At 45.3% G+C, this 72,089-nt stretch overlaps 1 protein-coding gene across 1 annotated transcript; it reads right to left on the reverse strand.

The window, feature by feature from the left end:
- Window positions 1-9,039: 9,039 nt before the first annotated feature.
- TXNDC15 (thioredoxin domain containing 15) lies at window positions 9,040-55,193 on the reverse strand. Its single transcript, XM_040344758.1, has 5 exons — window positions 54,995-55,193; window positions 51,777-52,255; window positions 47,777-47,940; window positions 35,511-35,641; window positions 9,040-9,719 (listed from the first exon to the last, which is right to left on the reverse strand). Exons 1-5 carry the CDS (start codon window positions 55,056-55,058, stop codon window positions 9,523-9,525), a joined length of 1,035 nt encoding a protein of 344 aa, XP_040200692.1. The 5' UTR covers window positions 55,059-55,193; the 3' UTR covers window positions 9,040-9,522.
- Window positions 55,194-72,089: the final 16,896 nt, after the last annotated feature.

Here is a 72,089-nt window from a genome sequence, read left to right on the forward strand (position 1 = left end):
ACGCGTCTGACGCGCCTGCCCACAGGTCCCTTGACCTGGTCACGAATCGTGACACCTTCTGATTGAGACGGGATGCTAGAAGGTCCACGTCAGGAATGCCCCAACTTTGGCACAGAGTCTGAAAACACCTCCGGGTGTAGCGACCATTCTCATTGGTCTAGCCTTTGGCGACTTAGTCGGCTTGCCAATTCAGTTCCCCTGGAATGTACACCGCTGACAGAGCTGGAACCCAGCTTTCGGCCCACCGGAGGATGTGCGCGACTTCCGTCGCTGCAGCCGAGCTTCGTGTGACCACCTGATGATTAACATATGCTACAGCCGTGGCGTTGTCGGACTGGATTCTGATCGGTCAGCCTTGCAGACCCAGAGACCACTTGGAGAGACACAACTTGATCACTCGGTCAGTCGACTCACCCGAATCTGGATATCCAGAGACGAAGAAAGCTTGTGACAGAATCTCTTTCTGTAACACTCAAGTGTGGAATTGGGCATACAGGACTGCCTCAAAAGAGGCCCCATTAGACCCAGCACTGTTATGCAAAAGTGAAGCGACGCCCGTATTGGGTCGTCAACCGCTGCACTGCTGATTGCAGAGTCCGCAGTGCTTCCGCTGGGAGGAAAACTCTTGCCTCCGAGGAATCCAGGACCAACCCCATACATTCCAGCTGCTGAGACGGCAACCGGTACTGACTTCTGGATATTCAGCAGCCAACTGAATCCTCGGAGGGTCTGACAGGTGATAGACACATCGTCTACTAGGTCCAAGCAAGCGATCCCATGCTGCCGCAGCAGGGCCAGGATCAAGGCGAGCACCTTGGTGAAAAAACCCGTTGGTGCCGAAGCTAGGCCGAGCAGGAGGGACACAATAGAAACTGGTCCTCCCCGACCGCAAAGCGCAAAAAACCTCTGGTGTTTTGCGCAAATGGGGGTATGCAGGTACGCGTCCTGATATCCAGGGATGCTAGGAAATCCCTCTGATGGAGCGCTGCTATTACTGAGCGAATCGACTCCATTATGAATTTTTGCGCTTTGACAAAGCAATTGAGGGCCTTGAGGTCCAGGACCGGACGGACCCCGTCCTTCTTGGGGACTACAAACAGATTGGAGTAAAAACCCCTGAAACCGTTCCGTTGAAGGAACCGGTACAACCACCCCCCTGTCCAGCAAATACTGGACAGCTCCTGACAGGTCCTTCAGGCGATCCGGAGGAAGCCGGAGGTTGGAGGGAAAAAATCTGTTTGGTGGACAAGAGAGAAACTATATCTTGTACCCCGAGAAAACTACTTCTCAGACCCAACGGCCGGAAAGAAAAGAGCTCCACCGAGCCGCGAATTCGCGAAGCCGGCCCCCAACCCGAGATATGGGCGGGGGCAAACCTTCATGCCGAAGTAGGCTTGTCCGCAGGCTTGCGGTATCAGGGGCGCTTTCGCCCTCCAGTGGACGTCTTAGCACCCTGGAAACGTTTTCTTGCCGCACTTGGCGGGCGAAAACAAAACCGCTTGGGGTTAGTAAATGAGGGCCCTTGCCTACGGCGAGGCAACTTACCCTTCCCAGATTACGGGAGCAGAGTGCTCTTACCGCCCGTGGCATCTTTTATGATGTCATCCAGGGACACCCCAAAAAGCCATTCACCCTCACAGGGTAAGGCCACCAGGAAAATTTTTTAGGAACAACTGCGCTAAGGTGATAGGTTGGGATTAATAAGCAGCAATTAAATTGTGTATAAACAAAATAAAGAACGAATAAAAAAGGATAATTGCGCTAAACCCAAATGTGCACTTGTATCAAATAAACATGTGACCAAGTATGTGTGCTAACAACTGAATCTATACTGGAAGTATAAATTCATCCGTGGAATCAGGGGGCCGTGGCCGCCTGTTCCTACTGAGCACTGGTGTGTGTAAGCCCAGTAATCAAATAACACTGTGATGTGTCAATCGTGACTACAATAATTGCTATAAAGCAGAGTCAGGGGGCCGTGGCGGCCTGTCCCTACTAAGCAGTGATGTGTGTGAGCCCAATATTCAATAACACAAATAATATAACACAAGTAATGAATAAACCGTGATAACAGTATTTGCTACAAAATAAACCACAAAATTAATATTATTGTGTAAAGTCCATAAAGTCCAAATTGGAAAAATAAAATAAAATAGGTGATAAGTCCATATAGCAATGAAGACACCCGTGAGAATTCCAGGAATGCTGTAACTAGGCACCAGACGTGAATCCACCACCAATCATGCAGCTGCTTACCAGAAATCAGGGTCCTGCCGGACCACTATCAACATATCTCTTCACCAAAGATTTTTAAGGCAGTAGTAGATCCTCCACTTGCACTAGAACCAAGCCATGCTCAGCGATGGATATATAAAACAACAAGACAGAGCTCCACATGGCATAAAATCCGGGTGATTTATTTAAAACAGCATTAAACGAATATACAACTCACATTTGTAGGTAAAAAAAACAGCAATTGGCCTGTAACGCCGGCCGGACGTATCCAGGAACAACAGCCACTCGTTGGAGTAATGAAGGGGATGGCGTCCACACGTCACTCACTCCACCCGACGCGTTTCGTGACAAGATCACTTCTTCTCGGGGTACCAAGGTGTTACAGGCCAATTGCTGTTTTTTTTACCTACAAATGTGAGTTGTATATTCGTTTAATGCTGTTTTAAATAAATCACCCGTATTTTATGCCATGTGGAGCTCTGTCTTGTTGTTTTATATATCCATCGCTGAGCACGGCTTGGTTCTAGTGCAAGTGGAGGATCTACTACTGCCTTAAAAATCTTTGGTTGAGAGATATGTTGATAGTGGTCCGGCAGGACCCTGATTTCTGGTAAGCAGCTGCATGATTGGTGGTGGATTCACGTCTGGTGCCTAGTTACAGCATTCCTGGAATTCTCACGGGTGTCTTCATTGCTATATGGACTTATCACCTATTTTATTTTATTTTTCCAATTTGGACTTTATGGACTTTACACAATAATATTAATTTTGTGGTTTATTTTGTAGCAAATACTGTTATCACGGTTTATTCATTACTTGCGTTATATTATTTGTGTTATTGAATATTGGGCTCACACACATCATTGCTTAGTAGGGACAGGCCGCCACGGCCCCCTGACTCTGCTTTATAGCAGTTATTGTAGTCACGATTGACACATCACAGTGTTATTTGATTACTGGGCTTACACACACCAGTGCTCAGTAGGAACAGGCGGCCACGGCCCCCTAAATCCACGGATGAATTTATACTTCCAGTATAGATTCAGTTGTTAGCACACATACTTGGTCACATGTTTATTTGATACAAGTGCACATTTGGGTTTAGCGCAATTATCCTTTTTTATAAGTCCACCAGGGACTTCTTAGAGGACTGGTCCGCAGACCAACCTTTAGCCATACAAGGCGGGGCAGTTCCACCGCGTAGGCGGAGGCCCTGGAAAGCAGGGGGAGCACATCCAGGGCCGACACACAGACAAATTTTAGACCTTGTACCAACTGGTCGGTCAGGTCCACGCAGGTCTCAGAATCATTCTGCGCCTCTAGCTCCCGAACCAGGGACTTAGCCCATTCGGTAAGTGTCTGCGACACCAGAGACCCGGCCAAAACCGGTCTCACCATCGGCCCCACCACTGTGAATATGGATCGGGCCACAGCTCTCCTATTTGCAGGGTCCTTAAAGCAGGAGCCCCTTCCACAGGTAACTTGGCAGCCTTGTTCCAAAACAAGCTTCCCAGCCTGGACACAGGGGGGTCCACTGACGGAGGAGATACCCACTGTTATAGAAAATCCTCCTCAAAAGGGTAACGGACCGCAAAGCATTTTGGTACTGCCAAAAACTTCCTGCGACCGATCCCATTCCTTGCATAACAGTCCAGATATGGAACACAAGGAAAACACTTTTTGCGGTGCGGGGAGGATGCTGGACCCAAAAGGGACTGGCATCTCTGATGCCTCCGCCGAATCCTCAAGTGCTTGAGTAACCGCAGTGTCAAGAGCCCCAACAAACGCACAAATCATGCGCTGACCCTGAAACAGAGTCATCCTCACTGTCCGTGTGGGCTTAGGCCTGCAGAATCTGACAAAAACTGAACCAGAGCCGGACGCCGCAGCGAGGCCTGATTCCGTGTCAGAAAACATCCCAGAAGAAGGCAGAGGGGGGACGCTTTGTTACCCCCCTTTTTCCCCCACCACTTCCATCCTGACCACAAATGCCTCAGGGACTGCCATCACAGCATCCATAGAGGCCACAGGGACACTAAGGGTTAACACCAGCATGTCAGTGAGTCACTGCAACTGCCACCCTAGTACTGCCAGGCAGGACCACAGGACACCCTCCCAGCCGCTACAGAGAGCAGGGAAAACCCCCCCCTGGAGAACCCACCACCCGACCAGACTGCCGCTGCTGAGAAGCTAAAACGCTGTCTTGTGCTGCGCCATCCCTCAGGAAAGTGTGCTTAGGCCGTCAGCGCCGTTATGCAAGTCACTAGTGGCCAAGAGCTGTACCAAGATGGCCACCGACATAGAAAAAAACAGCCTGCGGGCTTAGAGAAAATGGCCGCCGTCATTACAACTGCGCCATAAAACACAGCCGGTCACCGGCAAAATGGCGCCAAAACTGTGTTTTTTTAAAACATACAGAGTGAAGCCCCAGTAAAACACGGCAACCTATAGGCCCACGGGACCCCCCCCCCGCACACATGGCAGTACACAAAGTCACTAAAAAACACCAAACAGCACCCACAGCCCCCAGGTCAGACTGAGCTTCGTCCTGCGACCACCGGCTGGAGGCATTCCAGACAACGTCCGCTTGCGGCATGGCTGTCGGCCCGGCAAACTGTGACACGGCCATAGAGACCGGTCATATGTGTGCCCTGGAACATGTAGTTCACCAGCCAGGATGCTTCCAGAGAGTGGGATGTACCCAGGAACACGCCCCCTGGGAGGTAATGTACTGAGAAGTGTTTTAACACTTAAAGTGCTGTTTTTTGTTCTGCCTAGTCTCTCCTAGAGCGAAGGTACAGAACCCTAAGGTCAATGCTGCTGTGTCCGTCCATGAACGAAAGAGAAAATAGATTTTTGTGATTAAACAGTTGGGTAAACATCCAACAGGCAGGGCTCAAAATTTCAAGCTCTGAGCCTCTGGCCAGGCCTCAAGTGTTACTCGCCACCAGTTGCCTCACCTAACCCATACACTGCCCCACCCCTAATTCTGCCCCTAAAAACGCCCTTGTAGATTATCTCTTGGAATGACACTGTTAAATGTTTTATGCCGAATCAAGTTACACAATTAAATATTACCAACAACAACTTTAACAAAATGGGACAGGGCACTGAGACAGACCAGAGGGACATGGCACTGGGGCAAACCAGAGGGACATGGCACTGGGGCAAACCAGAGGGACAGGGCACTGGGGCAAACCAGAGGGACATGGCAGTGGGGCAAACCAGAGGGACATGGCACTGGGGCAAACCTGAGGGATATGGCACTGGGGCAAACCAGAGGGATATGGCACTGGGGCAAACCAGAGGGATATGGCACTGGGGCAAACCAGAGGGATATGGCACTGGGGCAAACCAGAGGGACATGGACTTTTTTACTTCTGCAAATATTGCTCTCCCTCTTCTTATGTACAAGACTCCCTCCTCCTCTGCCTTCTCTCTAGAACCAGGTCTTTTCCCCCATTCTCTTGCTGTCTCCTCTGCAACCCCCATCCATCCTCCTCTCTCTCTCCTATTCTACCCACTCTCATAATCAGGAGCCCCTGTGTGCGGCTCCACACTTGCATGTCCCCACTTCCCCCTTTCATTGTTGGGCAGTGAGGAGAGGAGCTGCAGCACAGCGGGAGGGAGTACAATCCAGCACCGAGATTCACACACCTGTATAGCCATTGACACCACAACACAGCGCACACTGACACCACACAGAGAATTGTAAGGAGAGCACCTGTGTACTGCTCTGCATGTGTGCGGCTCACCCGACTACTTTTCCTGGGCACGCACCTTTCCTCTTCGGCCACCAATCGCAGCGTGGCTCTAAGTGTAGGCAAAGATTGGACTGTTGGTCATGCAGAACTGTTATCACTCGCCCCCAGCTTAAATCCACTCGTCAAATGCTAGCAGGCGAGTGGAAATTTTGAGGGCTGCAACAGGGATTGGTCCCAATGGTGAGCCTGATTGTTGTTTAACCACTTGCCAACTGCATGATGCCATTCTACGGCAACAAGGTGACTTTCCTGTGTTCGGATCATGTACCTAGTACATGATCCAGCACTTCTGGGTAGGGGGCATGCCACTTCTGCTGTAATTAGTCACAGCAGATGCCGGCCAATGGATGTCCACCGGCACCCGCTGATCACAGAGGAGAACAGAACAGAGCTCTTGCCTATGTAAACAAGGCAGAGCTCTGTCTTGTCAGCGAGGGATGTGCTGGATTTTGTTTTCCTGCAAAGAAGAATAAAATCCAGCACATGACTTAGTAAAAAAGCACCACATGGTAAACACAGACACACTGGTTAGGCACACATTTAACCCTTTGATCACCCTAGATGTTTAACCCATTCCCAGACAGTTTCATTCGTACAATGAGTGTATTTTTTAGTTAGCACTGATTACTGTCACTGGTTCCCACAGTAAAATATCGCAGTTCCACTATAAGTTGCTGATCGCCCCCATTATTAGTATAAAAAACAAAAAATTTCAGTATACACACACACACACACACACAATTGTTTGTAGACGCTATAAGTTTTGTGTTTTTTTTTTCTGGGCCTAAACTCAGCTAGAACCCCCCCCCCCCCTTAAAAGGTTTAATGGCCCATCAGAGGGGTGAGGAGTCTGATAAGTGGGCCTATTTTTTTTGCCATAGAATACTCACTCCAATAATAAAAGACACCCACGACAAGTTTAGAGAAACATGGGCCTGCTGGACTCACTACAGAGTCCCTGGGCCCCACGGACTCACCTGCTCCTACTGACTTCCCCACAGTTCCTGATCAGGCGTCTGGTCGCTGAACTGATTATATCCCCTATCGCTACATTCTGCTTCCCTCCCTCACCCTCTCCATACCCTTCCCCCCCTTTTTTTTCTCTCTCCCCCCGTGGAACCATATCTGACAACTGGACCTATTGATCTTCCTAGGGCTTCCCTTCGCCCACAGATAGTTCCCCGTAGGGGTGGGTGGGATAAGGGAAGACCCGTTCTGGTTCCTTACCTCATTAGCTGTTTTACCTCCCCTACCAGGTTGAGATGGTAAACTTGGCTTCCAAGACACAGCTTAGGCAATCTCCTACCTTTTATAAGACAGCTGTTCACTGCTAATTATTTGATTTTACGTTGACGTGCTGTATCACGCCTGTTATGGTTTGATTACCTGCTCATCTGCTTTCCAACATGTACTTCTGGTTGCACCCAGTCTTGTAACTGATTGTAATTGACTATTTGATGAATACTCAATAAAAATTGTTTTGTGAAAAACAAACAAAAAAAAAGGGACACAACCTCCTTGAGGGGGGGGGGGATTTGTTGTGATAACTTGAAAAAAAAGAAAAATGAAAAGTTCTCCAAAAAAAAAATATATGTGGAGTACAAAAAATTATTTTGGAGAACTGGCTTTAGCTTTATGGCAGCTGCAACCTGTTACATACTGTTACTTAACAAAAATTGACGCTCAACCCCAGTCTATATGGTGAACATGTATAAGCTGGCCTTAGCCTTTCACCACTCCACACGCCATGTCCTCTGCGACTGGTTACCAAATCACTTAAGTGGCCCACGCTCCTCTAAAGGTTGAACACCCTTGGTGTAAAGCAATAGAGTAACCACTATGTCATCTCTACCAGCTGCAAATATTTTTCTTACCTTCAGCCTGCATTGCTTAATTCAGGTGCTAGAAACAGAGAATAAGCCCTGTGCAAGCTCCAATTTGCAATTTAGAACTTACACTATGGACTCCTTCCTCACCACGTGACAGCTCTGGATGCCTGCACAGTGTTCAGTGAGACATCCAAGTCCTTCAATAAGCTGATGACCAAATGTTAACAACTCATTGCGATAAAAAATCAATTGGAAACACTACTATCAGACAAATAGATGTCTTTCCAAACTAATGCTGCAAACTGATCACGGACCTGGTGTGCCTGCCAGCATCAGCCATTATGAAGAACTAAAGCCTCGTACACACGATCCGATTGTTGGCAGGGGATTGTCTATCGACAGACTGTTGTCCTAAAATCTTACCTTTAGTACGCTTCTTTTGACAATTGTTGTCCAGGAAATGTTGGATGACATGCTAGTAAATTTGTCCGATTTTTTGATGGTCAGTACACAAATCTGTCACACAAAAGTTGAAAGTACAAACATGCATGCTCGGAATCGATGCTCAAACACGAAATTAGCAGAAGAGGCTCAAAGGGTGGCGCTCAAGAGCTAGAATTCCTCGTAGTATGTCACTACATTCGCCTTTGTTGTACGAAAATTGTATAGAGTTAGTATGCAAGACAAGATCCTGGCACACACCCTTAAGACAGAAATCAGACACTCGGTTGGCCAACAATCGGATTGTGTGTCATTTGTATGTTTAATTTGCACATAATCTGGAAGTAAAGCTGGCCATTCACTAGCCGATTTATTTTTTTCCCCCATTCAGTCTGCAGATTCTTCCATGCATGCTAAAAAGGGAAGTATGGACAAATCATTCGCTGAGGTCACTACATTATGGCAGCTGCAACCTGTTACATACTGTGGACGCTGCCAAACAATCAGCTGCAGTCACTGTTTACTCCCAAATTTTGTGCCCACATAAACCGGCCTAAAATTCAAGCAGGGGGCGATTTATCAGAAGCCCTGAAATTCTTGGTTAGCTTAAGATTCCAGGGAGTGGGAGAGGTATTATGAAGAGAAGAGCCAAGTCTTAGAGTTAAAAGTAACTAGCAACATATTAATGTATTAACCCTTTAGATGAAAAATACATCTTTAAACCCGTCAAAGATTTTTTCAGTGACAAAATTTAAATTCTTATAGCAGAATATTTTCCATGAGGTTTTATTTCATGCGTTTTATTATATATCCATAAGAGACATATGCTGATAAAATAAAGGCATCGGTTTCCACTTTCAGGCAGATTCAACAGGCAAATAATTTAAAAAACAAACAAACAGTCTTGTGGAAGCATTCAACCAGGTTTTGAAGCACTGGGATTGATTAACAAGAATAGAGCATGTTCACTTTGTTACGTGTGTGTATGCTTAGCTTACTGTATGTGGTGAAGATGTTCATGGGCAGGCAAAAATCCTGATTTTTTTTTCCTTGCACATTATTGCGTATTCAAAAAGGGAGCAAAACTTCATCGTAGTTACTAAGCCAATTGAACAGTTTATACTCCTTTAGTAAATCAACCCTACTGACTCAAAAAATATGTTTAAGGATTGGTTAGGCATTCAACTGCCCATCACAGCTGTATTCAGATGCATGGGCCAGCATTGTAGTATTTATTCAAGCTTCTGATAACATCACTCCTGGTGTTCATGCTCCTGACCAGGTATAAGCCAGCTAATTCTGTCCGTTTGCATGGTGGCATACATTACAAAAGCTGTCACATAGAGAACGGAGAACACTAGAAGCCAGTCAATTCCAGTTTGAGGAGTGCAGGGCAATGGTCCTTCACAGTCTGCTTCGGTTACTGTGACATCAGGCTTTGCTTCAATTCCTGATTTAGAAAGGAAAAAAAAATAAAAAATCTCAGGTTAAGCAAAATATCCTGGAAACAATGGGGGAGATTTACTTAAACTGGTGCACACAGAATCTGGTGCAGCTGTCCATAGTAGCCAATCAGCTTTCAACATCAGCTTGTTCAATTATGCTTTGACAATAAGCCCACATTCATATTGGGCCGATTTGGTCAAATCGCATGCCAAATCAGAGTCTATTGCCAGCAATGGCACCGTCCGAATTGGTGCGATGCCGACTTTGCAGCCAAAGGTTTTTGCACTACTTTTGGCGACTTCAGGGGCGATTTCAATAAATGTCTGTCATATCTCCCCCCAAGTCGGGCTGAAATGCACGATTTCAAACCTGCCCTCAGTGTGAATGAAGGCTAAAACTTAGAAAGTTGATTAGTTACTATGCACAGCTGCACCAAATTCTGTGTGCTCCAGTTTTATTAATTCTTTCCCTAGTAATCATTTTCATCCAGATTTTCCCTTTGTGCTCATGTCTATGCAACATCTGAATTTCAATACCCGTGAATGTGTCTGCTAGTTGCAAATATAATGAGACAATCCAGACTAACCTAGGGTAAAGTACTAGAGACTATAGCCAGTTAACTGGTTTTATACCGTTTATTATTATAATCCACTTGCCGACTGCAATATGTATATATACACACGTTGCGGCATTAAAGTTTACTGGGGGTTATCGCTGAAGATATCTGCCATAACCCCAGTATTTTTAATTTTCAGCAGGCGGCTGGCTTGCTCATGAAAGCAGTCCAAGCGCCTCATTAGCCGATGGATTGCTTTCAAAAGTAGCAGGCCGGGACGCCCCTCCCGACGCCGTTTCTCGGGCTTACCGTTTTTACTAGCGCATCCGACGGTGTGGCCGGCTGGTCACAGAAGCGAACAGAGACCAGATTGTCTCTGATCGCCTCTATGGCATTGGAGGACCAGAGCAACATCATGAGATTTGATGGCTTCCGGTCTCGGGAGGAAGTAAACAATTTTTTTTTTTTTTTATCGTAAAAAAAATATAAGTGTATATTACACACACACACACACACACACACACACAACCATCTATACATATCAACCAAAACAAAATCACTCTTTTTACAGTGGGTCAAATAAGTACTGAATACGTCACCATTTTTCTAGGTAAATATATTTCTAAAAAGGTGCTACCGACATGATATTTTCACCACGTCGACAACAACCCATGCAATCCATACAAGGAAACCAAAAACAACACATTAACTGAAATGTATTTAATAATTCGTACAAAAGCCTTTGTTGGCAATAACCGTTAAGAAACTAGTTTCATGCATTGTTCAGGTGTGATTTTGGCCCATTCTTCCACACAAACTGTGTGAAATCAAATCTTGAAGGTTCTATGGGCCTCTTCTATTAACGCTAATCTTTAGTTCTTTCCATAGATTTTCTATTGGATTCAAGTGAGGCGATTGGCTGGGCCATTCTAGCAGCTTTATTTTCTCTTTCTTTGAAACCAATTCAGAGTTACCTTGGCTTTGAGTTTGGGACTATTGCCTTGCTGAGATGTCCACCCTCATTTCATCTTCATCATCCTGGTAGATGGCAGCAGATTTTTTTATCAAGAATGTCTTGATACATTTTTATCTTCAAAGATATGAAGTTTGCCAGTACCGTATGCAGAAAAACAGCCCCTCGTCGTGAAGTTCCCACTTCCAAACTTCATTGTTATAGGGGTGATATGTGCAGTGCCATTTGACCTTCAAACATGGTGTGTATTATGGTGTCTTTTCACACTGGGGTGGTGTGCTTGCGGGACATTATGAAAAGTCCTGTAAGCAGCATCTTTGGGGCGGGTTGGGAGCACTGTAAATAGAGCACCTAAAATGCCCTGCCCATTGCAATGAATAGGCAGCACGTCCAAAGCGCCTTAAAAGCAATTTGAAAGAGCTGCAAAACAGGGCCAGCGGTCGTAAAAATGAGCGTCACTTTATCGTTAACTGCACAGGAGCTCAGTGTGAAAGGAGTCTAAACGTGCAGAAAACTTTAAATGAGCGTCAACATGCTCTTTCTTCAGCAATGGAGTCTTGCATGGTGAGTGTGCATACAGGCCGTGGCAGTAAGGTGCATTACTTATTGTTTTCTTGGAAACAATTGCACCTGCTAATTCCAGGTCTTTCTAAAGCTCTTCATAAGTGGTCCTTGGCTCTGTTCACTACTGTGTCAGAAATCTTGCAAAAGAGCACCTGGTTGTGGTCAGTTTATGGTGAAATTATGTTCTTTTGGTGAAATTATGTGCTTACTGGAACATTCAGAAGTTTAGAAATCCTGTAACCAATGCCATCAGTATGTTCTGCAACAATAAGGTTGCCAAGGTATTGAGAGAGTTCTTTGCTTTTACCCATCATGAGAGGTTTCTTTTGGGACACCATGGTAATGAGAAACCTTTTTACAGACCATCAGTTAGGACGCAACTTTGGTTGGGTACAACTTTGGCTTTGACCAGTGATAATGGACAACAGTTTTTCACACAAGTTGCATTGTATAACATTCAGGTGCAACATTTGAGGGTTAACATTGAAGTCTATGGCCCTCAAGTTGCATTAAGTCGGACCAAAGCAACTACTTTTAAGTTGCGCATATATGAATGGTTATCATTGGAAAACATGGAGAACGAAGTTGCATCACAAGTGTGAATGGAGCCTTACTTTCTCACTCCATGTTCACCATTGCCATAAAATTACAGGAGAAAGAGCTCCAAAAGTGTAAAACCTTTTATTCGCCTCACAGATAGATTAGCTTGCTTCCTGTATGCCCCTCCAGGGGCAAGCTAATCCATTTGGGGTGACAGCTGGAAGCGGTGAGAGTGCACACGGACTGCACTCATACTGTCACAGAGTGGAGTCGGCTGGCAATAACATAATATGTGTAAATCCAGGTGCAGGGAGAAATGTACAATGAAATGTAAGTGCATTAACAAATATTGTATGTCACATATTGAAGATAACAACATTTTTACACTATTGGAGCCCTTTCTCAAATTTTATGGCAATGGTGAACATATATCTCTACACAATGTATACATATTTAACACACACTTACTTGTGCTCATAAGTTTACATACCCTGGCAGAATTTATGATTCTTCTGAGAATATGAATGATAAAACACAAAAACATTTCTCTTTCACTCATGGTTAGTGCTTGGCTGAAACCATTTATTATCAATCAACTATATCCTCTTTTTAAATCACAATGATAACAAACTACCCAAATGACCCTGAGCAAAAAAAAAAACTTTACATACCCTGGAGATTTTGGCCTGATAACATGCAAACAAGTTGACACAAATGGGTTTGAATGGCTATTAAAAAAGGTAGCCATCACCTGTGATCTGTTTGCTTGTAGTGTGTGTGTAAGGTCAATGAGTTTCTGTACTCCTGACAGACTCTTCAAAGCAAAAGAATTGTCAAAGGATATGCCACAAAGTATCCTTCTTACAATATGCCAAACATCAGAGACAAGCCTCAAACCTTCTGGAACAAAGTCATTTGGAGTGAGGAGACCAAAATTGAGCCATTTGGCCACAACCATAAAATGCTACATTTGGAGAGTCAACAAGGCCTATGATGAAAGGTACACCATTCCTACTGTGAAACACGAAGGTAGATCACTGATGTTTTGGGGGATGTGTAAGCTACAAAAGGCACAGGAAATTTGTTTAAAAATTGATGGCAAGATGAATGAAGTAGGTTATAAAAAAATACTGGAGGAACGTTTGCGTTACATAGTTAGTCAGGTTGAAAAGACACAAGTCCATCCAGTTCAACCACAAAAAATAAACAAACAAAATAAAAAACACATTCAGCCAGGACGCTGCGCGAATGGGACGCACTTAGACATTCCAACATGACAATGAATCAAAACACAAGGCCAAGTCGACCTGTCATTGGTGACAGCAGAATGAAGAGAAGTGACATTTCAGTCTCCTGACCTCAAAATCATTGAGCCACTCTGGGGAGATCTCAAAACGTGCAGTCCATACAAGACAGCCCCAAGAATTTACAGGAACTGGAGGCTTTTCTTGATGATACATCACGGGACACAGAGCCTTAATTACTTAATGGGTTATGTAGTCACCACAGGTGATTGGACACTGGCAAACCCAATTAAAATTACGTTCCTCCCCTATATAACCCCTCCCAAATGGAGAGTATCTCAGTTTTTTCGCCAGTGTTTAAAGGTGGTTGGTCACGTTCAACATGTGCCAAGAAGAAAAATGCTCTTTTGATGGTCTGTCTGCAGAGACCTAGAAGCTATAACCGGATCCATACCTCGGGCTGATATCAAAAGATGGATGGTACCCAGACCTCATGTAATGAAGAAACAAGGTTTGCCTGTAATGTCTCTCTGCGGAGGTCTGGGCTCTAGGATCCAGACTTTGGTGTACCAATACAACTGTGGCACGAAAAGTTTCTGGCAGAGTCTTCTACAGGTCCAGGTATGAGGTTTTTCTCTAATGGAACCCTTGATAAACCTTAAGGTTGGAACAACTTGCCCGCCGTGATGGGTGAAAGCTGGAACTACTTTTAGTAGCTTTCCTGCAGTGTGGCTAAGGTAAGAAGAGGATAATTTATTTTGTATTATCTTCTGTGAGTAGGATGTCCTGGTTTTCACCACTGGAGGGAGTAAGTGTATACCTGGTGTATTCTTATACCAGCCATCCAAGAACAAGCTCAGTGAAGTTGTTCAAATTTAAACACCACTCACCTCCTTCCGCTGCAGGCTCTGCCACAAGAAACGCATACAGGGGTCCACAATGATGCCCCAGTAAACTGTCCCCCCTTTCCTCGGTCTCCTGGGCGCCGCCATGACAGCGGCCCACACACCGGGAGCGCGCTTTTACCTGTCTAAATGAGACATGGATAGGGGGAGGGCCGTAGTTGCTAGTGGCTGTGCGCAAAAAGCCGTTTTAAAAGCCCAGCATGCCAGAAGCCTTCTGTAAAGCGGTATGGACACAGAGCAAATAAGAACAAAAGATGATCAGGACAGCTGCACTCCAATCCAACGTAACTTTAATGTAAAAACTGGAAACAGGCACTACAAGTCACAGCAACAGAACCTAGGACAGCTGACGCGTTTCACACTAACTTCAGTGTTTACCCATAGCTGATTTTTCATAAAATTAACCTTTAATACATATATCAATCCAATCCAGACATGTGATCAAAAAAAAGGTGAAATTGAAAATGCAATTAAGGACTGCAAAAGCACTCCAATAAGGACTAATAAAAACCTGCTGTAGTGGAGGCATTTCTTAAAGCGGATCTCCACCCTCAATTCAACTGCAGCTCCATATTCATACTGCTCCTAAACAATGATGAATCGTCTATTTTCATTAAATTTAGTATTCGTGTACCTTATTAATCAGCCAGGCTTGCGGTCTGCCCCCCCTCGGGTTTCCGACGGGTTTTCTCCAGTTTCCTGTGCCGCGCTGTGTCTGCTGGGAGCCTGTGTCAGAGCTCCCTAATTATAATATTCCGCTCTGTTAGAAAACATTGCGCGACTTCGCTCACGCCGCCGGTCACCATAGCCAGTGCGCATGCACGAGATCGAGCGGTGGATGCTGGGACAGCATCCACCGCAAATAGGAAGGAATCCAACGCCCATAGCTAAGATGGCAACGACAGGAAAACACAGAATATAACTATTTATTGGGGACAATATTACAGCGGAGCGGCGGGGGGACACCGGAAACGTGAGTTTAGCACAGCAGTGCTATTACACATTTAAAAATACCATTTAAAAAAAAAATTTGATTTTGCGTGGGAGATCCGCTTTAATTGCATTTTCAATTTCACCTGTTTTTGATCACATGTCTGGATAGGATTGATATATGTATTAGAGGTTCATTTTATGAAAAATCAGCTATGAGTAAACACTGAAGTTAGTGTGAAACGCATCAGCTGTCCTAGGTTCCGCTGCTGTGACTTGTAGTGCCCGTTTCCAGTTTTTACATTAAAGTTACGTTGAATTGGAGTGCGGCTCTCCTGATCATCTTTTGTTCTTATTTGCCATGTGCATTGCTAGCACCCTCAGTTCCTGAGAAGATTGCACCCAACAAGACCTGCCTGGAGCGGCAATCTCTGTCTCTTTATAGTTCATGGACACAGAGCGGTGGGCTGTAAGCATCCCTGTGGATTGAACCAGGCAAACCTAGACTCCTACTCGGCACCAGGTTGTGCAGCGAGCCGATATTTTGTGTATTGTAAGACTATAGCACAGCAGTGATTGCATTTATTTTGTGGATAGTACCTTTGCTTTGCAGTAATGTTCCCGAAAAGGATAGCAGAAAACGGGGTAGATCCCCTTCATCTGCTCTGGCTCTCTCATCACATGAGCCTTCTGAGGGTGAAAAATCCCTCTCTGGAAGAGAAGGTTCATGTACAGTCTGAGGCAGTGCTGTAGGCGGCACTTTGCGGGGGGCAGATGCCCCCCCTGCACAAAAACATCCCCCACCCGTCCTTCCGAGTTCGGGCTCCCGCAGCCTTCCCCCGCTCACATACAGCCTCAGTGCATCCACCGCCCACAGCCACTGAGGTGCCTGACCAGTGCAGAGTTATCTGCAGCCTTGCGTGCTGCGCTGGAGTCTGTGAGCCTGGATGTGTATTCTTCAGACATTGCGCCCACTGCTTCACCATGCAGCGTGACATCCAGCCCAGACTCAGGTAGGAGGACACCGTTGTAAGGGGAAAGTGGGGAGCCCGAGTGTATGGCAGCCAAAGAGTGAGTGTATAGGAGGGGGTGGAAGGCTGTGCAGTCTCATTGTGCCGTGTTTGGAGGACTGGTGGCAGCCCATTTTTGGTAGGGCTTGTAGTGCCCCGTTTTTGCTGGGACTTGTAGTGCACTGTGGGGGCTGAGATATAGCAGCCTTCTATGCTGGGACTTGTAGTACCTTAGACTGTGGGGGGACTGAGGAATCCTCATTCCGCCACTAAAGGCACTACAAGTCCCAGCAGAGTGGGCTGCCATTCGTCCATGCCCTGTAGTCTAGGGCACTACAAGTCCCAGCATAGGAGACTGCCATATCTCAGCCCCCCAGAGGGTACTACAAAACCCAGGCTGCTCTTACAGAACAGGAGAAAGAGCTGGGGGGGGGGGGGGGTAGGCACTGGGAAGGAGATGGGGAAGGATTTGCGCTGGGAGGGGGGAAGGATTTGTGCTAAGAGGGGGGATTTGTGCTGGGAAATGGGAGGTTAAGGCAAGGGTTTGTGCTGGGAAGGGGTATTTTCACTGGAAGGGTGAAAGGAGGGTGAAGATTTGTTCTGAAAGGGGGTATTTTTGCTGCTAGAGGGAGATGGAGGGGGCGGGGGTCTGGAAGGGGTGTGGTTTACAGATGATAGGGCAGGTCTTAAATAGGAAGGGGAGTGGCTTTGACAGGAAGGGCGGGTCGTATTTAAATTAAAATTATGTCAGTTCCTCAAGGAACAATTGAAGCAGATGATTAACCTCCTCTCTACAGAGGAGATTGAGGTTTATGAGGACCTTCCTAAAGCCTTATGTTTTGTGATTGATGCTAATATGGACTCTGTTCAGCAAGCATCCCGCTTGAATCTCCTGCAGGTATGCATGCGCAGGTCCCTTTGGTTAAAACATTGAGAGGCCGAGGTTTCTTGCAAAAAATACTTGGCAGCGTTCCTCTTTGGGGAGGACATCTGTTTGGGGATGACTTGGATAAATACATCCAAAAGATTACCGGAGGCAAGTCTACTCTGTTTCCGGTTAAGAGGAAGAGTAAACGTCCTTCATTTAAGCGTTGTCTTTCTCCAGCCCCTGGAACCTTATTCTCCAGGCAGTGTAGTCTAACACTAGGGGAAAGGCCCAGAGACAAGCCCAAGGGCAGAAAAGGACTTGGGGTCCAAAGTCTAAACAGACCCCCAAAACTTCCCTATGAATGGATGCCCCCGCTCGGCCAAATGGGGGGGGGGGGGCTGCTGCAATTTGCAACCGCCGGTGGAACGAAGTTCAGGACAAGTGGGTCATCTCCACAGTGTCCTCAGGCTACAAGCTAGAATTCAGAGAACTTCCGCCACCCTGTTTTCTGAGATCAAGAGTTGCTAAAGATCCAGGAAAAAGAAGGCCTTTACTGTTGGCCTTGGAACACCTGTTGTCCCAGGTGCTCCAAGGGATAATGTTGGAATTAGCCCCAGAGGATCAGGATTCTATTCAAACCTTTTCAGGTTTCCAAAACCAAACGGGGATGTCAGACCTATCCTAGATCTGAAAAACCTACATCAGTTTCTGAACATTCGCTCCTTCCGCATGGAGCCTGTTTGTTCAGTTGTTGCCACCATTCAGGGAGGAGAATTCCTGGCATCAATAGACATCAGAGATGCATATCTACATGTGCCAATATTACCCGCTCACCAAAGATTTCTAAGGTTTGCGGGAGATCAGCGCCACTTTGTTTGTGGCCCTTCCTCTAGGGCTGGCTACAGCACCTTGGGTGTTCACAAAGATACTGGCCCCAACCCTATCAAAGCTAAGGGCACAAGGTATAGCAGTAACAGCCTACCTGGACGATCTGTTGATCATAGATCAGTCTGCCGCACGCTCGGGCCACAATGTGCACAGCACAGTGGAATATTTAGAGTACCTAGGCTGGGTCCTCAATCTGGAAAAATCCTCCTTGCAGCCTCAAAGAAAGCTGGAGTATTTGGGGCATGATTATAGACACGTCCCAAAAAAAGGTATTACTTCCCAAGCCAAAGGCAAGAGCCATAGGAAACTTGGTCCGAGTGATAAAAGGCAAAAAGAAGGCCTTTCATCCATCTATGCATGAGATTATTGGGAAAGATGGCATTATAAAAAAATGCTTATAAAACACAGTCTTACCCATGGGCCTCGATGCGTATGACTATAATGAGCAGGGAGATTCTGATCTTATTAATCTAGCTCCCTTACTGGCCAGGATGCAGTGACCTATAAGCCACCATAACACTTCAGGAAGAGCAAGGTCCTCGAACTCTTCCTGAAGCTTAGCAAATTGGTGGTGTTTTTTAGGACCAATGGTAAATCGTTCCATACCTGCACTGAGAAAGCACGTCCTCCTCGTCTGTTTCTTCACCCTAGGGACAATGACATTTGTTTGTCCCGCTGAACGTAGTGCTCTACTAGGAGCATATCGTGTGAATTTTTTTCCGGCGGTACCCTGGTCCACCTCCATGGACTATCCTTTGCATAAAAAAGCCAATCCTAAACAGAACGAACAAGCAACCAATGCAAGGTATTCAAAGCTGGGGTGATATGATCTATCCTACTGGTACCCGTAAGTAACCTTACTGCGGCGTTCTGAATTAGTTGGAGTCTTTTTAGGTAGGCCAAGGTACAAAGCATTACAGTAGTCCAGCTGACTGGTAATTGTTGCATAGATTAGAGCAATCTTATCCGAGTCATCATCCAGATAGCAGAAAAGGGCCCACAGGAGCTTTAGGTGGCATGAACTCGCTACTCCACTCACCTGAGGGTCCAGAGTCAATCTGGAATCCAAGACGACCCCCAAGTTCCTCAGCTGGTTGGCTGCCTCAGGCAGAGCACCTAGCGAGGAAGGCCATGCGGGAAAAGGAGCATCTTCCTCCCTGTCACTGAAGATAATTTCAGTTTTTGTGCCATTTAACTGAAGAAAGTTGGCACTCATCCACAGATTGATCTCTTTTAAACAGGCTGCTAGTGGAGACTGGACTCTATTTTCCCTTGAAAGATAGATGATAGATCTGGGTGTCATCTGCATACACATGGAACTGCAGACCATGGCGTCTGATCTGGTTGATCAGTGGCCTCATATAGATGTTAAACAGGATTGGCGACAACGCCGAACCCTGTGGTACCCCACAGGACAGGGAGCTGTAATTAGAGTGATAGGCTCCCAGCCTCACCCGTTGTGCCCCATCTTGGAAGAAAGAAACCATCCATGCCAATGACATTCCTTTGATCTTAGCCGTATTTTTAAGTCTATGCAGTAGCCGTGTATGATCGATGGTGTCGAAGGCAGCTGACAAGTCCAGAAGTATCAGAGCTACGGTTTCACCATTGTCCAGGGTACGAAGTATATCGTCCTGGACATTGACTAGGGCTGTCTCAGTCCCACGTCCAGGTCGGAAACCTGACTGGAAGTCATCTAGAATAGAGTTGGACTTGAACTATCAAGGGGCAAATCTCTGCCTTTTCTGTATTTTTTTCAAAAACCGCTTGCCTCTCATTCCCTAGTCAGGGCCTTTGTTTAGGGAGCATTGCGTTTGAATCCGCCAGTTAAGTCTCCCGTGTGCCCATGGGATTTGAATTTGGTATTATCCAGAAACGACCTTTTGAACCTTTACACCAGGTTTCTCTAGGTCTTTTGACAAAAAAACAGTTTTTTCTTGTAGCCATATCCTCAGCAAGGAGAGAATCGGAATTGGCGGCTCGTTTGTGTAAAGAACTGTATATGATTATTCATGATGACAGGGTGGTGCTGCGTCCTCACCCAACTTTCTTTTTTTTTTTTAACCAGAAAAACCAAGTTTATTGAGAAGTATTCAAGGTATACAGTACAGTAAATCCACCCTGTTCAGATATACAAAAGATACTAACAGCAATTCTTCTTAAATGAACAATCAATATAACTCTTATAAGCTCATGTACTATTAGGCATAGCAGGCCCATCTGTGAAAGGCATGAAAAGATAAATAAATACTAGTCACATCTTCTGGAATTAAACTTCTACTCCCTGCAGCACTTCTTTAACTACTTGCCGACCACCCACCGTCCTTTTACGGCGGCAAGTTGGCTCCCCTGCGCGAGAGCCCGTAGTATAACGTCAGCTCTCGTGCAGGCCACTAGGGGTCCCCCCCCCCCGTGCGCGTGCCAGGCGGCGGGCACACGCGATTGCTCGGTACAGAGCGGGGACCTGGAGCTGTGTGTAAACACACAGCTCCCAGTCCTGTCAGGGGGGAAATGCTGATCCTCTGTTCATACAATGTATGAACAGAAGATCAGTCATTTCCCCTAGTGAGGCCACCCCCCCCTACAGTTAGAACACACCCAGGGAACATACTTAACCCCTTCCCCACCCCCTAGTGTTAACCCCTTCACTGCCAGTGGCATTTTTATAGTAATCTAATGCATTTTTATAGCACTGATCGCTATAAAAATGCCAATGGTCCCAAAAATGTGTCAAAAGTGTCCGAAGTGTCCGCCATAATGTCGCAGTACCAAAAAAAAAAACGCTGTTTGCCGCCATTACTAGTAAAAAAAAAAAATATTAATAAAAATGCCATAAAAATACCCCCTATTTTGTAAACGCTATAACTTTTGCGCAAACCAATCAATAAACGCTTATTGTGATTTTCTTTTACGAAAAATATGTAGAAGTTTTTTTTTTTTTTAATATATTTTTGGGGGATATTTATTATAGCAAAAAGTAAAAAATATGATTTTTTTTCAAAATTGTCGCTCTATTTTTGTTTATAGCGCAAAAACTAAAAAACCGCAGAGGTGATCAAATACCACCAAAAGAAAGCTCTATTTGTGGGGAAAAAAACACGTCAATTTTGTTTGGGAGCCACGTCGCATGACCGCGCAATTGTCAGTTAAAGCGACGCAGTGCCGAATCGCAAAAAGTGCTCTGGTCTTTGGGCAGCAATATGGTCCGGGGGTTAAGAAAACATTATCTTAATCATTCAGTACAGGTTTCCCCCGTCCTCCAACCACCTGTCCCAAACACTGGAAAACTTCTGTGGGCGCCCCCGAATGAATATAGATAATTTTTCTATACGGCAGAACAGCATTAATTTCCTTCTTCCAGTCCCTCAACGATGGGGCCACCGCCTGCATCCAAGCCTTGGCCACCACCTTTCTGGCTAGAAACAGCATCTCATATATAAATATAGCCTGGTATTTATCTAACTCAATGTCTGGCAATATACCCAGCAGACAAAGCTTTGGGTCCATACCCACAGGAGACCCAATATTGTCATGTAGAAATTGTGTCACTTGCAGCCAGTAAGCCTGCATGTCCGGGCAGTGCCACAACAGGTGATAGAAAGTGCCTTCCTCCAGAGAGCACATGGGGCACAAGGGGCTCCTCGTAGATTGAAATTTCGCCAGTCTCTGGGGTGTAAGGTATGCTCGGTGAAGTATATATAATTGTGTCAATCTATCCGATAATCTAGGAAATGCAGTCTTAACCCCTTCCAGAATTTTCCCCCAATCTGTTTCCTCAATTGGTCCCACGTCCCGTTCCCACTGTACCTAGGACACCTTATGTATCCTGCGCTGTCGGATAATGTAATATATATTAGATATGAGCTTGGTCGACTCTGCTCCAGAAATAATGTTAAGAACCGGTGGGGTACTAAGATCTACAGCGACGGAGGTCATCCGTTTCCTAATTGCATGCTTAAGCTGCAAATACCGAAACAATAAATGCTGCGGAAGAGAAAATTCCTCCTTAAGCACCGAGAAGGGCTCAACTCCACTCTCCGTCAGAATCCGAGACAGGTAAAGCACCCCATAAGAAGCCCAGATTTGTGGATCAGGTACTGTATCCAACTCAGGCAAGTCTCCATTAACCCACAACGGAGTGTGGGAGTGAATGTGTGACCGGTCCTGCTTTTGAAGGGCTATATCCCATACTTTTTGGTGGTGTAATAGCATTCCGGCCCCAAAGTGGGGTGCCCTGCATCCTCCCAGTCCCTTCCTGAACACCGCCTGACTAGGAGTGTGAAAAGCCTCACCCAACTTTCTTACCTAAGGTGGTTTTAGGATTCCATCTGAATCAAGATATAGTCCTGCCAATTTTTTTTCCAGATCCGCAGTCTGCGGAGGAATAGAGTCTACACTCTCTAGATGTTGTAAGAGCGGTAAAGGTTTATCTGCAAGCTACGGCTCAGATAAGGAAGACTGATTGTCTGTTTATTCTGCCACAAGGCCCAAGGAAGGGCCAGGCAGCGTCTAAATCCACTATTGCAAGTTGGAATCGGACAAGTCATTATTCAGGCCTATGGTTTAGGAAAGAAGATCCCACCTTTTTCAGGTGAAAGCTCACTCGACTAGAGCAGTTGGTGCTTCATGGGCAGTGCATCACCAGGCCTCCATGGCTCAGATCTGTAAGGCTGCTACTTGGTCTTCGGTCCATACATTTACTAAATTCTACCAGGTAGATGTAAGAGGCTACGAGGATGTCGCCTTCGTGCGTAGTGTGCTGCAGGCAGGAGTATAGATCCTCTGGACCGATGGCGGTCTTATTTCTGATCTGTGTGTCTCCCTACCCTCAATTTTAGCATTGCTATGGGACATCCTATTAAGTAATTAAGGCTCGGGGGCGTGTCCGGATGGCAGAGGGAACAGACCTGTGAGACTTCAGCTCTGTCTTTCGAGTGGCATCCTATATCCAATTTGCACCAGACCAACTCCTAAATACTCCCCACGGTAGTGGGAACATTCCAGGCTGGCATACATGGTGAAATACGGGCCACCCGCGCCAGCATCTGCGGCGGAACAGCAGGCCCAATTCAGATGGCAAGATGGCTCCAGGACACAGGCAGAGCAGCATGTCATGCTGCAGCCACCCATCTCCACTCCTCACAAGAAATCACAGGCTCTGGTGAGTGAATCTGCCCCTGCTCCCCACTGTGCACAGCCAGACTCCCTGCAGTCTCAGGACTCCCCCATAGACAGTGAGGATGGCTCAGGCCCTGATTCTCCTCCTGCTGAGCCCACCCTGGCCTCCATCATGCTTGCTATACAGGACTGCAAGGCCTCTCTCACTGCACAGATTGCATCAGTCCGCATGGACTTTTCTCTCCTGAAGCAAGATGTGCAAAATTTAAGGTACAGAGCTGGGGAGGCTGAAGAACGTATCAGCTCCCTTGAGGATGTTGTCCACCCCTTAGCTATTACAGTGAGGGATCGTACAGGGGAAATGGCGGCCCTCCGCACCAAAATCCACAATTTGGAAAATCGTTCGAGGAGGAACAACCTCCGCTTCGTTGGTTTCCCTGAAAGGGCGGAGGGCTCCCACCCAGAAAAATTCTTATATAATTGGCTGAGGGACATTTTTGGGACTGACGCACCATCCTTTTCACATGTCATTGAGCGTGCCCACCGTACCCCTCCGCGTCCCCCACCTTCTGGAGCACCCCCACGATCCATTATAGCAAGGATCCTCAACTTCCAAGACAAAGTTGCTATTCTGCGCCTGGCCCGGGAGAAGGGTCCACTTAAAAACAATGGCAACACCATCACAGTGTACCCCGATTTTTCAGCAGATGTCCAGCGACAACGCACCTCCTTTGCGGCAGTGAAGGCCCGTCTGCGTACGGAGGGCCTCTCCTACGCCATGCTTTTTCCCGCCAAGCTGCGCATCATTTATAATGGTAAAGTGCACTTCTACAACAACCCCAAGGAGGCTATGGCCTGGCTCAATGATCGATACGGAGTTCTTCCTAGGCACAGGGCTGCCTAATATCTGTGGCCCTAGGCCCCTGCATTCTCCTCTATGTTTGCCTTGAACTGATTATGGATATGTCCATCCTTCCATTTTGGAGAACTCATTTGCCTTGACTGCACTGTGATCCGAATTTTCATGAAGGTATGGTACGCCTCCCTGCAATAGGCCTGGGAACTATTACCCTGTCATCTTTAATCCTAATAGACTGAACTTTCTTCGTATTAACAGGCCTATCCCCCTACAACTACTGCCGGTTGTTTACTCTGCAATCTACTGCATCCGCTGTTGGACTGTGATGTTTTTCACCCCTACAATGCTGCTCGGAAGTCACTCTGGACTCCACTACATTCCCCATACCAGTTAGTGGCGAGGCCACGGTACAGCTCTCCCTCAGTTTAAGGAGGGGGGTTTTCGTTTTACAGTTTAGGGATCCAAGGTTCACTATGTTGGGGTTGGCCGAGTGGGGAGGGGGGGGCAAGGGATTTTATTTAGACTTTCTGGGACTTTGTTGGTGTTTTTTTTTTTTTTTTCCTCTGTTCCTTTTTGCACTTTTTGACTCCTATATTTTTTTCTCAGGTTGCTGCCTATGGCAGACTTTTAATGTTTGTTATTATTTCATTGCTGGCTCATGATGTCCTGATGGCGGATCCACGCACTTTTTTTACTCATGTGCATGTATGTGCTTCAGGTGGCGCGGCCTGTCTGGTCATTTATATTCTTGTATGCTACTTTGTGCTTATTTACTACTGTATGTTTTGCAATGGCAAAGCCCCCAAGGATAGTCTCCTGGAATACAAGAGGTCTGAATGCACCCCAGAAGAGATCCCTGGTCTTTTCAGTATTAAAAAAATGTCACCCTCACATCATCTGCCTCCAAGAGACTCGCCTTACAGGCTCTAAAACAAGGGCCCTAAAATGCCCTAGGTTGTCCAACTCCTATCATGCCACTCATACTAATTACTCCAGGGGGGGGGGGGTTTCCATCCATCTAGCCAAATCTCTCCCTGCTGAGACGGTACAAGTTAAAACCGACCCTGATGGGCGGTTTATTGTTCTTACTTTGCAAATTTTTACTGTGACCTTTACCCTGGTGAACATTTATGTGCCCCCTCCGTTTTCAGTGGAGGTACTCTCTAGACTTTCACTTCAGCTGCTGACTAGACCCCCTGGCCCCTTACTTTATGTGGGGGACTTTAATGCTATATTGAATCCATTTATGGACTGCCTGGGTGGTCGAGGTAGACCCTTTCCCTCTTTTCTAGACTGGGCACAGGTTCATGGCCTTACAGAGGTGTGGCAATGGAAAAATCCAGATGTACGCCACTTTTCCTGCCACTCGGATTCTTTCCACACCATGTTCAGACTAGATATGGTGTTTGCTCCGGCTGAGACCCTCCCTGTTGTCTCTGCCGTTTCATATCTGCCTAAAGGGGTTTCTGATCATGACCCTCTCTCAGTGGACCTCCTCCTCCTCCCAGGTTCGGGGCCTGCTATTTGGCGCCTGAACTCATACTGGTTGGAGGACGAGGTAGTGCAGGGAGAATGCAGGACAGGCATCACAAACTATTGGAGGGATAATCTTGGAAAAGTAGACCCCTCCACTGAATGGGACACGTTTAAGACAACTCTGAGGGGCACTTTCATGTCCATCACAGGGGTCTTGTGCAAAAATAACCGGATGCTTACAGAGGAACTTGAGACTGTTATGGTACATGCGGAGTCTGCTTATGCCTCTAACCCTGCCTCCGACACGAGGGAGGCATGGTTACAGAGCTGTAGGGAGTATGAACTCCGTCTGTTAGATCTCACGCAAAAACGCATGTTGCATGCCACACAAAAATCGTTTGAACATGGTAATAAAGCTGGACGTCTCTTGGCATATCTGACTAGACCTGACCATTCTCCCATTTCCATCCCACGTATCTTTACTGCTCAAGGCCCCATCAGTGACAACCCAGGGGATATCCTAGACTCCTTTTTATGCTTTTACAAAGACCTGTATACCTCTAGGGTTGACTACGATGACTCCCAATTGAATGACTACTTGGCTGACATATCTCTCCCCTCCTTGTCAACGGAGGGGCGTAAAGTGCTGGATGCACCTATCTTGGTTTGAGGAAATTGCTGCAGCCATTTAACAAATGCCTGCACATAAGACTACAGGCTTAGACGGTTTCCAGACTGAATGGTACTCAGAATTTAAGGACCTTTTGTGCCCCTTTCTTTTGCAAACCTATAACAAAGCTCTAGATGTTGGTATCCTCCCCCCCCCCCCCCCCCAACGATGCAAGAGGCTTTGATTGTACTTCTATTAAAACCCTGTAAGGACCCACTTAAATGTGAATCTTACCGTCCAATTTCTCTTATTAATGTGGACGTTAAGATTCTGGCCAAAATATTGGCAAACCGTTTGAACACTGTAGTCACATCCTTGGTCAATAGTGACCAAGGGGGCTTTATCCCCGGCAGGTCCACCAGAATGAATTTCCGCAGGCTGTTTCAAAACCTGCAATATCCACACGACTGTCCTCCCACTCGTGCTATTGTGTCTTTGGACACTTGCAAAGCATTCGACAGTGTGGAATGGCCATATCTGTTTCGAGTGTTACAGATGTATGGCTTTGGCCCCCGTGCTGTAGCATGGATAAAACTCCTTTACACCTCCCCTGTAGCTCGGGTGCGGGTCAATTCCTCTATCACTGGCCCCTTTCCGATTACTAGGGGTACACAACAGGGGTGCCCGTTGTCGCCCCTCTTGTTTGCCCTGGCCATGGAGCCACTTGCGGTTCGCATTCGCTCCTTCCCCTCGATTAAAGGACTCCCAATTGCTAATATAGAGGAGCGCATTTCACTTTATGCGAATGACACATTGGTGTATCTGGCTGATACTAATGAATCACTTCAGGCCCTGTTGGTGGAGATTAATACCTTTGGAGACTATTCTGGCTTCTGGGTGAATTAGGAAAGGGTCTAGTCTTTTCCTCCTAGAAGTGGCTCAGCCTCCCCTGATTCACCCGGATTCCAAGCTTCAAGTGGTATCCTCCTTCAGGTACCTTGGGGTTCTGGTGCAGACCCCTTTATCTTTATATGTCGCCAATAACTTAGATCCTCTATTGGTCCGCCTTCGGGAGCAGACCAAGCAGTGGATGGATCTGCCTCTGGATCTTATGGGGAGGGCCAACGTCCTCAAAATGATCTACCTACCGCGATTACTCTATATCCTTGCCAATTACCCTTGCAAAATACCTAAATCTATTTTTAAACGTATAGATTCAATATGTACTAATCTCCTGTGGAAGGGTGGCTCCCCCAAGGTAGCACTTAAAACACTACGGTTGCCAGCGCACTTGGCAGGTCTGGCATTTCCCAACTTCTTTCTATATTATTTGGCATCCCAGTTGGTGCACATCCATGATTGTCTGTGCCCGGTTCCGGCCAATGCCTGTGCCTCCACGGAGGGAGCCATCGCATCTTCTCTGGAAACCCTACATAATATTATCTACAGAGGCCAGGTCCCCGATCGCCCCTGAACCTCCCCATTTGCCACTTCCCTTTCCTCTTTTCGTTATATTGTCACTAAAGTATCCTGGCACACCTGGCTGAAATCTCCCAACAACCCCCTGTGGTTTAACCCCAATCTGCAGGAACTATACTCCCTTCCTGATCCCAATCGCTGGTACTACAAGGGGGTTAAATATTTATGCCACCTGTACAATGCTCAGGGCTTTAAATCTTTTTCTCAGCTACGTTTAGATTTAGATTTACCAATATCGTACCTATTGTATTACTACCAGCTCAGGCACGCTATCCGTGCCCAGTTTGGCTCCTTGGATGATCCCACTGACCTGCCCCCATTGGAAAAACTGCTCAGACAGCCAGATCCCACTAAACTCGTCTCCACCTATTATGAAGCCCTAATGACTAACTTTAACCCCAGGTTTCACAAAGCTCAGGTAAAATGGACCTCTCTGGACATCTCCCTGGTAGACGAGGACTGGTCAGAGTTTAGCGATACGTATAAAACCTCTGTTATTGCTTCCCGGGACCGCATCATACAGGTCAAAATTTTCCATCAAACCCACCTCACTCCGGCTAGGTTACACAGGATGGGTCTCCTGCCCTCAGCTGCCTGTTTCCGTGGCTGTGGCCGGGAGGCCGATTTCTTACACTGCTTCTGGTCATGCCCGGTAGTCCAGGACTTCTGGGAAGAAGTGGGTGCTTTCATCTCATCGGCGCTAGGCCTCCCAAACATAATCCACCCCAAGAACTGCCTATTGGGCATCTTTGGCGAATTACACCTATCATCACATGCCAAGAGACTGCTCCGTATACTCTTCTTCTATGTTAAAAAAAAGGGATTTTTAATACAGCTTACCTGTAAAATCCTTTTCTTGGAGTACATCACGGGACACAGAGCAGCATATTAATTACTATACGGGTTATATGGAGTACCTTCAGGTGATGGACACTGGCAATCTCAAACAGGAAGTCCCCTCCCTATATAACCCCCTCCCATAGGAGGAGTACCTCAGTTTTGTAGCAAGCAGTATGCCTCCCAAAAATGTTTCCCATAAGAGGGGTGGGAGCTCTGTGTCCCGTGATGTACTCCAAGAAAAGGATTTTACAGGTAAGCTGTATTAAAAATCCCTTTTTCTTTCTCGTACATCACGGGACACAGAGCGGCATATTCATTACTATACGGGATGTCCGAAAGCAATGCTTTAATGAGGGGGAGGGAGACATCTTCCAAGACAGCAGGATTTAATTTAGAGGTACACTCAAATAATAATAATAAATCCAACTTAATCAAGAAAATAAATTTTAATTTAAATCAAGGGTGCCCCCGAATCTGAGGGTCTTAAATAGCAGCCTGCAGCACTGCCTGCCCAAAGGCTGTATCTGCATTCCTTCTTATGTCCAACTGGTAACATTTTGTAAACGTGTGGACTGATGACCAGGTTGCCGCCTTGCATATTTGAGCCATAGAGATCTGATGGTGTGCTGCCCAGGAGGCGCCCATAGCCCTGGTAGAATGAGCCTTTATTGACAAAGGAGGAGGCAACCTTTTCAAGCCGTAGGCCTGAGTGATTAACTGTTTAATCCATCTAGAGATGGTGGACTTGCAGCTACCTGTCCCTTCTTGGGCCCATCCGGTAAAATGAACAACACATCTGTTTTCCGAATCTTCTCTGTAGCTTTAAGATAGGCCTTCATGGCCCTGACAATATCCAAGGTATGCAGCAACCCTTCCCTTCTGGAAGTGGGTTTCGGAAAGAAGGATGGTAGTACCAAATCCTGGTTTAGGTGAAAACTGGATATAACCTTTGGTAGAAAGGAAGGATGAGGACGGAGAACCACCCTGTCCTTATGCAGAATAAGATATGGTTCCTTACAAGATAAGGCTGCCAACTCTGATACTCTTCTGGCGGAAACTATGGCGACCAGAAATACCAACTTCCTTGTCAGTAAAACCAAAGGAATTTCAGCCAACGGCTCAAAAGGTTGTTTCTGCAGAGATGACAGAACAAGATTTAAGTCCCACGGACAAAGTGGTGACTTGACCGGAGGATTAATACGCAAGACCCCCTGTATGAAGGTCTTAACCAGCGAGTGGGTGGCCAGCGGCCTTTGAAACCACACTGACAAAGCTGAAATCTGTCCTTTGATTGTGCTTAATGACAGGCCTTTATCCACTCCTAGCTGGAGAAAACTTAACACTCTATCAATGGTATACTTGTGGGAATACCAACTTTTGGACTCACACCAGCCTACGTAGGCCCTCCAAACCCTGTAATAAATTACTCTGGAGACCGACTTTCTAGCCTTAATAAGGGTAGAGATTACCTGCCTAGACAGACCTCTACCCCTGAGAACCAGGGATTCAGCCGCCAGGCCGTCAAATTTAGACGCCGTAATGCAGGGTGGAGGATCGGGCCTTGCGAGAGTAGGTCTGGTCGTAGAGGAAGAGTCCAAGGGTCTCCCACTGCCATCTTTATGACTAGTGAGTACCATGACCTCCGGGGCCAAGCTGGAGCTACCAGGATGACTGGCCTGTGCTCCACTCTGATCCTGCGCAACAGGCGGGGTAGTAACTGTAGCGGGGGAAAGGCATATAGAAGTTTGAACTTATGCCAAGGGCAAACCAACGCATCGGTTCCGCAGGCCATTGGGTCCCTCGTCCGGGACATGAACCTGTCTAGCTTCTTGTTGAATCTCGATGCCATGATATCCACGTCTGGCACTCCCCACCTCTGGCAGATTGTCTGAAAGACCTGGGGATGTAGCGACCATTCCCCTGGCGACAGAGTTTGGCGACTTAGGAAGTCCGCCTGTAGGTTGTCCACTCCGGGAAAGAATATCGCGGATATGCAGGGTACATGAGCCTCTTCCCATAGAAAAATCAAGCTCACCTCTCTCTGAGCGGCTTGACTCTTGGTTCCCCCTTGGTGGTTTATATATGCCACGGCTGTGGCATTGTCTGATTGTATTCTCACTGGGGACCCTTGCAATTTGGATGTCCATGCCAGGAGGGCTAGCCGAGCAGCTCTGATCTCCAAGACATTGATGGGCAGCTGCCTCTCTGCCTCTGCCCAAGCTCCTTGGCGAGTGTAACCATCCAAGACCGCACTTCAGGCTGGCGTCTGTGGTCACTATCTTCCAGGCTACGGGGCTGAAGGACTTTCCCTTCAGAAGATTCTGAGGGTTTAACCACCAGCACAGACTTTGCCGGACTCTTGATGATAGTGTCAAAGGAAACTCCAAGGCCTGTGCTCTCTTGCTCCAAGCTGCCAGAATGGCTGCCTGTAGGGCGCGAGTGTGGCTCTGTGCGTATGGTACTGCCTCGAACGTGGCCACTAGTTTGCCTAGTAATCGCATACATAGGCGAATAGTTGGTTCTCTTTTGCTTAGAACCAAATGAATCAATTCCTTAATAGCCGCGACCTTTACCAGGGGCAGGAACACCTTTTGCTGTTCTGTGTCTAACCTCATGCCGAGATATTCCAACTGTTTTGTGGGTTGAAATGCTGATTTTTCTCAGTTTAGGACCCAGTCGAACCTCTCGAGGTACTGAACCGTGAGGGCCACTGCTCGCTCCAGGCAAGGAGGCGAGTGATCTATGATTAAGAGGTCGTCCAAGTATGCTATGACTGTGACCCCTTGGATCCTTAGATTGGCTAGAATTGGAGCTAGGACCTTCGTGAACACCCGGGGGGCCGTAGCCAGCCCGAACGGGAGCGCCACAAATTGGAAGTGACGCTGAGCCACCGTGAAGCGTAGAAATCTTTGATGTGGCTGAAAGATCGGCACATGAAGGTAAGCATCTTTTATGTCTATAGACGCCAGAAAGTCGTCCTTCTGGAGCGCGGCGGCTGCTGACCGAACGGATTCCAACCCGGAACGAGCGAACCTTTAGGTAAACGTTTAAACCCTTTAGGTCCAAAATTGGTCTGACATCGCCGTTGGGCTTTGGTACGACAAACAGATTGGAGTAGAAACCTAGCCCTTGCTCTTGTGCTGGTACCTCTACTATCACGCCCTGGCAAAGCAGACGATCCAATGCCGCTAGTAATGAGGCCTTTTTGATCGGATCGTTTGGTACCCTTGATTCCTGATAATGCGGTGGAGGAAACTTTTGAAATTCTAATCTGCACCACTGCTCCTGCCGTAGCAAAAGAAGCCTTTAAAAGTGTTTCTAGACGTTTATCAACCGGGTCTTTAAACATGTGTATGTTTTCCACCGGGCAAGTCAATTACTTATTTACACAGGAGATGGCTGCGTCCACAGCTGGGAGCACCCATTTCTTAGAAAATTTCTCTTCCATAGGGTAGATAACAGAAAATCTCTTAGGCGGCAGAAAAATTCTGTCCGGACGTACCCAATCTTAGAAAATTACTTCCTCTAAGAGGATGGACCGGAAAAACCGCGTTACTCAAAGGCGATTTCAAAGAACCCAAAGAGGATACTGCAGGAACCTGGGGCTCTGGTAAGGGTAATTTGAATGCTGATCAGAACCATGTCTGTCAAAGACTGGATCCACAAGCTCTCCGCTTGGGGGGTTGAAAATGGTTCTTCAGTAATAGATTCTTCGATCGCTGAACCCTCTAGGTTCCGGTCCAACTGATCCTCCTGAACATCTAATTCCTCCGAGAGAGAAATTCAGCATCCGAGGATATACATCTAGGCGATGGGGGATCTAGTCCGCTTTTTGCCTGGAATAGAGTTAGCGATCATAGCTGCTAACCTTTTCTAGCCCCCCTAGGGTGACAGCTAGCAAGCAACAAACAACAAGGTTTAGGGGACAATAGGACCAATAATGCCCAAAACCCGGTGGGGCCCAGTATGTTTTATATTAAGTAAATATAAAAAAAAATATTTTTTATTTTTTTGTCTATGCACTTTCTTTTTTTTTTTTTTTCAGAAAAAAATATTGGCCCACCACGATTTTTGCCAGTATCCAATCTGCTGAAGAGGGGTTTAGGCTTAACAAAAAACTTTTTTGGAGCGAGTTCCAACTAGTAATACCCTCCTTGCGCCACCGGGTGTCACTGCCCCGCCGCTCTGTGTCCTCCCTCTCTGCTCAGTCTCAGACTGAGCCAGAACGCAGCCTGCCGTGTATAACGGCGCTGAGGGCACCGCCCCCGTTCACTGACGCTGCTGCACGTTCCCGCCCCCCCCCCCCGCACGGCGCAAATCTAATTAATTTAATGTGCACGCACCCGCGCGCGTATGCCGGGGGAGGGGGGAGCATGGAGGAGACACGCTACTGCCGGCTGCTAAGATGCACAAAGCACGGATCAAAAGAGCGGCAGATTCAAACGCCCGGTCAGGTAAGACCTTCTAAAAGGCCCCTAAGGAACATCTTTAGCCCTGGGATAGATCCTGACAGAAACAATCTTCCCAACCTGCGCACAGCAGATAGCCAGAAAAAACCTCTTTAGGACAGGGGGACCAAGTGCTGGGGGGAGGCGGATCATCCTGTCTTACCCAGACATAGTGATCCTGGCTGCCAATGCAGAGCATACTCAGGCACCCCCCTTCTTTAGACCTCCCCTAGAGAGCCTGCCGTCGAACCAAGTCCCGCAGACCCCCTTCTTACCTGCTCCATGCCGCATGACGTTTGCATAGCAAAATGGTCCAATCTTCCCCCATCTCAGTGGGTAACGTACTAGACCTTCAGGCACTGGGGTCCTTAGAAGGAACCGACTGTCCTGGACCTATACAGCACCCTGGCAAACAGGAAACTTTTGGCTTCCAGAAAAGCTCCAAGTCCTGGGCCCAGGGTCCAGCCCTCTAAAAAGAGAAGCATTATAGGCTAAACCCCACGGCTTGGGGCCCGGGTACTGTCCACCTTAGCACTGAGGCATTCTGGACAGATCCGGTTAGCCTGCCTTGATCCCAAGGATGTGGAGGCAAAGCTATTCCATGACCAACACCTAAGACACTGGCGAAAAAACTGAGGTACTCCTCCTATGGGAGGGGGTTATATAGGGAGGGGACTTCCTGTTTGAGATTGCCAGTGTCCATCACCTGAAGGTACTCCATATAACCCGTATAGTAATGAATATGCCGCTCTGTGTCCCGTGATGTACGAGAAAGAAAGCCATTTTACTGTCCTGGAAGGGGACACAGACCTCTCTGAAATCCCTCTGGTTAAAACTTATTAATGACGCTATCCCACTGTATAAACGTACTTTTGAACTCCGGAAACTGAACAAAACCTTCCACAAAATTTGGGGTAGATGGTTGGCTAGTCGGCTAACCCTCTCCCAGCACTGATTGTACTACTCTTGCTTGACCACTGATGGGCCGTGCCTCACGGATCTCAAATGTCTGGACCTCCGCTTTTGCTATATCCCGGTATTATACCCGAGCCTTTTACCACTGTGCCTACTTTATATTTTGCATTAATGTCAGTTTATTTTTCTATGTTTGTGTGTATTGCCTGACGTTTATGACCAGGTTGTCTGGTGGGTTTTTTTTGTATGTTTTTCTGTTTGTTGGTTTGTCTTAAACCTAATAAAAATATCTTTAAAAAAAAAAAAAAAAAAGTAATTAAGACTCTGTGTCCCGTGATGTATGATCAAGAAAATATGATTTTTTAATACAGCTTACCTGTAAAATCCTTTTCTTGAGAATACATCACAGGACACAGAGCTCCCACCCCTCTTCGGAGTTGAATTTGGAACACTTATTGCTTTGCTACAATACTGAGGTACTCTCCATTTGAGAGGGGTTATATAGGGGAGGAACTCAATTTTAATTGTGTTTGCCAGTGTCCAATCATTTGGGTAGTTTCTGTTGCGATTATGATTTAAAAAGAGTATACACAGTTGATTTATAATAAATGGCTTTAGCCAAACACCAACCATGAGTGAAAAAAAAGTTTGGGTTATCATTCATATTCTCAGAAAAATGGCCAAGAAATCATAAATTCTGCCAGGGTATGTAAACTTATGAGCACAACTGTTATCAAAAAGGGAATGATTTATACAACCTCTGAGCTTCCAGAGGCGATTTAGTTTGCATGTGTTGCGCTATATAAGTTTCTCACTCACTTACTCACTCAGCAACACAGACATGTGGCATAGGTATTTGAAGTTGAACACAGGAGCACCAGATCACAAATTAAAGGGGTTGTAGAGGTAAAAAAAAAATGTTTCTCTAAATAGCTTCCTTTACCTTAGTGCAGTCCTCCACTTACCTCATCTTTCGATTTTGCTTTTAAATGTCCTTATTTCTTATGAGAAATCCTCACTTCCTGTTCTTCTGTCTGTAACTACACACATGCAAGGCTATCTCCCTGGTGTAAAAAAAGCCTCGAGGGGGGAGGGGGCGAGCAGGAGAGTCAGGACGCCCATTAACACACAGCTCCTTTCTCGATCTACAAAGTAGAGAGCGTCCTGACCCTCCTGCTCGCCCCCTCAAGAGGCTTTCTCCACACCAGGGAGAAAGCCTTGCATTACTGTGTGGAGTTACAGACAGAAGAACAGGAAGTGAGGATTTCTCAGAAGAAATGAGGACATTTAAAAGCAAAATTGAAGGATGAGGTAAGTGAAGGAGGACTGCACCAAGGTAAAGGAAGCCATAAGGAAAACATTTTTTTTTACCTTTACAACCCCTTTAAAAGAAGGAGGGGGAATAGATATTTAGCACTGTATACTAAGGTTTATTAATACTTTGTGTGTTTTTGTACAGCAGCTGTATTTGGAGTACGGGCAGCGTGGGTATATCACACATACATATATATTCCATTTAAACACCTGCAAACAAAAGATAAATAAAAATAAATTGGTGTAGATATACTGTACCTGACTGGTTGAATATGAAAGCCTTAAAAGGCTCCAGTCTACGTTCTGTGTGATTAAATCTGGCCATTGGCTTAGCACCTTGAAATAATAGAATATTTGGAACAGCAACCGTACCAAACCTAGTGGACAGACTATAAAAAAAAAATGAAAAGTTTAGAAGACCTCTCCGACAAAAATGTAATATTAACATAGCTGAACATTTTACCCAAGTATTAATGCATCATTTACACCGTTTGGACTTAATTTGCCTCCATCACAGTGGGAATTAAAGTGTTTGTAAAGCCCAACAATGAATTGCTCATTTTTCTTCCTTTTGTTCTTTTAATATGATTGAAAGTTTTGTTCTAAACAAAATAATTACCCATTTGATCGTGCAAAAAATCCAGGACTTTCCTGTGCACTCTGCAATGTTATCAGCCCTGCCCAGTTCACCTAAAGTATGTGAGCTACAAACCACCTTCCCAGTGTTTTGGAGATGAGGAGAGAGGGTGTCCTGTAGTCTTAACTCACTTCCTGTACTAGGGCAACGCTGCTTGCCTATACAGTACAGTGAGTGAGCGTAATAGTAGTCCAGTTGTGTAACTGGCACGTACATATATTGCGGGAGGGCGACCCTTAACCACTTAACCCCCGGACCATATTGCTGGTCAAAGACTAGAGCACTTTTTGCGATTCGGTACTGCATCGCTTTAACTGACAATTGCGCGGTTGTGCGACGTGGCTCCCAAACAAAATTGGCGTAATTTTATCCCCACAAATAGAGCTTTCTTTTGGTGGTATTTGATCACCTCTGCGGTTTTTAGTTTTTGCGCTATAAACAAAAATAGAGCGACAATTTTGAAAAAAATATATATATTTTTTACTTTTACTTTTTGCTATAATAAATAACCCTCCAAAAATATATAAAAAAAAAAAAAAATTCCCTCAGTTTAGGCCGATACGTATTCTACATATTTTTCATAAAAAAAAAAAAAACAATAAGCGTTTGATTGGTTTGCGCAAAAGTTATAGCGTTTACAAAATAGGGGGTATTTTTATTAATATTTTTTTTTTTTACTAGTAATGGCGGCGATCAGTGATTTTTTTTCGGTACTGCGACATTATGGCGGACACTTCAGACACTTTTGACACATTTTTGGGACCATTGGCATTTTTATAGCGATCAGTGCTATAAAAATGCATTGGATTACTACAAAAATGCCACTGGCAGTGAAGGGGTTAACACTAGGGGGCGGGGAAGGGGTTAAGTATGTTCCCTGGGTGTGTTCTAACTGTAGGGGGTATGGACTAGCGAGGGGAAATGACTGATCTTCTGTTCATACATTGTATGAACAGAAGATCAGCATTTCTCTCCCTGACAGGACCGGGAGCTTTGTGTTTACACACACAGCTCCTGGTCCCCGCTCTGTAACGAGCGATCGCGTGTGCCCGGTGGCGATCGCACCCGCCGGGCACGCGCACGGGAGTCGGCGGCGCGTGCACCCCTAGTGGCCTGCGAGAGAGCAGACGTTGAGCTACGGGCTCTCGCACAGGGGAGCGGACCTGCCGCCGTGAAACGATGGCGGCTGGTCGGCAAGTAGTTAAAGTGGATGTAAACCTGATTCATGAAATTTGAGCTGGGAACATATCTGTATTTTGTTATCTCTTTTCAATGAGCTAAGTCTTATAGCTCTTTTCTGAATGATTCCTCTGTTATCAGCCTGAGAACTCCTGACATATTTTTTTTACTTTTTAGACAAAAGCAGCCTGAATCTTGTGTCAAAGTAGGTTGCTAAAATAGATTAGCAGGGAGCGGCTGTTATTACAAAACAGCTTTGGTAGTCTCTGCCTATAATGAGAGGGGGTGTGTGCCTTTCCTCCAATCAGCAATTTTAACTTTCTTGACTGTATGCCCAGACATCACACTCTGTGTTAACCAGGAAGAGAAAATCTAACAAAATATCAACTTTCTAAACCGTATATAAAACAGCAGATATACATATAAAACCTATATAGGAAGATTTGGTTAATCTCGGTGTATCATCCATACCATACCATCATTCCATACCTGTAGGTGATACCTTTCTTTGGGTCTGGGGCGTGCACACTGCCACCGTCCGGCAGACCCACCGATTGTTCGAGGCAGACAGAACGGCAGTCTGCCTATGTAAAACAAGGCAGATCGCCATTCCATCAGAGGGGAAGATGGAGATCTTGTGTTCCTGCTGAGCAGGAACACAGATCTCCGTTTTCCCCCAGCAAAAGCATCCCCCTCGCAGTTACCAAGCACTTCCAGGGAACACATTCAACCCTTCAGTCGCCCCTAATGTTAACTCCTTTCCTGCCAGTGTCATTAGTACAGGTACAGTAAAAAAATTGTTTAGCAATGATCACTGTATTGGTGTCACTGGTCCCCAAAAAGTGTCACTTATTGTCAGATTTGTCCACCGCAATGTTGCAGTCAGTAAAAATAAATAAAAGTCCATAAATTAATCTTATAGTTTGTAGACGCTATAACTTTTGCGCAAACCAATATATGCTTATTGGGATTTTTTACCAGAAGCATGTAGCAGAATACATATTGGCCTAAAAAATAAAAAATAAATAAATAAAAATCACAAATACCCACATTCCCTTACATACTTCACATTTGTATCTTCTTCCGTTTACCTCCTTTCTTTCCCTTTCTTCCATTGGTGTAGTTCCATCCCAATTCCCTATCTCCCTAGCCTGAAGCTGTGGTCACATTTTCTATCCAATTTGCCCATATTTTCTTATATTTCTCCCCATTTCCTCTATTATAGTATGTCTCTTTATACAATGGCAAATTACTATTTATCAAGTTCTTCCATTGCACCACCGAGGGGGCTTCCACTTTCTTCCAATTCCACACTATTACCTTTCTTGCGTAGAAGACCAGCAGACCCACCTGTGTTCTTCTTTCTATAGGGGCCCTCATTTCCTCTATTAAACCTAACAGACAGATCTCTGCCTCCAGGTCGAGTTAAACTAATGTCACTTCATCAATTATTCTCAAGACCTCTCTCCAAAATCACCTTATCTTTGAGCAGGTCCAGAATATATGTATAACATTTCCCAAAATACCTGCACTAGACTAGGATCTGAAAAGGGAATTTATATATCTTCACCCTATTTTCTGATGACAATTTTGGGACATCTCCCAACCAACATTCATATAGTTTATTCATATCTGATGGTTCCGTTTTTCCTAAATACGAATACAACGTTGAGATCATCCCTTTTTCCTTTCTCTTTCTCACCATTTGTTCTAAGCCTGTTTCTATTAGTTGTGGGATACCATCAGGGAATTGGGCTATCGGAGCATGAACCATCTGCATGCGTCTAAAGAAATAATTCTCCGGTACATTCCATTTTTCTCTCATATCTGCAAATTAAGCTATTTTTCCCTCATGTATTACTTGTGATATTTTTTTTACTTCATATTTCGTCCATGCTCTGGAGTCCTGTATGGAAGATAAGTGTACCAATTCGGGGTTACGCCACAGTGGTGTATTTGGGGATATATCTGTTTTTAGATTACTCTCTCTTGCTATGCCGACTTTCCATGCCCTTAATGTTGTTATCATTGACAGGGTCAAATCTTGCCTAGACTTCAGCCCACAAAATGGCAATGCCTGCAGTGGCTGTGTTTTTAGAAGTAAAAACCTTTTTTTTTGTTTTGTTTGTTTATTGCATAAACATTAAATACAGAGGTGATTAAATACCACCAAAAGAAAAAGCTCTATTTGTGGGGGGGTCATATGTTTTTATTTTAGGTACAGCGTTGCACAATCAGTTAAAGCAATGCAAAAAATAGCCCGAAGTCATTAACCACTAGAGCACCGGGCCATCGTCAAATGACGGCTCCACGGTGACTCTGAAAATTCAACAGGACGTCAATTGACGTCCTGTATTCTTGCGGCCACTGGGGGGCGCGCGAGCACGCCGGCGGCGGCGCGCGCGCGCCGGCGCGTCCCCGAGATGCCGATGCGCGTGCCTGGCGGTCGCGATGTCCGCCAGGCACTCGGAATCGGCGGCTACAGGGACAAGACGTGGAGCTCTGTGTGTAAACACAGAGCTCCACGTCCTGTCAGGGGAGAGAGGAGACCGATCTGTGTCCCTTGTACATAGGGACATAGATCGGTCACCTCCCCCAGTCACCCCCCTTCCCCCACAGTTAGAACACAATTTAGGTATACATATTAACCCCTCCCTCACCCCCTAGTGTTAACCCCTTGAATGCCAGTCACATTTATACAGTAATTAGTGCATATTTATCGCATTAATCGCTGTATAAATGTGAATGGCGACAAAAACGTGTCAAAAGTGTCCGATGTGTTCGCCGCAATGTCACGGTGACAGTAAAAATCGCAAATCGCCGCCAATACTAGTAAAAAAATTAATAAAATAAAAATGCCATAAATCTATCAGCTATTTTGTAAACGCTATAACTTTTGCGCAAACCAATCAATATATGATCATTGCGATTTTTTTTACCAAAAATATGTAGAAGAATACATATCGGCCTAAACTGAGGAAAAAAAACGTTTTTTTAAAAAAAAATTGTGATATTTATTAAATAAAAAAGTAAAAAATAGTGTTTTTTTTTAAAAAATTGTCACTCTTCTTTTGTTTATAGCACAAAAAATAAAAACCGCAGAGGTGATAAAATAGCACCAAAAGAAAGCTCTATTTGTGGGAACAAAATGATAAAAAAATTGTTTGGGTACAGTGTAGCACGACCGCGCAATTGTCATTCAAAGTGCGACAGTGCTGAAAGCTGAAAATTGGCTTGGGCAGGAAGGGGCGTAAGTGCCCGGTATGGAAGTGGTTAAAGAGGTTTTCCACTTTTAAAAACACAATGAGAAAAATGAATGGTACCCTTTTTATAGTTCAATGGATAGGAAACCTAATCTCACATCTCTGAATCCTTTCCACAGGCCTGACCATGGACTACTGAACAATTAGTCACCTGTGCAGATAAGAAATAGTAGAGCTTATTTAGGCCTCATGCACACTTGGGCCTTTTAACAGCTGCCGTTTAGGGCATCAGACTTTATTTTATTTCTTAACTGCCTCTTAACTCTCAGGCATGTTATCCAATGTGTTCATGCACACAAGCTTTTATCAGCATTTTTTGTCAGGTTTAGTGGGGGGAAAAAATAAATTCTAATAAAAAAAAAACAGCACAGAACAGCATACCACACTGGTGTAGCGTGGGGGGGTGCAGGGGGGCCCGTGGAACCGGGCGCAAAATTTAGGGGGGCGCAGCATCCGGTGCCAGTGTCACTCTGTTCTATGGACAGTGTCACTCGCTGCGCTCCAGCCGCCATGTTGCGGCTCAGGGATGGGCAGCGGCTTCAGTATCTCCTGCTTCTTAGTTACATGATCGAAACTGGTGGCTGCTGTCCCAGCCCACCACCAGCAAGGCTCACATCTGCTCGAGTCCTGCATCTTCTGTCTACTTTCCTCCCCGCCTGTCAGCACGCCCACCATTTGCATTGTTATAAAATTCTTAGCTCCGTCTAGTTTGAGTCCTGGCATTTTCTGTCCTCGCCCACTGGCCCGCCTACTTTCTATCAAACCTGTAGAATATAGTCTAGGGAAGTGCTACAGATGGTGGGTGGGGATAGAAGCCGGCAGAAGATGCAAAACATGTCGGGACTGCATCCCTGACAGAGCTATAAGAATACTAAAGCAATGCATGTGGTGGGCGGGCTGACAGACTTGGACAGAAGCAGACAAAAGATGTGGAGACTAAATTCAAGAACACAGAAGTTAGAACTACAGGTACAAGGCAACTGTGTTATGCTCTTTTCAGCTGAACACTGTGAATAAGTTTGCTAAATAGGAGAGTATTAGATAAATGATGTTTGGAGGCACTTTCCTTTTAGCTAATTATGATGTCAGGTTCACACCAATGTATTTGCTGTGACTCGCATTTGTGTGGGTACAGCAACCCATTCATTTAATAGGGCTTCTGTACCTGCAGGAAACACAGGAAAAAGGTCCCTGCACCTCCATGAAAACACAGCTGCAGGGAAATCGCATGGTGCTTTTGTACCATGCAAATTCCCACATCTGAAAATATGCTGCACCTTCAGAGAATAAATGGCAGCCTTGTGTGTCTGTAAAAAACAGGGAATTTTTCCTACCGGTGGCTGTGGGTGTGGGAATAGGTGCCATTTACACACTGTCCTGCACATGCAACAACCCACAACAGTGTGAACCTAGCCTTGGGTCGTTCACACTTGCAGGTGGGGGCAATGCATCATGCTGCTGAGCCTCATTTTAGTGCTCCCTATCACTCCCCCCCCATTTAAGCTGAAGAGGCAGCAACTGGAGGTGTACAGATGGTACTGCTGCAATATTTGTATTTGCAGTTGCGACAGGAATTATACCCCCTCGTCAGTTTCAGCATGCAAAACCGTGTGAATGGGGCCACACTGAAACCTCTCCGCAACTGCATGCAATGCACACAGTTGTAGTGCAGCTTGGGGGGTTTAAAACAGGTGATGAGGAGGCAACATATTGCCTACATATACCTACTGTGGGCAGAAAAAAAAGAGGACGCCTGCTGAAAACACTCCTCAGTCTCAGCGCAATGCCACTGGGGAGTGAGGGCAGACTGCCTTCTTGTCATGCAACATATATGACTGGAGAGGGGAAGACAGAGAAGCTGCCTTCATTCCCAGCGGGAGCCACACTGAGACCGAGATGTGAAGTGTGGTGTCATCTTTGCCCAGTGCGCTGGATGACCTTGTCCTGATACTGCCGTCAGGTATCGGTCCTGGGGATGGAGCCAGTTTGGGAACTCAGTGGGGGTTATCCTTGAATTCAGTAAATATTCCTGCTGGCTGCAGCTTCCTGTGCTGTGCACCCTCTCCCTCCGCTTTCTCCCCCATGGGGTGTCTGTCGCCCCGCTCCCCACCAGCCTGTGAATGCTTTTCAGTCATTGGTTGCTAGGTCTGCCGGTGTCCTAGCAACAATGACACTTTTGCAGCTGTGCGCACACATGGGATTTTCTTAGAGCCGCTCCACCTCCCATTCAGCTCCAGACACACTTAGCCAGTTCCCTCCCAAATTCTGTCCGGTTACCACTCACAGCAGCCTTAGTGACTGTCCCTCCTGCCGGTAGGGCATAGACAATACAACAGAATGGGATGCTATAAGGGGGGAGTCTCTCTCTAATTTAGGTCTCTATGGGGGGGAGGGGGCACTGATATAAGGGGACTCTGCGCCAGGGTTTGACAAATTTGCTTGGAATCTAGGAGCCAGCTAAAAAAGTTAGGAGCCAGAAAATACGCCCCATCCCGACAAGCTCGAGCGCAGAAGCAAAACGCATACATGAGTAGCGCCCGCATATGTAAACGGTATTCAAACCACACATGTGAGGTATCGCCGCGATTGGTAGAGCGAGAGCAATCATTCTAGCCCCAGACCTCCTCTGTAACTCAAAACATGCAACCTGTATAATTTTTTAAACGTCGCCTATGGAGATTTTAAAGGGTAAAAGTTTGTAGCCATTCCACGAGCGGACGCAATTTTGAAGCGTGACATGCTGGGTATCAATTTATTCGGCGTAACATTATCTTTCACAATATATAAAATTAAAAAAAATTGGGCTAACTTTAGTTAAAAAAAGTGTATTTTTTCCCCAAAAAAAGTGCGCTTGTAAAGACCCTTACGCAAATACGGTGTGACAGAAAGTATTGCAACGACTGCCATTTTATTCTCTAGGGTGTTAGAATAAAAAATATATATAAATGTTTGGGGGCTCTAATTAGAGAGAAGGAGATGGCAGTGAAAAACCCATTAGAATTGCTGGTTTACTTGTCATGTCAACGGCCAACACAAGATGGCGCCAGATCACAGAAGGAAGCTTAGGCCTACAGAAGCCCGCAAAGTGGCTGCCTCAATTACCGGCCGGCATGGGGTATCCTGTGTCTCGGTGCGTCCCCCCCCCTCCCCCGCCGCACGATCGCGTCGGGCCGCGCCGGCCAGTAATTGAGGCCGCGGCCTTCTGCAGGCCTAAGCTTCCCTGGGCGCCAGGGCGCCCTTTGTGTCGCAATTGCGACCGGGCACCCGGATTTTGTCGAATCCTGCTCTGCGCTAATAGGGGTCTCTAATGGGGGGTGCTGACTGCTGATCTAAGAAAAATAAATGCTGTGTGCCACTAAAGTGTTCGGGTCTAGCTTGAAGAAAAGGTGGCAACCCTACTTAGCACCAATGTTCCAACTCTCCCCCAAGTTAGAAATTAGCACATTGCCAACCCCCCCCCTGCCAACCCCCCCCCCATTTAACACCAATATCATCGCCTATATCCAGTCTTTGCACTATCCCCACCTAACATTGCACTCCTACTGTAAGTTGTAGCTGCTCTTCAGAAGAGAGGATTTGGGGGTGAGAGAAGAGCCCTTACTGGAAGGGGGGTTTTAAACTGTCCTGTGAGACATGCATTCTTGAGCCCTGCAATTTGTAGGTAGCACACTCATGAACTCTGCAGTGCACTCTCTACGCAGTGCACTTCTGAACTCTGTGCACTCTTGAGTTCCTCACTCTGTATATAGTGCACTACTGAACCCTGCATTCAGTACCTAGCGCTCTCCTTAACTTTGCACTCTGTACGTAGTAGAATCTTAATCTTTTCTATTTGTGTATAGTACACTCCTAATCTTTTCACTCTGTACGTAGCGGACCTCTGAAGTCTGCACGATGTATGCAGTGCACTCCTGAACTCTGTTTGCAGTGCACTCTTTAGCTCTCCACTCTTAACTCTGTACCTAGCACTCTCCTAAACTTTACACTCTGTACTTGGGGTACTCCTGATCTTTGCACCCTGTATGCAGTACACTAATGAACTCTGTATGTACTGCACTCCTGAAAGCTGCACTCTGTGCAGAATGCACAACTAATATTTAACAATGCCCCATTAAGACTCTCCCACTGTTAGACGGTGGTGGTGTGGTTAAGGACCTGCACTTATTCTCTGAGAAAAAACGCCCTACCTATAGTATGTCTGCAGTCTCTGACCATTTTGTGTAGTGTGTCTGCAGTCTCTGAACGTCTCCTGTACTATATTACTATGTTACTATGTCTGCAGTCTCTGAACATCTCCTGTAGTATATGTGCAGTCTTTGACCATATCCTGTAGAGTGTCTGCAGTCTCTGACCATGTCCTGTAGTAAGTATGTCTGCAGTTTCTGACCGGCTCCTGTACCATGTCTGCAGTCGATTAATGTCTACTGTAGAACATCTACAGTCTCTGATCATCTTCTATAGTATGCCTGCAGTTTCTGACTGTCTCCTGTAGTATATCGATCACTAAATAATACGCACAACCCTTATGTCTGGTTTATTTTTGGCTGCCTGATCTGCTGTATATAGGTGTTCCTTGTTATTTGCAACCTAAGCCTCCGATTGGCTGCCCGCAGCCATTTATTATTGGTTGATACTAAGAAGATATCTTTGACTACTGTAATAAAAGAGATATCTCAGATCTAACCAATAATAAAAGGCTGCAGGCAGCCAGCCAATCAGAGGCTCAAGCTGTGAGTGACGGGTACCTGGGCCACCATTCTTGGGTGCTAAAAGTCCACAGGTTAGGGGGCGAAAATGACTTGCCTTGCCCCGGGTGCTGACAACCGACGCTACGCCATTGGCATACCAGATCCTTAGCTGAGCATGCAGCCTGGAGGGCCAAGAAAGGGGGGGTGCTTTGGAGCAGGGGGGCCCTCTTTCCACAACCCTGGCTAGTGGTTGTGGGAGTCTGTGGGCAGGGAGGCTTATCAGAATCTTGAAGCCCCCTTTAACAAATAACTAAGGGTCGGGCCACCCGGTGACACACCAGCCCCTTGTGATGTGACAACCCAGCATACCCTCGGACAATCTTATTTAAAGGGTTACTAATAGGGTTGTCCCGATACCGAGCATTTGCACGAGTACTTGTACTCGCACAAATGCTCCCGTTACCTTAGCCGATACCTGCGAGCGGAGCCCCCCAGCCATCAGTGACACCTGCCAGTGCTGCAGATCAGTGCCACCTAATCTGTATTGTGTTTAAAGAAATGTCACATGACATTTATATAAAAAAAAAAAAAAAAAAAAATTAAACACCTAGACAATCAAACGTTCCAACAATAAAAATTTGTATTAAAAAAAAAAAAAAAAAAAAATCTACTAGTGTATACCAAGTCGGTCTCTCTAATTTTTTTTTAATATATATATATATATATATATATATATATATATATATATATATATATATATATAATATGTGTGAACGCGGGGGAACGCTGGGGATCTGTTTTTGCAGGGTGTCTATTGTTGCTGGGAAGGGTCTTATGTTGCTGGGGGGTCAGTTGTTGCTGAAAGATCTACTGTTGGGAGAGGGGTCTATTGTTGATGGAAGCCAGAGAGACTATTATTGCTGGCTGTGCGGAGATCTGTTAATGCAGCCAGGAGTCTATTATTGCTAGGGAGGAATTTTGTTGTTGTGGGTGGTCCATTGTTAGGGGGGGGGGGGGCGATCCATTTTACTGTTTTTCTTTACCAAATTACATACAAATTACTTGGCACAACAAAATTATACTTGGTTCTATATTGTCTAAAAGGGGCGGTACTGGGAGGTAAGGGCAGAGACAAGGGGTGACTTAGAAAGGGGGAGTTCCTGCACCTATTGTCTGAGAAAAAAAAGCCCTGTATAATTTGATTATATATATATATATATATATATATATATATATATATATATATATATATATATATATATATATATATATATATATATATATATATATATATATAATCTATCTCAATCACACACACACACACACACACACACACACACACATAAAATGTTCTTCAAAATAAAACTGAAGAATTGCACACAGACCCAAAAGACTGGTCCGATATATTTAAAAGTCCCAACCCAACTGTAATCTCTCAACCTCTTTCTAACGTAGGTAAATACAATATATGTAAAAACGTATATAGAACTTATTTAACCACCATATCACCCACTGAGGCTGGATTCACACCTATAAATTTTTTGGGGCATTTTGCACTACAGAATGTGTTCCATAGGAAACCATGTTAAATGGTCTGTAGTGCAAATCTGCAAAATAGCACAACAATTGCATCAGTGTGAATCCAGCCTGAAAGAGAATATCAACTCGCTTAAAGGGTTGTAAAGGTAAAAAAAAAAAAAAAAAAAATGTTTTCCCCAAATAGCTTCCTTTACCTTAGTGCAGTCCTCCTTCACTTACCTCATCCTTTGATTTTGCTTTTAAATGTCCTTATTTCTTCTGAGAAATCCTCACTTCCTGTTTTTCTGTCTGTAACTACACACAGTAATGCGAGGCTTTCTCCCTGGTGTGGAGAAAGCCTCTTGAGGGGGAGGGGGCGAGCAGGAGGGTCAGGACGCTCTCTACTTTGCAGATAGAGAAAGGAGCTGTGTGTTAGTGGGCGTCCCGACTCTCCTGCACTAAGGTAAAGGAAGCTATTTAGGGATCCCCCCCCCCTTTAACATCATTGTGGGTTCCTTCTTTTCCTAAACCCTTCAGTATGAGGCTGTCTGGAGAGCATCTATGGGGGAAAACACATTTCTCTATAAAAGTATGGAAGTAGAAAAGGAGGAAAAAGAAAGACAAAAATGTGAATTCCCTTGGCTTGGGAAGATTTCCTGTCACTCCTGTTTTGTTTCCAAGACAGGAAGTGAAAGGAAATCTTACTAGCAGATCACTAACAACTGCAAACCCCCTTAGACCCCATTCACACCTGAGCAACAAAACGCCCGACGCCGGACGCTTCTGTCGCTCGAGGGGAGAATTCCCATTGCTGTCTATGGAGATGGTTCACATCTCATAGACGCCGAACGCCTGTCGCCTGAAAAAAAGTCCCGGACCCTTTTTTTCAGGCGACATAGGCGTTTTCCCATTGACAGCAATGGGAAGACTTTGAGAAAAAAAAAAAAAAAAAAAAAAAAAAAAGTGAAAGTTGTGTACTCGCGGCAAAATACGCCGCTACACGCGAACGCGGCTGTCGCTCAGATGTGAATGCAGCCTTAACGTCTCTAAAAATAAATAAAAGGACAGTGGCTATACATACACAATAACATTTCACTGCAAACTCACTCACTACAGTACACTACTGTATATTTGTTAGGATCATTTTAATGCAACAGAGCTACCACAACCATAAATATGCACTGTAAAACTGTTGTAAAAAAAACAAAAAAACAAAAAAGTTTAATTCATACATCATACCTGCTGTGCTGAGAAGCATCCAGGGCCAAAAAATGCAAAGTTGGAAATGCTCTAGGTAATGCATTAAAATGAGGTGCCAAAGCAGCAGAAAAGCTGCACCATGGAGTGAAAAACAAAACCATGGTGCATTCGCTGCTGTTGGGGTTAAGCAATTCCATAAGGTCCTATAAAATACAAAATAAAAACCAAAGATTAAATTAAATGTATACCATGGGTGTATGCACAAATAAACCCCGACTTCCCCACATGGAGCAGCCCACTAAATTTAAAATGATACAGAGTAGAATAAACACATATTTATTGCGAGAAAGTGAAAATTAGAGACACTTGTACTAACAGAATACATATTAAGAATGCCCCAGTTTACTTTCCTCTTAATTATGCATCTCTCTTGTGCACTGAAAGTACTAGTAGTAGTAGTGCAATTCAATATTTGGAGAGAAAAAAAAAAGTGCAAACGCCATAAATAAATATAAAAACTCAGACATTCGTCTCTCAATGTGCAGTGATAAAAGAACAATCATATAAAATAGTGAATTGTAAACATACAATCCTCTTTTCAGTGTTGAGACACCTCTGTTCTCACTGGGCTCTCACCTTACTGCTGTAAGGTAACAGCATAGAACAGTAGTCTCAATCTGGCGGTCTGCATCTCTGCTCGCTTGCTTCTAGGGGTTGCAAATGCTCCTTCCCAGCAGGATGGATCTCTATGGCAAGTACGTTTCCTCTATAGTGATCCTGGGTATTCTCCCTCAACATCCTCCTCGATTATAGTCATATATAAAAGAGACTCTCCATGGTGTAATAACATGGTGGTTTTACTCACATTAGCACAAAGTAATAATGCATATACTCTGAAGTCACTTCCGGTATGACTCTGCTCAAGCCCTACGTGTTTAAGTCACACCCATGTGACTTTATCAGGGGACACCTTTTGCGTTCACCTTCATTCCTTTGATAAAGGAATGTAAACATCCCTTGTAATAGAAGTAAGGGATGACAGGTCCTCTTTATGGAGAGATCTGGGCTCAAAAAAAGACCCTAAATTGCTTTTAAAAGCAAAAGATAAAAAATAAATAAAATACATGTATGTGATCTTTTGTTAAAAAAAAAATAGTTTGCTTCTACCCAAGACCGTAAGTGACATCATGCATCATGACGTCCTCAAAGACCATAGAGACAGATTATCTGGTCACCTCTATGGCCAGCCACACGAACCAATAGATTATTTAACGCAGAGAGATTCCGACAAGTGTATGTAGTTTGACAACCCATCCCACTGCTTCTGAAAGCTGCTCAGACTGCTTTCATGAGAAAGCCAATCACCGGCTGAGAAAGAAAGAAAGAAAGAAAGAAAGAAAGAAAGAAAGAAAGAAAGAAAGAAAGAAAGAAAGAAAGAAAGAAAGAAAGAAAGAAAGAAAGAAAGAAAGAAAGAAAGAAAGAAAGAAAGAAAGAAAGAAAGAAAGAAAGAAAGAAAGAAAGAAAGAAAGAAAGAAAGAAAGAAAGAAAGAAAGAAAGAAAGAAAGAAAGAAAGAAAGAAAGAAAGAAAGAAAGAAAGAAAGAAAGAAAGAAAGAAAGAAAGATGTATGGCTATCGGGCACAACCCGTTAAACCATTTGCAAACTGCAACATATGTACACACACACACACACTATAGACCAAGAGTTTGGACACACCTTCTCATTTAAAGAGTTTTCTTTATTTTCATTAGGGTTGTCCCGATACAACTTTTTTAGGACTGAGTACAAGTACCGATACTTTTTTTCAAGTACTCGCCGATACCGATACTTTCCCCAAATGCAGCCATGTCCCCCCACAGATGCAGCCATGTCCCCCCGCAGATGCAGCCATGTCCCCCCGCAGATGCAGCCATGTCCCCCCGCAGATGCAGCCAATCCATGTCCCCCCCATATGCAGCCATGTCCCCACAGATGCAGCCATGCCCCCCCCCCCATATCCAGCCATGTCCCCCCATATGCAGCCAATCCATGTCCCCCCCATATGCAGCCAATCCATGTCCCCCCGATATGCAGCCATGTCCCCCCATATGCAGGCAATCCATGTCCCCCCCATTATGCAGCCAATCCATGTCCCCCCCATATCCAGCCATGTCCCCCCCATATATGCAGCCATGTCCCCCTTACCTGCATGCTGCTGCGCCGCCTCTTGGTTAATACGGGCGGGGAACATTACAGCTTTCATTTGAATAGCTGTAGTGATTCGCGCCGCGTATAGACACTCCCCCTTGCTCGGGATTGGATAGTTCACCCGAGCAAGGGGGAGTGTCTATTCGCGACGCGAATCACTACAGCTATTCAAATGAAAGCTGTAATGTTCCCCGCCAGTATTAACCAAGCGAGGATGCGGCGGCGGCGGTGGGAGTATCGGATCTGGCATCGGGGGCATTTGCGGGAGTACAAATACTCGGAATCGGTCCCAATACTAGTATCGGTACAACCCTAATTTTCATGACTATGAAAATTGTAGATTCACACTAAAGGCATCAAAACTATGAATTAACACATGTGGGAATTATACATAACAAAAAAGTGTGAAACAACTGAAAATATATTTCATATTCTAGGTTCTTCAAGTAGCCACCTTTTACAGCAGACATCTATAGAACTGTTAGGAGGAGACTGTGTGAATCAGGCTCTCATGGTAGAATATCTGCTAGGAAACCACTGCTAAAGAAAGGCAACAAGCAGAAGAGACTTGTTTGGGCTAAAGAACACAAGGAATGGACATTAGACCAGTGGAAATCTGTGCTTTGGTCTGACGAATCCAAACTTGAGATCTTTGGTTCCAACCCCCGGTGTCTTTGTACGACGCAGAAAAGGTAAACGAATGGACTCTACATGCCTGGTTCCCACCGTGAAGCATGGAGGAGGAGGTGTGATGGTGTGGGGGTGCTTTGCTGGTGACACTGTTGGGGATTTATTCAAAATTGAAGGCATACTGAACCAGCATGGCTACCACAGCATCTTGCAGCGGCATGCTATTCCATCCATCAGGACAATGACCCCAAACACACCTCCAGGCTGTGTAAGGGCTATTTGACCAAGAAGGAGAGTGATGGGGTGCTGCGCCAGGTGACTACCTCTTGAAGCTCATCGAGAGAATGCCAAGTGTGTGCAAAGCAGTAATCAAAGCAAAAGGTGGCTACTTTGAAGAACCTAGAATATGAAATGTATTTTCAGTTGTTTCACACTTTTTTGTTATGTATAATTCCACATGTGTTAAGTCATAGTTTTGAAGCCTTCAGTGTGAATCTACAATTTTCATAGTCATGAAAATAAAGAAAACTATTTGAATGAGAAGGTGTGTCCAAACTTTTGGTCTGTACTGAAATTATATATATATATATATATATATATATATATATATATATATATATACACACACACACACACACACATACACACACACACAGTGCATATTGCAAGTGGCTATATTGTGCTTTGCCAAAATGTATTTCATAAATAATTTTCTGTTTGTTAGTAAAGATAATCTTGTAATATTATACAAACATCACATATCAAATCAGCACAACAGACCACATACATCATAGACATGAGATGACAGTGATTTGGTCCGGCCATCTGCAGCAGAGGACGCAATCTTTTGTCTATGAGGCATCCTGAGACAACAACATCCAACCACTTTCGGTAGACAAAAGTTAGTTAGGTTGGAAAAAATCTGGTCTGTCACTACTCCCTATACATGTCTGTGATTAGGCTACATGTGCGCTTCTCCCCTGTTCATGGTCCAAATATGAATATTCCTTTTTAGAAACAAAAGCCAAACCACCAGACTTTACCGTCTCATGTGAAGGTGGGGTCCTGCATGCATGTCTGACCATTTTGTGATGTCAAAATGTCAAATATAAAAAAAAGACACCAGCTAAAGAGCTAGCATCAGTTGCAACTTGTTGGATCAACTGGCTGTTTGGCTTCAAGAATTAGTCTAGTGCTGGATGACATATTCACAATAGTCATACCTGGGAAACATTGAGGACCTGCAAAGTGAAATTGTCTATTCCGGTGATATTGCGCTCCACACAGTTTACTTTCAGAGGTTTATTGCCATCTGTGCCGTTTGATTCTTCTGATTGTATCTGTTCTGTATTTGATGTATCCAAAGCAGTGTTTTGCCTTTTTGTTTTCAGTTGGTCGTCTGAAGTACTATGTGGGCATTCATTGGTGCTGCACTCTCCTTCAGATTTCTGGGTTTCATACACCGCATTAGATGTTTCCAAGACAACTTTGTCCTTCATCTTCTTTGGTACCATAGAAAAAAGCACTGCTGGGTCAGTCTGAATGTCTGAACTCTGCATTGCATCTGCTATTTCAGCCGTCTTGTACTGAACAGTCTCTGAAACACCAACTCGTTCACTGTTGATGGACTCAGCGATGGCATCCACATTGTGCCCAACTCCAGTGTCATTATCTTCTGAATAGAGATCTTCATTATAATTTCCTGAGTAAAAATCATGCACATGTGTTAACTTTATTTTTTTTCTTCTATCAAACAACCAGAGATATATACTAAAGCTGGCCATAGACAGGGAGTTTTCTTTTATCCTTCAACCAGTAGGGCCGCATCCATTGTATTCTGACAGCTGGACTTGCCTCTATCAGAATACACTGATAAGCGGTTGCAGCCGCTATTGTAGAAAATATTTCCAGCATGTCTCTTTAACAGACTTCAGTTGAGTAGGGACAGCCACATGCCGATTGAAGTTTGGTCAGCCCCTGCTGAACCAGACAAATTCTGATACGTTTATGGCCAGCTTACCTCAAGAATGAAAGTACATGATGTATTTAGTAAAATATATCTGCTGTTTAGAGGGCATTCACAGGGGTGCCGAGCCTTGTACAGTGCGAAGAGACACAGAACCTGTATGTCATCCATCCCCACGTACCTGTCAAATTCAGCTGTACAGACTCAGCATATCTTATATGTGCCACCTGTGTGCAGCTCAGCGAGTACAGAAAGAAAAACAAACGGTTCTTCACACTGTATGGGGCTAAGTGCCAGTGTGAATGAGCCCTTACAGTGTTACATTTCTCCAACTAGCTGCATATATTGATGCCTTTACATAGCAAGTTGTTGACACACACAGTGATTCCTAAATCCCCTCTTACCTTTTTGACTGGGTGGTCCTTCATAAATATTCACACCCAGCCAATTTTGTTTATTTCTATGGGTTAATGCATTTTACACCATGTTCCTTACAATAACTGACTGATTTTAGGGTTTTGCAGGTAAAATATGTCACTAATGGTCACCAGAAATGTATGTCTACCTGGAATGCTGCAAGACATACATTTAACTATCCGAACTCTGGAATAAGCAACTAAATAAAGGTGTGCTCTTCCTTGAATCTTGGTGTGCTTTGTGTATTCCTTTCATTACAGTGCAGTAATCCAGTGTAAAACTTGCCTGTGTGCAGGAGCTTCCTGTAATAAAGACCAGTCACTTCTGCTCGCTCTCCTTGTGCAGGGTGACTGGTCTTGTGTGAGCCTCCTCCTGTAGTTTTCTGCAGGCAGCTTGTAGTTGTTGGCCCTGCTGGGTCCCTCACAAAGATCTGCTCTCCGCATAGGCTACAAACATGACATGATGAGATGTATTTCCCCCTTAATAGGCATTGCAATGCTTCTCTGTAGATAAACTACTGGTAGTCAAGGATGAGCTCCGGCGTGTTTGCATAGAACACGTGAAGAGCCCGCCAGGAAGTGAGCACGACGCTGTGCTAATCACAGCCAGGGAGACATTGTCCCGATGCTGTTATTAGAGCAGCGCCATGCTCACTTCCTGGCGGGCTCTGCACGTGTTCTATGCGAACACGCCGGAGCTCATCCTTACTGGTAGTGTTTGCAATCTGCATGGTCCATCGGGTGCAGTACTGTCCCCCATCTCTGTACTGTTCTTCCTTAGATAACGTACACCACGCTCTGCGGCTTGCGTAAGGTATCCCTGTGCAGCCCAGTACCGGTTCCGGACTCCCGAGTAGCGCTGCCCACACTGCTATGACTTGTTGTATGGGAGTGGCCTCCGGGACAATAAAGCATCATTCTGTATGCCAAGAGCGTGTGCAGGAGTGTGGCCCCCACGCTGGTAGTAATGGGTTTGCCCTCTGCTGTTTGTGCCTGTCATTGTCTGTTTACTATTGGTGGTAATCGATTTATTTTTATTTTTTTGTGGTGATGGCTTAAAGACACAGTCCAGAGCGTACACTTAGACTGAGCCCACCCAACCAGAAAGTCACAACAGTTGCATCATGGTACATGTAGGAGTGAAGAAGTGAACACGCCCACTGTAACTGCAGGTGGGAACCATCGTAAAACAGCCCACTTTCAGGCACTCTATATTTCCTCACTATAACAAACCTTCAGCCCTGGTTCACACTGCTGTCAAATCGGCGGCATTTTCTGGCAATGACACCGACCTAATCAGTGCGACGCTGCAACGATTTCAAAAAGTAGTTTCTGTACTACTTTTTGCGATTTTGGGCCGTGATTTACATTGACGTCTGCACAGATGTCTCTGTAATCGCGGCCAAAATCGGGACTGACAAGCGGGAGTGAAATTGTGCGCGTGTGAACACAGTGTGCACACTGTGAACCTGGGCTTACAACTAAAACAGCTGTGAAAAATTAAAAGATGACACAGGTTTTATAAGGGCAAAAAGAGAATTAGACCGATTACTTTACTTAGTAAATCCAAAAATTTAAATGGTTTACACTTTAAAAGGAAACCTGCGTTGACTGAAATTTGTAGGCGGACACAGCTGACCTCTCCCTTAAAAATCCTACTAGATTTGTATCCAGACATGCAGCCCGAGTGACCAGGAAAGAGGGCTGATATTTACAAACATCAGCTAGAGAATCAGGCAGATGAACTGGCCAAATATGACTTGTTTGTTCATCCTTTTGCCGAACTACAAACAAGCCAAGTTCTGGTTAAAACTTTGTTCAGCCTGAAGCTCATCCCTCTTGCAGTCTATGTCACAGGCTGCCAGTATAGTGTGCAAGGAAAATACTACATGCTGTCTTTTCTGACCAAATAAACCCACAATACTAGCTGGCCCTGCTAGGAGATTCAGTGTTGGGATGAGACTACAATGTCCAGCCATTCAGATTCTTCATGGATGTCTCCCAGCATACAGACAGACAGACACACTGGCACTCCTCGGTCACACAGACGCAGGCTCACCTAGTGCAATAGAAATCACTCCGAATGTGAAGACAGCCCGCATACACAGAGGAAACACCTCCATCCTCCACACTAACAATTCCCCCCATATATCTCTGTCTGCTGCTTTCCGGACACTCTGCACAAATCTCTTCCGGGTTCCCAGGAAATAACATTCCGCTTCTAAATACACATCTGCAGATTAGAGAGGGGCCTGGCTGCAGAGTGAAGCTCCACGTTTGACAGGAAGCATGTGACCTCCACTCCATTTTTTTTTTATTGAACTGTATTGTAACAAACAAGGAGTGGCTGTATTTGGAGATTCACTGTCGACAGGAAGCATGTGTCCTCCACTCCACTTTTTTTTAGTAACTTTATGTGTCAATAGACATTAGCAACAACACCTGGAAGTGGAGGTGACATGTTTTCTGTCACATCTGCATTTCCCAATGGTATCTGGCTGCAGACTGGAGCTCCACCCTCCACAGATTTTTCTTTTAATCAACCTATGCTCCCTTGCATTCAACGACTTCAGCCCCGGACCATATTGCTGGTCAATAACCAGGCCACTTTTTGCGATTCGGCACTGCGTCGCTTTAACTGACAATTGCGCGGTCCTGCGACGTGGCTCCCAAACAAAATTGGCGTCCTTTTTTTCCCACAAATAGAGCTTTCTTTTGGGTGTATTTGATCACCTCTGTGTATTTTATATTTTGCGCTATAAACAAAAATAGAGCGACAATTTTAATAATAAATGAATATTTTTTACTTTTTGCTATAATAAATATCCCCAAAAATATATAAAAAAAACTTTTTTTTTCCTCATTTTAGGCGTATACGTATTCTTCTACATATTTTTCGTAAAAAAATCGCAATAAGCGTTTATTGATTGGTTTGCGCAAAAGTTATAGCGTCTACAAAATAGGGCATAGTTTTATGGCATTTTTATTAATAATTTTTTTTTACTAGTAATGGCGGTGATCAGCGATTTTTATCGGTACTGCGACCTTATGGCGTACACTTCGGACACTTTTGACAAATTTTTGGGACCATTGACATTTTTATAGTGGGGAGGTGCGCGCCTCCGGGGGCGTGCACGCGCCCCTATTGGCTGATTCGCGAGATGACGTATAGCTATGGGATCTCATGCAGCCGAGCCGACCTGGCGCCGGCGGCTGGTCGGCAAGCAGGTAAAAAATGTATTTAGATTACACAAAACCCCCAAAATAATATATAATTTCTGAAAGCAGACACCCTAGAGAGTAAAATTGTGGTAGTTACATTTTTTTTATGTCACATGATATTACCGCAAAGGTCTAGGAAACACAGCATTTCAGTAAAAAATACACTAAAGTGAATTTTTAGGGCAAAAAAAACGCAAGAAATAATCGAATTTGTGGGAAAATATAAAAGACGAGGTTGCACCGAGTAAATAGATACCCAATATGTCAAACCTTATGTAGCACTGACCCCCGAAGGAGCTGCTGATTTAATTTGGGCCTGCACTCTACCAATAAACCCCACTTACTTGGCTCAATCCCCTTGGCACAGCTGTGATGCAATGCAATACAATACAATGTAAGACAATTCAAAATACCTGTATTCTAACTAGTGTTGCTCACGAATATTCGCATTGCGAATATTCGACTCGAATATAGCATATTCGAGAAATCGCGCTATATTTCGAAATTCGCGGTGAATATTCGCAATTCCGAATATTCGATTTTTTACAATTTTTTTTTTGAATCAGATCACATCCTAGATATCTCCATCGACGTCTAAAAGCATTGCTGGTATCATTAGAGACCCTGGGCCGAGTAGCTGAAGCGTTCATTGAATTTTCCAGAAAGATCGCAATGCGATTATTCGGCAAACGCAATATCGCGCGATTATTTTCCTCGCCCCGATCTTCCGCATCAGAGCGATTTTTACAGTTTCATTTTTAAAACAGATCACATCCTAGTGATCTCCATAGACGTCTGAAAGCATTGCTGGTATGATTAGAGCCATTGGGCCGAGTAGCTGAAGCGATCATTTTATATTGCCGAATATTCGCAATGCGAATATTCGGCAATAGGAATATTGCGCGATTATTTGCTCCGCCCTTTTGCATCAGAGCCAATCAGAGTTCTCCTTCCACACTCGTCACAGGTTAGCAACCAATAGGAACCTGCCTGCATGGACATTATATAAGCTCACTCCCAGCACCATTTCATTGCAGATTCAGAAGCTGGCTATAGAGTGTGGAGGCTGTTTCTGTGTTCCTGGTTTCCTGTGTCTTTGTTCTTGATTGATTTAGATCATCACCAGCATTGCTATTTAGTGATTCCAGTGGATCTTTTCCAGTATATCAACTGCTTTTTTCAAAGCAATAGACCCAAGAGCTTTTTTCAAAGCTACGTTTTGTGCTGTTTTGTGCTGTTTTTTTCATTTGTGTTACTGTTTGATCCTGCAATCCTCCCTGTTCAGTTATATTTGCAAGAGATTTCAGAACACATATTGATCTGAGCTTTATAAAAGAGCTTTTCTAAAAGCTAAGTTTTGTTCATCTTGTGTTACTGTCAGATCTTGCAGGTTCACTGTTCAGTGATATTTGATAGGCATCTCAGTTCAAATTTTGTTTAGTTTTCCCTAAAGAGCTTTTATAAAAGCTAAGTTTTGTGTTCAGTTTAGTTAAATTTTGTGTAGTAAGTGTACACACTGTTAGTGTACATTTATTTCATCTAGCTTAGCTTAGTGTGTGTTTAGTGTCTGTGTTTTGTGTTTAAAAAAAAAAAAAAAAAAAAAGTTAGTGTTTGTTTAGTGCTTTTTTTTTTTTTCTTTAATTTTGTAGTCCTTGTCTGGTGTACTACTTTTCTTATAGTTTAGTAGCTGTCTGTGTACGTCTTTGTCTGCGTGCCTGTCTTGTAAAAAAAACACAAAAACACATTTTGTTCACATTTTCCCCCCCAATAAAGTTTAACCCCCCCACACACATATCAGCAATTATGAGCGGCATCCGTGGCCGTGGCAGTAGGGGTAGGGGAGTTACTCCCAGTGCTGGATCGCTGCCAGCACGGGGTACCTCTCGTGCCCCTACTAGTGGTAGAGGATCGGGTGCAAGGGGAGTACGCCTGATCCGGGAGTTCTTCCCATCGGGCAGCCGCCCGATATTGCCATCTCAGGCTCAAGTAGTGGTGGACTACATGGGGCACAGCAGTGCCACTGAGTCGTCGGTCCCGACTCACAGTAGTACCACCATTACACCGTTGCCTGTACTACCCCCCCCCAGCCCCCAAGAGTCCAGCATCTTACTGTTCGACAGCGACAGTGATAGGGATCTCTTGGGGGAGGCCATGCATCAGGCAGACCTCCAGCTCTGTCCTGATGGTCAGGACCTTTTTGAAGGGATGGATGAGGAGGATGGGATACCTGCTGGCAGTATCCCAGAGACATCCCTTCAAACTGGTGCTGCTGTTTTGGTGCAGGAAACAGCAGCACCTAGTCAGACCCAGGCGTGGGTGAGGGGACAGCGGAGCCAGGCTAGAGGCTCCATGTCACGTGGTTCCCTCAGACCAACACATCTCAGCCCTTGGTCTGACATCTCTGGGGGCGAAGAGGGTGACCCATCATGGTTGCCATCTGACGCGTCGGCTCACTACGTCAGTGACGACGGGGAAGGTAGGCACCCTGGTGAAACGGTGCGCCAGGTCACCACCAGGGAGACCATCGTCAGGGTCTCCACTGGTGATGGCAGCAGGAGGTGTCAGGAGGAGGAGCAGCAGCAGCAGCAGCAGCAGCAGGCAGCTCCACCTGTGCGCACCGAATCCCAGCAGGTGCAAGTAAGCGTCACCCCATCTGACAGGAGGGCGGTGCTGAAGTCACCTGTCTGGAATTTCTTTACCCTGGTGGCAGACAACCCTACCGTGGCCATCTGCCGGATTTGTAAAGTGAGGGTGAAGAGAGGGAAGTGTTTGGCTCGGGTGGGTACCACAGCCCTGAACCAGCACCTCAGGATAAACCACTGGGCGTTGTATGAGGAGATGAAGCGTGGTGGTGGTAGCAGCGCCACCACCACAAGTGAGCAGGGTACAGCAGCCCCTGCCACATCTTCATCTGTTTCCAGCAGGTCATGCCCCCCCGCTCCCTCTAGTAGAGGTACTGGTACCGGCAGCCAGACCTCTACTTCCACAGCACCCTCCACGTCTGTGTCCCGCACTGCCGTCCGGCGCCAGGCGTCGATTTCAGACGCCTTTGACCGCACCACTCCCTTCCCCCCTGGAGACCGACGTGTGCGTTCCCTCAATGGGCTCCTGGCAAGGGTTATTGCCCAACATCTGCTGCCCTTCAACATAGTTGACAGCAACCCCTTCAGGCAGATGTTGGAGCAGGCCCAACCCCAATGGCGTGTCCCCAGCCGCCATTTCTTTGCCAGGACTGGTGTCCCTGCCCTACACCAGCACATTGTTCAGAATGTAACCCTGTCGCTGGATCACGCTGTCAGCGACAGGGTTCATCTGACAATGGATGGCTGGACCAGCAGGCATGGGCAGGGACGCTACATCAGCTTCACGGCCCATTGGGTTTCCCTCCGAGGCGTCGGTGAGGGATCGTCGGCAACCGATCTTGTGGTGCCGCCCCGGGGTGTCCAGGGGAGAACTGCTGGTCTCCCTCAAGCCACTGTCTCCGCAGCTGCTGAGCCTCCCAGCAAGCGCCCCCGTAGCTACTCAAGTGTGGGGCACGTGCGCTGTCAGGCCGTGCTCCAGCTTGTTAGTTTAGGGGACCGGAGACACACTGCAGAAGAAGTGCTGAAAGCACTTCAAGCTCAGGTCCAGAAGTGGCTGACACCCCGAAGGCTCCAGCCAGGTATGGTTGTCTGCGATAACGGCAGCAACCTACTCGCCGCCCTCCATGCTGGCAGTCTGACGCACGTGCCCTGTCTGGCACATGTCCTCAACCTGGTGGTGCAGAAGTTCCTGCGCACTTATCCAGGGTTGAGTGACATTGTGGCAAAGGCGCGTAGGATTGCCAGCCACTTCAGGCGCTCCCCAACCGCTACCGCGTCCCTGTCCAAATTGCAGCGGAAGTACAATCTGCCCCTTCACAGGCTGATTGTGGACAGTGTGACGCGGTGGAACTCCACCCTCCACATGCTGAAGAGGTTGTGGGAGCAGCAAAGGGCGGTGAGGGAGTACCTGATGGAACTAGGCACTCAGAGGGCTTCACCACAACTCCCTTTCATCGCCTGTGCGCAGTGGGGGCAGATAAACCAGGTCTGCCAAGTGTTGTCCTCCTTCGAGCAGGCGACCAAGATGGTCAGCAGTGAGCAAATTGGCCTCAATAGTGTGCTGCCAATACTGTTCATGCTGGAGAGGACACTAGATCGCCTGCTCGAGGCTGGGGAGAGTGCCTTGGTGGAGCAGGAGGAGTCAGCAATGCTCCACCGAGACCAGGGCCAGGACCAGGAGGAGGAGGAGGAGGAGGAGGATGATGATGAAGAGGAGGAGGAGGTGGTTGCTGGTGTCGTCCCGGAGTCAGGGCCTGGTCAGGAGGGAGAGCCGGTGTTGGGGGCACCGATAGTCCGGGGGTTGGGCATGTCTGAGTTTGACCAGCAGCGCCTCAGGGAAGAAGAGTCGCACCTCATTCACCTGGCCAGCATTGAGGAGTCACAGCGGGCTGTGCTCTTCCCCATGGCTGCCCACATGCTCAGATGCCTCAGGAGGGACCCCCGGGTTAAGACCATCAAGACGAGGGATGATTTCTGGATGGCCACCCTTTTGGATCCCAGGTGCAAGGGGAAACTGGAGCAGTTCATCCCAGCCAGCCGGAGGCAGCACCGGATGGAGGAACTGCAGGCAGCCATTGTCAGACGGTTGGAGCAGGCAACTCCCCGGCCTCCAGTTGTCCCCCCTCATCTCACCCAGCAGGTGGCTGCACCCAGCTGCAGCCGAGCAGGGGACCTAATGGAAGAGATGAGGATGTTCTTCCAAACCGAGCGACCCAGTACCACCACCAGCAGCAGCAGCAGCAGTCACCACCAGCGGCTGGCCCACATGGTGGCAGACTACATGGCGTCCGTCGGTGCTTCTGACAGTATGAGCACCGACGACCCCATGGAGTACTGGGTTGCCAGATTGGACACCTGCCGCGAGCTCGCTCAGTATGCGCTGGAGTTATTGTCTTGCCCCCCCTCCAGCGTACTATCTGAGCGGACATTCAGCGCGGCAGGTGGGGTGGTCACGGACAAGAGGACCCGTCTGTCCACAGAGTCCGTGGACAGACTCACATTCATAAAGATGAATGAGTCCTGGATCGGCGGTGACTTTCTGGCACCCGTCGTCGGTTCAGGGCGCTGAAGGGTCCCTTGCCATGCATTCCCTGATGAAGCCCCGGACCTGATGTATTTACAGTGCTGAATATAACTATTTCAACATCAGAGAAAATCAATGTTAATATTTGGTACAGTAGGCTTTCTTTGCAATTACAGCGGTCAAAAATTTCTTGTAGTTTTACACCAGCTTTGCACACACTGGAGGAGGGATTTTGGCCCACTCCTCCACACAGATCTTCTCTACATCAGTCATGTTTCTGGGCTATCGCTGAGAAACACGGAGTTTGAGCTCCCTCCAAAGATTCTCTATTGGGTTTAGGTCTGGAGACTGGCTAGGCCACGCCAGAACCTTGATATGCTCCTTACAGAGCCAATCCTTGGTTATCCTGGCTGTGTGCTTTGGGTCATTCTCATGTTGGAAGACCCAGCCTCGACCCATCTTCAAAGCTCTAACTCAGGGAAGGAGGTTGTTGCCCAAAATCTTGCAATACATGGCCCCGGTCATCCTCTCCTTAATACAGTGCAGTCACCCTGTCCCATGTGCAGAAAAACACCACCAAAGCATGATGCTACCACCCCCATGCTTCACATTAGGGATGGCGTTCTTGGCATGGTACTCATCATTATTCTTCCTCCGAACACGGTTAGTGAAATTATGATCAAAAAATTATATTATAGTCTCATCTGACCACATGATTTTCTCCCATGACTCCTTTGGATCAGTCAAGACAATTATGTCAGCAGTTATTTCACACCCTATATACTCTTATTAAGACTGCAGTACATCATGGCAACTCCTGCCCATGTGATATGACTCTGTATCAACTACTACTGTTAATACTACTACTGCTGCTTCTGCTGCTGCTGCTGCCCAGTCAAGACACCTATGTCAGCAGTTATTTGACACTCTATATACTCCTATTCCTACTGCTGTTCATCATGGCACCTCCTGCCCATGTGATATGACTCTGTATCAACTACTACTGTTAATACTACTGCTGCTTCTGCTGCTGCTGCCCAGTCAATACACCTATGTCAGCAGTTATTTGACACTCTATATACTCCTATTCCTACTGCTGTTCATGATGGCACCTCCTGCCCATGTGATATGACTCTGTATCAACTACTACTGTTAATACTACTGCTGCTTCTGCTGCTGCTGCCCAGTCAAGACACCTATGTCAGCAGTTATTTGACACTCTATATACTCCTATTCCTACTGCTGTTCATGATGGCACCTCCTGCCCATGTGATATGACTCTGTATCAACTACTACTGTTAATACTACTGCTGCTTCTGCTGCTGCTGCCCAGTCAAGACACCTATGTCAGCAGTTATTTGACACTCTATATACTCCTATTCCTACTGCTGTTCATCATGGCACCTCCTGCCCATGTGATATGACTCTGTATCAACTACTACTGTTAATACTACTGCTGCTGCTTCTGCTGCTGCTGCTGCCCAGTCAAGACACCTATGTCAGCAGTTATTTGACACTCTATATACTCCTATTCCTACTGCTGTTCATCATGGCACCTCCTGCCCATGTGATATGACTCTGTATCAACTACTACTGTTAATACTACTGCTGCTGCTTCTGCTGCCGCTGCTGCCCAGTCAAGACACCTATGTCAGCAGTTATTTGACACTCTATATACTCCTATTCCTACTGCTGTTCATGATGGCACCTCCTGCCCATGTGATATGACTCTGTATCAACTACTACTGTTAATACTACTGCTGCTTCTGCTGCTGCTGCCCAGTCAAGACACCTATGTCAGCAGTTATTTGACACTCTATATACTCCTATTCCTACTGCTGTTCATCATGGCACCTCCTGCCCATGTGATATGACTCTGTATCAACTACTACTGTTAATACTACTGCTGCTTCTGCTGCTGCTGCCCAGTCAATACACCTATGTCAGCAGTTATTTGACACTCTATATACTCCTATTCCTACTGCTGTTCATGATGGCACCTCCTGCCCATGTGATATGACTCTGTATCAACTACTACTGTTAATACTACTGCTGCTTCTGCTGCTGCTGCCCAGTCAAGACACCTATGTCAGCAGTTATTTGACACTCTATATACTCCTATTCCTACTGCTGTTCATCATGGCACCTCCTGCCCATGTGATATGACTCTGTATCAACTACTACTGTTAATACTACTGCTGCTTCTGCTGCTGCTGCCCAGTCAATACACCTATGTCAGCAGTTATTTGACACTCTATATACTCCTATTCCTACTGCTGTTCATGATGGCACCTCCTGCCCATGTGATATGACTCTGTATCAACTACTACTGTTAATACTACTGCTGCTTCTGCTGCTGCTGCCCAGTCAAGACACCTATGTCAGCAGTTATTTGACACTCTATATACTCCTATTCCTACTGCTGTTCATCATGGCACCTCCTGCCCATGTGATATGACTCTGTATCAACTACTACTGTTAATACTACTGCTGCTGCTTCTGCTGCTGCTGCTGCCCAGTCAAGACACCTATGTCAGCAGTTATTTGACACTCTATATACTCCTATTCCTACTGCTGTTCATCATGGCACCTCCTGCCCATGTGATATGACTCTGTATCAACTACTACTGTTAATACTACTGCTGCTTCTGCTGCTGCTGCCCAGTCAAGACACCTATGTCAGCAGTTATTTGACACTCTATATACTCCTATTCCTACTGCTGTTCATCATGGCACCTCCTGCCCATGTGATATGACTCTGTATCAACTACTACTGTTAATACTACTGCTGCTTCTGCTGCTGCTGCCCAGTCAAGACACCTATGTCAGCAGTTATTTGACACTCTATATACTCCTATTCCTACTGCTGTTCATGATGGCACCTCCTGCCCATGTGATATGACTCTGTATCAACTACTACTGTTAATACTACTGCTGCTTCTGCTGCTGCTGCCCAGTCAAGACACCTATGTCAGCAGTTATTTGACACTCTATATACTCCTATTCCTACTGCTGTTCATCATGGCACCTCCTGCCCATGTGATATGACTCTGTATCAACTACTACTGTTAATACTACTGCTGCTGCTTCTGCTGCTGCTGCTGCCCAGTCAAGACACCTATGTCAGCAGTTATTTGACACTCTATATACTCCTATTCCTACTGCTGTTCATCATGGCACCTCCTGCCCATGTGATATGACTCTGTATCAACTACTACTGTTAATACTACTGCTGCTGCTTCTGCTGCTGCTGCTGCCCAGTCAAGACACCTATGTCAGCAGTTATTTGACACTCTATATACTCCTATTCCTACTGCTGTTCATGATGGCACCTCCTGCCCATGTGATATGACTCTGTATCAACTACTACTGTTAATACTACTGCTGCTTCTGCTGCTGCTGCCCAGTCAAGACACCTATGTCAGCAGTTATTTGACACTCTATATACTCCTATTCCTACTGCTGTTCATCATGGCACCTCCTGCCCATGTGATATGACTCTGTATCAACTACTACTGTTAATACTACTGCTGCTGCTTCTGCTGCTGCCCAGTCAAGACACCTATGTCAGCAGTTATTTGACACTCTATATACTCCTATTCCTACTGCTGTTCATGATGGCACCTCCTGCCCATGTGATATGACTCTGTATCAACTACTACTGTTAATACTACTGCTGCTTCTGCTGCTGCTGCCCAGTCAAGACACCTATGTCAGCAGTTATTTGACACTCTATATACTCCTATTCCTACTGCTGTTCATCATGGCACCTCCTGCCCATGTGATATGACTCTGTATCAACTACTACTGTTAATACTACTGCTGCTTCTGCTGCTGCTGCCCAGTCAATACACCTATGTCAGCAGTTATTTGACACTCTATATACTCCTATTCCTACTGCTGTTCATGATGGCACCTCCTGCCCATGTGATATGACTCTGTATCAACTACTACTGTTAATACTACTGCTGCTTCTGCTGCTGCTGCCCAGTCAAGACACCTATGTCAGCAGTTATTTGACACTCTATATACTCCTATTCCTACTGCTGTTCATCATGGCACCTCCTGCCCATGTGATATGACTCTGTATCAACTACTACTGTTAATACTACTGCTGCTGCTTCTGCTGCTGCTGCTGCCCAGTCAAGACACCTATGTCAGCAGTTATTTGACACTCTATATACTCCTATTCCTACTGCTGTTCATCATGGCACCTCCTGCCCATGTGATATGACTCTGTATCAACTACTACTGTTAATACTACTGCTGCTGCTTCTGCTGCTGCTGCTGCCCAGTCAAGACACCTATGTCAGCAGTTATTTGACACTCTATATACTCCTATTCCTACTGCTGTTCATCATGGCACCTCCTGCCCATGTGATATGACTCTGTATCAACTACTACTGTTAATACTACTGCTGCTTCTGCTGCTGCTGCCCAGTCAAGACACCTATGTCAGCAGTTATTTGACACTCTATATACTCCTATTCCTACTGCTGTTCATCATGGCACCTCCTGCCCATGTGATATGACTCTGTATCAACTACTACTGTTAATACTACTGCTGCTTCTGCTGCTGCTGCCCAGTCAAGACACCTATGTCAGCAGTTATTTGACACTCTATATACTCCTATTCCTACTGCTGTTCATGATGGCACCTCCTGCCCATGTGATATGACTCTGTATCAACTACTACTGTTAATACTACTGCTGCTTCTGCTGCTGCTGCCCAGTCAAGACACCTATGTCAGCAGTTATTTGACACTCTATATACTCCTATTCCTACTGCTGTTCATCATGGCACCTCCTGCCCATGTGATATGACTCTGTATCAACTACTACTGTTAATACTACTGCTGCTGCTTCTGCTGCTGCTGCTGCCCAGTCAAGACACCTATGTCAGCAGTTATTTGACACTCTATATACTCCTATTCCTACTGCTGTTCATCATGGCACCTCCTGCCCATGTGATATGACTCTGTATCAACTACTACTGTTAATACTACTGCTGCTGCTTCTGCTGCTGCTGCTGCCCAGTCAAGACACCTATGTCAGCAGTTATTTGACACTCTATATACTCCTATTCCTACTGCTGTTCATGATGGCACCTCCTGCCCATGTGATATGACTCTGTATCAACTACTACTTTTAATACTACTGCTGCTTCTGCTGCTGCTGCCCAGTCAAGACACCTATGTCAGCAGTTATTTGACACTCTATATACTCCTATTCCTACTGCTGTTCATCATGGCACCTCCTGCCCATGTGATATGACTCTGTATCAACTACTACTGTTAATACTACTGCTGCTTCTGCTGCTGCTGCCCAGTCAATACACCTATGTCAGCAGTTATTTGACACTCTATATACTCCTATTCCTACTGCTGTTCATGATGGCACCTCCTGCCCATGTGATATGACTCTGTATCAACTACTACTGTTAATACTACTGCTGCTTCTGCTGCTGCTGCCCAGTCAAGACACCTATGTCAGCAGTTATTTGACACTCTATATACTCCTATTCCTACTGCTGTTCATCATGGCACCTCCTGCCCATGTGATATGACTCTGTATCAACTACTACTGTTAATACTACTGCTGCTTCTGCTGCTGCTGCCCAGTCAATACACCTATGTCAGCAGTTATTTGACACTCTATATACTCCTATTCCTACTGCTGTTCATGATGGCACCTCCTGCCCATGTGATATGACTCTGTATCAACTACTACTGTTAATACTACTGCTGCTTCTGCTGCTGCTGCCCAGTCAAGACACCTATGTCAGCAGTTATTTGACACTCTATATACTCCTATTCCTACTGCTGTTCATCATGGCACCTCCTGCCCATGTGATATGACTCTGTATCAACTACTACTGTTAATACTACTGCTGCTGCTTCTGCTGCTGCTGCTGCCCAGTCAAGACACCTATGTCAGCAGTTATTTGACACTCTATATACTCCTATTCCTACTGCTGTTCATCATGGCACCTCCTGCCCATGTGATATGACTCTGTATCAACTACTACTGTTAATACTACTGCTGCTTCTGCTGCTGCTGCCCAGTCAAGACACCTATGTCAGCAGTTATTTGACACTCTATATACTCCTATTCCTACTGCTGTTCATCATGGCACCTCCTGCCCATGTGATATGACTCTGTATCAACTACTACTGTTAATACTACTGCTGCTTCTGCTGCTGCTGCCCAGTCAAGACACCTATGTCAGCAGTTATTTGACACTCTATATACTCCTATTCCTACTGCTGTTCATGATGGCACCTCCTGCCCATGTGATATGACTCTGTATCAACTACTACTGTTAATACTACTGCTGCTTCTGCTGCTGCTGCCCAGTCAAGACACCTATGTCAGCAGTTATTTGACACTCTATATACTCCTATTCCTACTGCTGTTCATCATGGCACCTCCTGCCCATGTGATATGACTCTGTATCAACTACTACTGTTAATACTACTGCTGCTGCTTCTGCTGCTGCTGCTGCCCAGTCAAGACACCTATGTCAGCAGTTATTTGACACTCTATATACTCCTATTCCTACTGCTGTTCATCATGGCACCTCCTGCCCATGTGATATGACTCTGTATCAACTACTACTGTTAATACTACTGCTGCTGCTTCTGCTGCTGCTGCTGCCCAGTCAAGACACCTATGTCAGCAGTTATTTGACACTCTATATACTCCTATTCCTACTGCTGTTCATGATGGCACCTCCTGCCCATGTGATATGACTCTGTATCAACTACTACTGTTAATACTACTGCTGCTTCTGCTGCTGCTGCCCAGTCAAGACACCTATGTCAGCAGTTATTTGACACTCTATATACTCCTATTCCTACTGCTGTTCATCATGGCACCTCCTGCCCATGTGATATGACTCTGTATCAACTACTACTGTTAATACTACTGCTGCTTCTGCTGCTGCTGCCCAGTCAATACACCTATGTCAGCAGTTATTTGACACTCTATATACTCCTATTCCTACTGCTGTTCATGATGGCACCTCCTGCCCATGTGATATGACTCTGTATCAACTACTACTGTTAATACTACTACTGCTGCTTCTGCTGCCCAGTCAAGACACCTATGTCAGCAGTTATTTCACACCCTATATACTCTTATTAAGACTGCTGTTCATCATGGCACCTCTTGCCCGAGTGATTTGACACTGTATTGTCAATGTCTACTACTACTATTACAGCTCAGTCAAGACACCTGTGTCCCAATTTTTTGGTACACTATTGACTACTATGACCACTACTGATGCTGTAAAGTATTCCCCAAGTGTTTTTATGCTATGTATTACTATTACCACTACTGCTTGTAAATCATGCCTGTGTGATACTTAGTGGGAATGCTTTAATAAGCATTCCTAGTATGGATACCCGTAAATGTATTAATCTTAATTAGTGTGAATGCTTTAATAAACATTTCCAGTATTGATATCCGTAAATTTAGTAATCTTATTATTCCTTAAGTTTTTTGGTTCTGCGTAACTTCGGCATACTTTCAACTATTGAGACCATTCAACTGTAAAAATGTTCGTCTCGTTCAGCTAATGATGGGACTTCTTCAAGTTTTTTTCTACTTTTTACACTTTTATAAATTTTAAGCTTTTAGACCCTTTTTTTAAACATTGAAGTCAATGAGAACATCCTTTTCCCCTTTGAATTCACATGCCATGCCAAAAGTTTCAGCTACTTCATACTTTCACTTACAGACACTGAAAAAACTTTAAAGCGGTCACAAAATATTTAGCTATCCGGCTATGACTTTTCAAATCGTTATCGTTTACAATTTTTTGGTGAAAACGCAATTTACGTTTTGCGAATTTTTCACAAAAATGCAATAGGTTATAATGTAATCCTATGGAGGGGATTTAGAGTCTGTCAGGTGACCTTAACATTGGAGATCTTTGTAATTAAAAATATCTTTACAAAAAGGGGAAACAAATTGGTCTCACGCCCACAAGATCTACTTTTCATACACAATTTTTAGATCAAAACGTAGCTATGCTTGTCTGGTTTATGGCAATGTGACCAATTCTGCGATACGTATTTTAGTTTTAATTATTGGAGCAACAGCCAGAAATTATGTCTCATAGACTCTCATGTGAAATTATCTAAAAAATGTTGCTGCAGAACTCACAAAGACGCTCTTTTCTAAATCGCAGAAATGGCCACATTTTTAAGTTTATCTACATAAATTTCATATCGATGCGTTTACAAGGGCCGTGTATTTCAAACGGTGTAGTCGTTGTATCAATTGCATGTACGTTTGAGGATTTATTAAGCTTTGTTTGGAGGCTTAAATCATGTATTAGATCTGTGAATTAAAAGCGTTTGTAATGTTATTTCTTTCCATAAATAACTTTCCTGACCTCAGTGCAATATTCCTCCTCACTGACCTGGGGGGAGGGGAAACCTATTGAGGGGGGAGGGGCGACCAGGAAGTCAGCATACTCTATACTTTGCAGATAGAGAAAGAAGCTGTGTGTCCTAAAGATAGTGTAGTGGTTATGGTGAATGTCTTTGGCAAGGGGCTCACCAATTAAGCTATTCAGCATTCCCACTCGCATTTTCCCTCAGGAAATGCATTGTCTAGTTATATTATATTTTAATACTCCTGCTGCTGCCTCCATGCTGAGTAAAGCTTCATGAGCTTTCTGGCACAGCGGATCCACCAACAGCCTCCGCTACAAGCTACCAGACCGGACTACCAGACCGGATCTAAACAGCAAGTGTAACTATAACAATGAACCTTATGTTAAACCCTGTTTTGCGGCATTTATACTGCAACCATTGGGCTGACTGCAAGAGCTCATCTGCATTCTCTCTCTTTCTTGCTCTCCCTCTCTCTCTCTTTGTATATATATATATATATATTGTTGCTTTTGTTATGTTCATTTTTCAACAGTTTATTTTGTGTTCGTCGTGTCTGTGTCGTGTGCTTTAGTTTGTCCTAGGTTAATGTTAAATAAAATAATAGTATAAAATGTTTTTGCTTATTATGAAGTTAAATGTGTTGATGTTGATTTGTTTGATGTGAAGTTAGATGTGTTGAAAAACCTACAACTCTATCTCAAAAAGAAATGAAACATTTCCAAAAAATAAGTTTTTTTAATACAAAAATAAATTTAAATATAGCTCTCAATCCGTTTTTGAATGCGGTGCATTTCCGCAATCTGACCCGATAGCTGCTGCTCTAGCAGAGCATTTTGTTGGTTGAGGTAGCTCATCTTACGCTGGTTCTGAAGGATCTTCTGGTGCGTCTTTTCAATGAGTATATTTTGCCTCTTCAGATCTCTTGATGCTTTTAGGATATAATAAAAAAACATTTGGATTTCAAATAACGTTACCAAATAAATAAATATTTTTTTTTGCTTATTAATCAATCATTATCATGTGTATACACTTGTTATGTGTCTAACACATCCCGGGAGTGCAGAATTATTAGGCAAATGAGTATTTGGACCACATCATCCTCTTTATGCATGTTGTCTTACTCCAAGCTGTATAGGCTCGAAAGCCTACTACAGATTAGGCATATTAGGTAATGTACATCTCTGTAATGAGAAGGTGTGTGGTCTAATGACATCAACACTCTATATCAGGTGTGCATAATTATTAGTCAATTTCCTTTTCTTTGGCAAAATTGGCCAAAAGAAGGATTTGACAGACTCTGAAAAGTCCAAAATAGAGAGATATCTAGCAGAGGGATGCAGCACTCTTAAAGTTGCAAAGCTTCTGAAGCGTGATCATCAAACAAAAGAAGCGTGTGGAAAAACAAAGGTGCAAAATAACTGCCCATGAACTGAGAAAAGTTAAGCGTGCAGCTGCCAAGATGCCACTTGCCACAAGATTGGCCATATTTCAGAGCTGCAACATCACTGGGGTGCCCAAAAGCACAAGGTGTGCAATACCCAGAGACATGGCCAAGGTAAGAAAGGCTGAAAGACGATGACCACTGAACAAGACACACAAGCTGCAACGTCAAGACTGTGCCAATAAATATCTCAAGAAAGATTTTTCTAAGGTTTTATGGACTGCTGAAATGAGAGTGAGTCTTGATGGGCCAGATGGAAGAGCCCGTGGCTGGATTGGTAAAGGGCAGGGAGCTCCAGTCCGACTCAGACGCCAGCAAGGTGGTGGTGGAGTACTGGTTTGGGCTGGTATCATCAAAGATGAGCTTGTGGGGCCTTTTCGGATTGAGGATGGAGTCAAGCTCAACTCCCAGTCCTACTGCCAGATTATGGAAGAGACCTTCTTCAAGCAGTGGTACAGGAAAAAGTCACCATCCTTCAAGAAAAACATGATTTTCATGCAGGACAATGCTCCATCACACGTGTCAAAGTACTCCACAGCGTGGCTGGCAAGAAAGGGTATTAAATAAAAAAAAGTAATGACATGGCCTCCTTGTTCACCTGATCTGAACCCCATTGAGAACCTGTGGTCCATCATCAAATGTGGGATTTACAAGGAGGGAAAACAGTACACCTCTCTGAACAGTGTCTGGCAGGCTGTGGTTGCTGCTGCACGCAATGTTGATGGTGAACAGATCAAAACACTGACAGAATCCATGGATGTCAGGCTTTTGAGTGTCCTTGCAAAGAAAGGTGGCTATATTGGTCACTGATTTGTTTTTGTTTTGTTTTTAAATGTCAGAAATGTGTATTTGTGAATGTTGAGATGTTATATTGGTTTCACTGTTAAAAATAAATCATTGAAATGGCTATCTATTTATTTTTTGGTTAAGTTGCCTAATAATTCTGCACAGTAATAGTAGTCACCTGCACACACAGATAT

Source organism: Rana temporaria, chromosome 3 (genome assembly GCF_905171775.1).
Source record: "Rana temporaria chromosome 3, aRanTem1.1, whole genome shotgun sequence".
Taxonomy (NCBI): Eukaryota; Metazoa; Chordata; class Amphibia; order Anura; family Ranidae; genus Rana; species Rana temporaria.

What these genes read in the sequence shown, in the direction of transcription:
- TXNDC15 (XM_040344758.1), bottom strand. Translation starts at nt 55,058, where the DNA reads ATGGAGGTGTTTCCTCTGTGTATGCGGGCTGTCTTCACATTCGGAGTG. An exon ending in AGTGATTTCTATTGCACTAG is followed by an intron (nt 52,256 to 54,994) that starts GTGAGCCTGCGT and finishes ATTTTTACTCAG; the next exon opens with GAAATTATAATGAAGATCTC. An exon ending in TTTCATATTCAACCAGTCAG is followed by an intron (nt 9,720 to 35,510) that starts GTACAGTATATC and finishes TTTCTAAATCAG; the next exon opens with GAATTGAAGCAAAGCCTGAT.